Genomic DNA, 53,638 nt, shown 5'->3' on the forward strand with positions numbered 1-53,638 from the left:
AAGTAAAAAACTTCCGAAATTGAAAGATATTAATTCTTGAATTTTGATCTTACATGCGAAAATGAAGATATCAATTCTTAAATTTTGATCTTACGTGTAAAAATGTAATTCACTTTTGCTGATTTAGCTATTTATGGTGAGTCAAAATTTAGTTTGATAAGTGAAAAGAGTTAAAGAATTTAAAGTTGGATACATATACTTGACGGGAAATTCATCAATTCATGTAATTAACTTTTACATGTAAAATTTTGGGAGAACATGAAGGGCATAGGGGTAAATAAAAGGTTAAGAAACTAGAGGTTTGGGACAATAAGCAGAAGACTATGACTATGAAGGGGGTATTAGAGTAAATGGAGAGAAAATACGAGAGGTTCACCTTCTTTAAGGTTAGGTCACATGATTGCCCGAACCCGAAAATGATCAGGTGGATTATCGGACGTCTCCACACTTCATCTTTTGACACGTAGCACTACCCTGGCCCTCTGTATTTATTGTCACCGATGCCATTCTTTCTTTCTTTTCTTTTCTTGATCCCATTCTTTCTTTAAGCTGTCATCCACCGTCTGATCAATCCCCACTTGACATCACACACGTCCAAAAACCCATTTTGATTTTATTAAAGAGAGTTAAAGACTAGGTTTCTTGAATTGTGATTCTCCTTTTTCTTTCTTGTTGTCACTGTTAGTGTCTTAAACACAAGCTTTATTATCAATTTCTTGGATTTGTTGATTCTTGTTAAGCGATTAAGGCTATATTATAGCTTACAGTCTTACAGTATATAGGTGGGTGGAGAGAGAAAGAGAGTGAGAGTATAAAAATAAAGAAAGAGAGAAGGTTTTTGATTGTTATAATATAGTAGGTGCAAGCAAGCAAGCAAGAAAGAAAGACAGAAAGGAAAGAATTTTGGTTTTGAAAGAAAATGGGGAGAGGTAGGGTTGAGTTGAAGAGAATTGAAAACAAGATCAACAGGCAAGTTACCTTTGCAAAGAGAAGAAATGGGCTTTTGAAGAAAGCCTATGAGCTTTCCGTTCTTTGTGATGCTGAGGTTGCTCTCATCATCTTCTCTAATAGAGGAAAGCTGTACGAGTTTTGCAGTAGTTCAAGGTATATCACCAAAACAACCAAACTTTGTACCTCTCCAATACACTAAAAAAGCTTCTCTTTTTTTATTTTCTTCTCTCTCTTTCTTTCATATAGCTAGCTAGATTCTCTCATTTCTTTGATTCTTTTTTCTTGTTTTGAAATCTGACTTTAGATCTTGAGGGCTTAGAGAGCTGATTTTTTCTGTTTTGAGTGTTGGTTTCTTTGAGCTTTTCTTTTGAAAGAAAAGAGAAACAGAAAGAGAAAGAGAGAGAAAATTAATCAATCAATTAATAAAAGTTGTTTTTTAATATATATATTTTTTTTTATCTCTGTCGAGGTTTTCCGTTTCTGTGAATGTCTCGGCGTTTATAGCAGGTTGAGTGTTTGGTGGTTGGGTATTGGTGTTAGATCTGCAACTGGAAAATAAATTAAAGTGAGAAAAGGGGAAGAAGAAGAGGAAGGATAGAAGAAGATTACTGTTATATTGACTCCTTAATTTTATTTTATTTTTCCTTTTGGTTTTCCTTAAGTCTTTGCCTTTTTATCTTTCTCTCTTTTTCCTCTTTTGTTAAATCTCTGAATTTTCCATTTATGTCTCTTGAATTTCTCTGTGTGTTTGAAAAAGAAACAAGTTTCTTTGATCGATCTGTTGCTTTTTTTTTTTTTCCAAACCTCTCTTGAAATTTCTGGTCATAGCTTATTTGGAGTTTTCTCTTAATAAACAAACCTCACAGAATTTCTTCTCTTGATTTCTTTAGAAGCAACACTTTGTTTATGGAATTTGTTTGCTTCTTTTCTTTTCTTCAAACTTTCTTCAGGTCTTTAAACACAGTGTTATTGTTATACCTTAGCTAGCCACCTTTAGGGTCTTTTCTTTTAAAATTTTTGTTTCTAAAGCTTTATTACTTAGATTTGATCTGTTATTTCACATTTTGTTCAAGAAATTTGAAAATTTAGTTGATCTCTCTCTTATATCTGCAATGTATGAACTTATTAGGGTTTTTTTAACCTTCAAAATCCAAAGTTCATGGCTTTTTTTGCATTTGTTTTTATTTTATAATTTCAAGAATTTTGTTGGCTTCTGTCAGCTGTCTCACAAGGGAAAAGGAAACTCCAAAGAACGACCAATGGTTTGTTGTTCTCTTCCCCATCATCAAATTTATTTCAGATTTTTATATATTTTGCTTTAGTCCATCAAATAGAATGAGACATTTTGGCTGCAACTTTTTCTGCTGTTTAGATTAGTCCTTCTAAACGGGAGCTTCCATCTTTTCCATTGGCTCATAACCTCTCTCTCTTTTTCCTCCTTTTCTCTGCCTCGTCAGGTTTTCAATCAGCTAAAATGATGGAGACGTTTAGGGTTTTGATCATCCCAAAGCTAGTACTATGATTTTAGGGTTTCTATTCTTCAGATCAGTCATCTCTCTCTGTGATCCACAACAGTTTTCTTTCTTTCTTTCTTTCAGATGTCAATTTACGTTGATTAAGATATTTATTGAAGTCTGTAATTGAGTTTATGTGGTTTTGGAGTGTTCAATCTAATGTCCACAGGATTCTCAAATTCCTCAGTAAGATCCAAGTTATATTAGTACAATTTGTATCATACTGTGTACGTGCTTCTTTTAGGGTACATCTATAATCATTAGGATTATGAGTGTCCTACGTTAATTAATCCTCAAGATCCTTTCTTATGAACTTATATATGTAATTCTTGAACTAAATATTGATTTTAATAAAATCAGGGTTAGCATCTCTTTGTCTTTAGGTTAAATAATTTAATTTGACACAACAAGATTAATCAAATTTCTAATTATTTTTTTCCATTTGGGGGAGTGGGCGAATTGAAGTGAAATCCTTTTAATTTTTATAGATTTCTCATGTAATGCATTCATTAGCTAATCAAATGCTTGGAAACTTTATTATTTATTTTGTGGTGCTACAACATTGTTTGTAATTGATCCTGGAAAATATAGTGCAGTTCAAGCTTTCATTCAACTATATTCTTTCTCCTTTTCTCTCTTTTCATTTTCCTTGAAAAATTTTCTGTGAGAAATTGATGCTTGCATTCATTTTATTAATGCTAAAATTAGAATTTGAAATTACTATATTGTTTTTAACCCCATAAATTATAGCTTTCCAAGGCTGTTTTCTGCAAAGAGAACTTGAAACCTTTATACTTAAAATTTTAACCATGATTCAGAAGCAAATATATCTATTAATGGCTATAAAAGTGTCTAATCTCAAGTAACAACTCAAATTAAGCGACTGACTGGGCATATTTATTTACGACGCATGAGTTTCTAATTTATTTAATTTTGAGCCCCTTAACTATCAAAAATTCTAATAGTTCGGTAACAATTTAATTATTATTCCTTATCCTTCCACAATAAAGATTAACACTTTCATAAATACACTCAAAAATCTATATGTTTGTGATTAATTTACATCAGTTGTTTAATTGTTTTAACTGATTCTGCATATTTAGCATGCTCAAAACACTTGAGAGGTACCAGAAATGCAACTATGGAGCACCGGAGACAAATGTGTCGACAAGGGAGGCTTTGGTAATTCTTTTTTCCTTAAACCAACTTTTAACATTTCGATATCAACATTTGAGCAAATAACTTTGTTAAAGAGAGAGAGCCTTGCATACTACTAATTAATACCAATAATGAAGCATGAAAAGAGAAAATGCCTAAAACTGTCATTGCTAGTGTCTAGAAAGATGCATTTAAGAGACTGCTAAGTTCTCTTGTGTTAACATTACTTGCAAAATGTACCTTTTTATGTGTATTTTAAGTTTGTTTTGATTATGTATATTATCTATTAAATCTCATATTATTTCAAAACCAAATCATTCAGTTCAAACTCAAGGCTATTCGATTTTGATATATGATGAAATAGTCACTGGTTCTATAATTATTATCTATAATTATCATGAAGTTAATAAATACGTATGTACAGTATGGAAGCATTGATGTGTTATATAGTTTTTCGTAGGAGTATGCATGTATTTATCTAAGTTGATGAATCACACCTTGTAAACAGGAGTCAAGAGGTTGATGAAGATGTTAGATATGTAAATAGGTTACTAATTTATATTTGCATATGTGTTTTTCTTACACTTTCTCTTTCTTTCTTAATAAACCAATGAAAATAAAATTTTTTTAAAAATTATTCTTATTTTATCTTTTTTTTCCTAGTATATGATTAGAAATACTTTGGTGTTAATAAAAATTCATATTTTCATTGGTTTGGTCCGTGAATATGATCATAAATCCGTCTAGGCAATTCAATTTCTTCAGTTCTTACATTTTCTACTATACTAATCCAAAAGTTAATCTTCCCTTAATGTTGATTTCCTATTCCTAATTTCTGCCTTAAAAAAAACAAATATTGGAAGAAATGGATAGAAAACACAGCTACATTTCTCATAATATGCACTAGTATATGTCATTCTGAAAAACCATTTTAATGGTAGCAGCAGGAGCTAAGCAGCCAGCAAGAATATTTGAAGCTTAAAGCTCGCTATGAAGCCCTGCAACGATCCCAAAGGTGAGCGATGCCTTATGCACCATTAATAATCTTATCAAACTACCCAGGATAGGATAGGGTGTAGGGAAAGCCTGATGGCTTGAGTTTAGTAACCTGGTTAGTTGATTTTTTCCTGAACGTATGTTCATTTCTATTTAATTCTTAAATAAAAATTCTTCTTTGCTAAAAAAAAAAAAAAAAAAAAAAAAAAAAAATCTTATCAAACTCTTTAACTTAATTTTGAAGCATGAGCTTTGAATACTAAAACTCTGATGTTCTTTATGTTTCACTAGAAATCTTCTTGGAGAAGACCTTGGCCCTCTAAGTAGCAAGGAGCTCGAGTCACTTGAAAGGCAGCTAGATATGTCTTTGAAGCAGATCAGATCAACGCGGGTACTGGCTTTTATACTTGCATTATCTCATATATGTGTATTTCTGCGAATGGCTATACGAACTGTTATAGATTGATGAAAGTTAAATAAAAATAAAGATATTGCTATAACACCAAGAACTTATATTCCCTGGATCTTTCACAGACCCAATACATGCTGGATCAGCTGACTGATCTACAACGCAAGGTACATATATGGAAAGATCTGAACTTTCCATTTTTAGTTTATAGCTTTTCTTGCACCTATTCATTATTTTCATTTCTTTCATTCAGGAACACATGCTGAACGAAGCAAATAAGACCCTGAAACAAAGGGTAGGTTACGCTTTCCAACTTTGCAAGCTTTTAGTAATTACTTTTTATCAGTTTGACCAATCTGAGTACTGTGTGCTTTTGCAGCTGGTTGAAGGATACCATGTAAATACAATGCAGTTGAATCTAGGTGCAGAAGATGTTGGGTTTGGCCGCCAAGCAGCTCAACCTCAGGGCGATGGTTTCTTTCATCCATTGGAGTGTGAACCCACCTTACAAATTGGGTATATCTAGTTATTCTCTTCTTGTCTACAAAGTTTTTTTTTTTTTTTTTTTTTTTTTTTTTTTGACATTCATGAAAATGTTAAACTTTTTCTGGCTCTTTAATTCTAATAAAATTTTTTGATGCTGATAAAAAAAAGTTTTCTTTTGTTGATTTATCATTTATAGGCAGAATACCCAAAAAAAAAAAGGTCTTGCTAGTTACTAATGACTCCATTTGAATTACAGATACCAGCCAGATCCAATAACAGTAGTGACTGCTGGCCCAAGTGTGAATAATTACATGCCAGGATGGTTACCTTGATAAGAAGAGCATTAATTCTCAGCCATTGGTATGCATATTCCTTTTCATAAGAAGCAGCAAATTTTATGTGTTGTATGGTAATTTGACAAAAGCAGTTGTAATTTGGATCTATATATTTTTAATTCTGTACCTTAGGAACAACTGCAAGTAATTCTGTGTGTGGCCTGTTCCAAGCACTGCATGCACTACTTATTTTAGCAGTTGCAGGCTTGTTTGAAAATAATTCTCAATTTCTATATTAGACCATTTTAAGTTGTTTGTGTCTACCTTTTACCCATCTCTTCTTGTTGATCGACTAGAAAAGGCCTCTAGAATTAAATAATTAACGCTAATCAAGGTCTTAATCTCTATTTTTTTTTCCTGTAATTCTGTTGTTGGAAAGTAATTAAGTGTATACAGGTCATGCATAGGGCTGCATCAAATCCCTTAAATAGCTTGGAGTTCCAGTTTTTTCCAAGCTACCAATTGGCATATTGACAGCCCACAAAAGAAAACTAAAAGAGATCAAATAGGACAGCTACTTAAAAAGACCGATCAAAAGATAGAAAATTATGAAATCACGGTCTCAGCATATAAAAATTCTTAAAAGAGGGCCTGAAGCCTAATACAATATATAAAAGATTGACTCCATATTATTTGAGATAATTAATTACAGAATTAATCAAATTAATTGACATAACTTTGAAGTTTGAAAAGTAACATATGCAATGTGATATTCAACCAGTAGGTGGCTTGTGAATAAGAAAGCTCCTTCTAATGGAAATTGGAGTCTTGTTCAAGCATTTAAGACACTATTGAACATAGGTCCAGAAGTTCAGAGTCTCCTATATTTTAATTTCAGTGCTAACTAATTAATTAAATGGGCGTCAAGTCTTATGCCTAATTTGCACAAGATGCAAGTGGATCATAACTTAACAGGTAATATTATTAATTCATCTCTATCGTTTAGCAAATCTGGATTAGTCGGAAGACATCGCTTTGCCGTGAATCTGCCCGTTACGAATCTGAATTAGTCGGACAAATGGGTTTTGGATACCGAATGATTAAAATAAAAAAAATTATTGATTTTGCTAAAGTATATTAATTAAAAAAAATGAAATTGATAGTTTGTGCTAAATGTTTTATATATTTATATACTAAAATGATTTTGTTCATATGAACAATACATGGACAGTTTTGCCCTTCCATATAAAATTCATTTTTATATATTATATTTTTTACAATGATAAGGAGATGAAGGGAAAAAAAAAAGAGAAAGAAAAAAGAAGAAATAGTAGAAGACGAGGGGAAAAGGAAAAAAAAAAAACAAATAAAGATAAGAGCAAGAAAAAAGAAGAAGGAAAAAAATAAGTAAAAGCTGAAGAAAAAAAGATGTAAACATTAAGTTAAACCTATTTGGTAAAAATTTTACTGAGAGCTGATAGAAATATGAACTAGTCGTCCATTAATCTAATTTAAAGTATTTTTCTATTACCTTCTAACTAATTAGTAACTTATTATATTAATTAATAATATTATTTTTTAAAAAATTAATATTTAATGGAATCATTTTATTTATAATTATTTAAAAATAATATAACAATGCAACTAATATTTTTATTTATATAGCATTTTTATTGAAATAAAAAAATAATATATTCACCGAAAATGTAATACATGATAAAATAATTACATCTTTAAAAATTATTTTTACATTATTATTTTAATAATCTTTATTAAAGTTTTACAATAAATAACTAAAAATTATTGTTATCTATCGTCGGCTACCATCTATAAACCGGCCACAACCACAATCACTATCAATTGCCAGCCATATATAAATGTATTGATCCATTATGGGCCGGAGGAAGGTGGAGATGAAGCGGATCGAAGACAGAAGCAGCCGCCATGTTACTTTCTCCAAGAGGCGAAACGGATTGATTAAAAAGGCTCGTGAACTCCCCATTCTCTGCGATGTTGAAATCGGTGTCATCGTCTTCTCCACTGGAGGACGGCTTTATGAATTCTGTAGCAGCGGTAGGTACGCGTCCTTTTTTACCTCATCTTTTCTGTTTCTATTTGTTTCCTTGGAAAAAACCTGCAGAATATTAGATAATACTCTTATGTCGTAAATTAGCATCTACAACTGAGCTGTCTAACCCCAAAAATGCAAGTAGCCTTTTTCTTTCATTATCAACAAGCATTCGTCTTTCTTAAAATTAAGCTCTGTGAATTCCCCGATTTCTTTAATCAGAAATGTTATATTATATAATTCTATTATATTTTTCCAAGGGATTAATTCGATCAGTACAATCTGCATCTCTGTTATCAAATGTTTGATTTATTAGTCAACTTATATAATAGTATTTCTTTTTCTACTAGAGTACTGTGTCTTCCGTTGCACTTATATTTGCACCTGACGGCTAGAAGTTAATATTAAATTAAATGGATATTTTAGTGCGTTTGGATTATTATATTATACTTTGAGCTCCTTCTTCACTTCACTTCAGATCAGAGAAAGCTTGCGCTGTCGGGTACAGCGTTTTCTTCTTTGTTATTGACTTACTATCAGCCGCAAGAGCTCTCGATGCCTCTCTCGATTTTGCTTCGAAGAATACAGTAATTTGTTAACTCTCTCTGTGCTTCTCCGATTTTTGGCTTTCTAGAAATCGCTGGAGTCCCATGGCTTCTTGCTCTTCTAGTACCATCTATTGTTTGGTCGTTTGTCTTTTGCTCTGGATTTCGTTAATTTTGGTTTTGGCTTTTCTAGAAACTGAGTTGCAGAGCTGTTTCTCTCTTGATTCCATTCCATTGCTTGCTGAGTTGGCTTTTCATCACAGGAAAAACATTTATCAACGGATGAGCTTGCAATAGTTAGTTATTTTCCTTTCCGGTTATAACTAGATTTCCACTTTTTTTTTTTTTTTTGAAAGGAACCTGATTTCCACTTTGTTGTAATAGGATAAATAATAACATTAAATTATTCTCTCTTTTTTTTTTTTCTTTTTCGTGACAATATTTATTTTGGTATAACTAGACTTCTATTTGTTTTATTGATAAATATTATTTTTATATTTTTTATTATTTCTTCTTTTTAAGTATAAAAGGTGAAATGAACCAAAATATTAATATTTTGAATTACAAAGACTATTATATTTGAAAAAAAGATTTGAATTTGAGAATTTTCACTTAAATTCTCTACTTAGATAATTAACTAGATTAGACTTTTTTTGAGAAGTGTAAAAATTAAAAAAAAAAATGTATTAAGGGTGCATATAGTCTCTTAACATAAAATATTTACGTTAAATTGATAGATTTGAGTAATGAAATTAAAATATTTATGGATTTGCCAGATTCATTTGTTTGGTTAAAAAAATAAATCAACCTATAAAAAATTTTATCATGGTCTGCGTCCTATTATTTTCAGATGAAATAAAAATATCATCTCAAATGTGAGATTTCCCAATTCTATTTAAACCACTTAATTTTATTTTAAAAATACATTTCAATTCCATGAATATTGTTTTCCAACTAAACAATAAAAGGTGAAACGCTATGAATTTCAAAATCCACCAAATTAATGATAGTTGCAATTATATTTGACTGTATTGGAGAGGACATGGTGATAACGCCAAAATCTTCGTTTACAGCTGAGCGTACAACTGTGCAGGAAGGTTTACCCCAACCACTATATTGAACCCACCCTCAACTTCAGCCGAGATGCACCCTCCATCCAAGTCTTCCGTATGCCAAAAAGAAAAGTCTGCCCGAGTTGATGAGCCCTTTTACCGAAATAGAAATACACAACTGAATCTTTTAACAGCTGATCGCATTCTCCTACTTATTTCCATCCCACAACCAGACTTTTCAGCAAATAATTAGCAAAAAATTCATCTTAATGACTACATACGTAACCTAAAAAGAATTCCTATTCACATAAGTAACCGAAGAATTCATCTTAAGGATACTGCAAAAATTACGAATTTCTTGTCATTCTAGGGGGCGATAATGATTTTAATGAAAGGGGTGACCTTGTGACAGAATAAGATTAGTGACAAGGAGGTCATGTTATAAAATTCCATTGTGTTGATTTCTTCTTTTTGTAAAGCTGTAGTGTCTTTTTCTTTGAAAAGCAGACACCATCCAAGTTTCTGCACGCTGGACATGATTGGATGCGAACAGTTTAACAGAACTTGCTAATTAGATTTCCGTACTATTTGGATGCGTAGGACTGCCTCTTTTTTTATTAAAAAGTTAAGTTTTGATTTTAGGGTGTTTGTTTTGGAAATTATGAATATAAAATCTTTGAAATATCATCAGCAGCATTGGATTGTTTTGTGAGAATGGTGAATCGTGAAAGTTTCTTTTTGTCTTTTCCTTTCCTTGGAATGATGTGATTTCTTGTGATAATTAGTGCTTAATTTAATTGCTTCTTTTTTTTTCTGCTGGCTATTTGTTCACTGAACAGATATACAGCATTTTGTTAGAACTTTAATTGCTGTTATATTTAATTAAGAAGGTTGATGTTGTTAGTTTTTGTTTATCAGTGTGGCTAAGATTGTCCAAGAGTACAAGAAGAGGCATCTTGAAGGGGACAAAGACGCTATTGATTCAAAGTTAACAAGTTGCTTTTTGACACTGCCTGTTAGTATCTGTGAGATTTAAATTTGTTTTTCACATTGATAAGGAAAATGAAACAAAGTAGACATTCAACTATTAATTCTTTAATTTGTAGGTTTCTAGTATTTCTGGTTGTTTGTAACCTTCTATGATTCTGCATTATATATTTTTCAACTACCTGCAGACTACTTTTCACAAGGATCTATCAGGTGGAGTACACTAACTTGAATTCATATGCGGAGCTGCTGCAAATAGTTGAAACGTAAGTATTTTAGTTATTCTATATGTATGTCCCAAATGGTAAAATTCAAATCAAATGGTGAATTGACTATCATTTAGGTTGAAACAGGCCCAGCTTTCTGTGACTGATCTCATAAAATTCGAAAATCATCTATATTCTGCCTTAAAAAGTATCAGGGCTAAAAAGGTTGGTGACAGAACTTTGATGACCCAACACCTGGTTTTAATTCTATTTCAAATCGACTTCATAAGTTGATAACAAGAAACAAAGTGAACTATACCAAGTTGTCTACTGCATGCTTGCATCTTTATCTTTTAATTCCTTGGTTTGCATAAAGCAATTCCCCATACTCATCAGATACGATACACAATACTTGCAGCCTTCAACATCTCATACCATATGTTGGTCCAATCCATAAAAACATTTTCCGTCTTGACAATCTTCCTTCTGCTACTCCAAATCAACAAAACCACAATAACTGGATTGATAAGCTTAGACACTCAAAATGACTTGGTAGACAAAAGTTCTCGAACCAGCATCTAGTTTTTAAAGAGAAAACAAGGTCCTCTGATCATTAAGCAGAGAAATTGCTATGCTTTGCATATTTTTATAAAGCTATTTCCTGGATCACACAAACAGTTCTTTGTTGGAAGCTGGTAGGCCTGCAATTATGTAGTATCATGAGCAAGTAAACTTTGGTATCAACTTAGGCTGGTAATATTTCCTAAGCGTATATTATTATCTAATTAGCTAAAACACCAGATGAATGAGTTTGATTTTTTGAGTTTGACAGATTTCTATCTGACCCATCACTTATTTCACAAAGATGGACATTTTTATTTCCATTTTCCTGATGATGATATTTATCCTAATATTTTGCAAAAAATGTCTAGCACAGAACTTTTCTTTTGTATTTCTCTGTCTATCATCAAAAGTTATTTTGTTCAGATGCTATCTTCTGTATTTTTACTTCTATTCTCATTGCATAAATTTTGCAGACAGAACTAATTTTTCAGTTTCTACATGCCCTCCACAAAAGGGTATCAAATCGATTTAATCTCTACTTGAACATGTTTCTGCTTCCTGTGATTGGATTTTCCCTATTCAATCTTCTTATAATTGAGTTCAATTATTCTTCCCTTGTTACAGGATGAGAGTAAATTGTCTGAAACTTTATACATGATTAGTTTACAATAGAATGCCTAGGTTCACTTCCTAAACTTGAATTTCATCTACATAACCTATTTAGTTGAACCTGGTAAAGCTGGGTTAACCAGTTCCATACACCTGAAACTTGATTGTAAAGTTTGACAAGTTAGTACAATAGTTGCAATGCAGTTTGTTGCTGTAATTCCTGATCCGAATTACAATTTAGGCATGATGCTTTGTCCTTGTTGATTCTAAATAATCAAATAAAGATGTGAACAAATACCCTAATTCTACTTCCTGTCTTTTCATCCTAACTCCCCTAAGAGGGTAAATTCTTTGCACTTATTATAAAAAATTATGAACTGTATATAGAAATCAAGGAAAATGAACCAGAAAGTAAATGCATAATTGTATTTTATTCGTGTGTGTTGGTGTATGATATAGGATATATCAAGTACAGAGTTTGTTTTCCTATCCCAAAAGGCAACATCATAGTAAAATTTTTGAGATTGGCTAGTATAGAAATCATGCGCACAACGAATTTGTTTCCGCATGAGGTCATGAACGTTTATAACAATATTGAAGGCCATTTTGTGTTGGATGTTGCTGATAAATAAAGCTATTAACAGGAAAATAAGCTGAAAGAGGAAAATGGGCTTCTAGAGAAAGAGGTAATTCAAAGAATATGAAATTACAAGAGTAAGAAAATCGTATCCAGCAAAAATATGTGAAAAACTGAAACTTACAGAACTTTAATTTTTACTTGCAGATTGAAGCAACGAAGACCGATGTTGAGCTGATGAAAAAGCATGGCAGTCGCCCAGAACTCGATCTGTTCAATTCTCCACAATCAGCTAGCAAGGCTAGATGTGATGGGAATAAGGTGCGAAATTGTTGCAACTAAACAGGAAGCATTCTCTTTTTCTTTCTGGCAAGTGACGTGCCCATTGCTTCTATTTCTATTATTTGCTTCTTTGCTTCTGTCTACCATATTATTTGAAGTACATCCCCTGACTATCTCAGCACTCTGGTTCCAGTTTCTTTGATCAAAATGGAACCTTTCATTGTTCTATGCTCATTTTAAGTTGCATAATGCAAAATATTATGTTTCCAATAAATTTTAGAAAAAATGTGTAGAAAATATTAGCCTGTTCTCTATGTTGTACATTCTACTGTCATTTTTTATCACAAAGAGAAAAGCAACAAGCCCAACCGCTTGGAAGATTACAAATATAATAAGGGATGAGGCCGGCTAGACGAGACAGTAGACATGTTCCATTGCATGCATTATCGTAGGCTTGAGTTTTGTTTGGTAACCAAACATTCCAGAGATCTTAGCTCTTAGTGTTTAAACTCATCCATTCAAGCTTTAATTTTCCCCATTTTTCCTATAATTATATTTTTTTTATTAATTTGACTGATTAGGATTTGAGAGTTTCAACTTGTAATCTTCCATGGAATAAGTTTTTTTTTTCCTTTTTGTGAAAAAAAAAAAAAGAAAAAGAAAGAAAGGAAAAGCTGATTTCTTGCTTTTGATTAGTATTTGGGCTTGCTGGTTACATTTTAGCATGTGTAATCTTTGGGCTTGTTTGCAGTGTGTCTTATATTAGAGCCTTTCTGCTTAATTTTTGACGTTTAACAACAAATTGGAATGGAAGTGGACCGTAGGCCCAATAGATTATCCCAAATACAAGTAGAAGAGCTTTAAAAACCCGAGTCCGTATCCTAACCCTAACAACTTTAACACCAATGCGTACATAAATTTATGCATGTGAAGCCTCATTTCCAAATGGGCGCTTACATGGGAACTTGTGATTAGACTAGCATAAATGAAAATATCAAAACGGTCATTTTTAAAAAATTTAGCATGCAACACCAATTTAATATATATATATATATATATATATATATATATATATATATATATATGTGTGTGTGTGTGTTTGAAACTTATCATGTAAAATCGCTTTATATATAAACATGGGGTTTACAATTGTTATCTCTTAGATATTTCTTTTGTTTCTATTATTTGATTTTATAAAATGTCACATTCCAAACCAAAAATCATGTCAAATTCTAATTGACAATATCTTAAACATAAAACTTAATATCAACAGCAAAAACAAAAATTTCAAATTGACAATACAGAGAAAGAAAAAAAGGACTGCATTAGCAAGGGAACCCTCTTTTAATATCTAACGTCTTATCGGTTACCAGTGGAGTCGGTGGCTGGTGGCAATGCAAGTGGAAACTCTACTACAGTAGCTTTGACAGAGAACTATTCTTTCTTTTTGCTTTTTTAACCCTTTAGCCTTAAGTTCTGGATCTAAACTGATGATCATACATTTCCCATGACATTTATTTACATTTTTTCTTGTCAACCAGTTAATTATTTAATGCATTCTTAGTTGACTGAAAGAACATCTATGCATAAAACTTTTCCATATAGTGTATTTATGAGATTCAAATTATTAAAATCAATTGATATATAAGAAATAAATTAATGTAAATAAGAAATTAAGATTCGATATTTAAATTTTTACAACGAGAGATTCAATTATTAAAATTTCATTTCTCTATCAATGATTATTGGGATGAGTAGTTCGACGCTCTTTTTTTTTTTAAGTGAAATAACAAACATGATTTAGTTTTAGTCCATAAATTGAGAATACACGTGATTAATACTAAAAAAATAAATTTCGTTCTCTTTTTCCCTTATGTATTTCTTTTTCTTCCTACTCTATGGCAATTTTTATTTTGTATAAATAAAAATATTTCTTTTGAAGTTCTTTCTCTAGTTTCTATACGTGGAATTAAATGAGTTCCCACCTTTCATTTTCGTCTTGTTTTTATTTCTTAATTTTAATTCAAAAAGAAAAAGAAACCGATAATGTTATTGAAGCGTTTGAGTATTATGTAACGCACAGAACCTTGAAATTTAAATATTTAGAATATATTTTATGTCATGTTTCGCACGGAGACTTCACCAAACCGCTTGATGCCCTTCCTTGTAAGTCTCAACAAAAGCACCTTATTTTCAAAGAAGATGATGCAAAAGTGAAAACCAAATAACAATTTTGCTATTTTGGACTTTTTTTTCTCAATTATTAAAAATACATTTACATGAATGTGTTAGTCAATATCAGAGACAGATACACTTTCTTTTTTATATTCTAGATAGAGTGTTTTTGTTATTTTAAGTCTTTTTTTGAGTTTATTTGTCTTATAATTACAAATTTAATTTAATCAACTATATCTTTTTTTTTAAATTGAAAATTATTTAATAATTTTTTAAAAATCTTTATACAACTATCTAAACAATCGTTACACAGAAGCTATAAATGGCAATAGCTCTTGAACATTTGAAAGTTATTAATTACACTTTGAAGGGATGTTGAGGCTCTCTCTGCTCTGTTAATCAAATCCAATTAAATTACATTAACTGCCTTAATTTATTACTTCACAGTTAATATGATAATCGAAAAAAAATATGACGCACCCCACCATCTCATTAGACTAAAATAAATATTAACTAGTTCTTGCGGATGCTTGGATTATTTTAAGCTTTTTTTTTTTTCTAGAAGAAGATATCTCTTAAGTTACATGTATAATTAGTTTCAGTTGTGAAATATTTCACAAATTTTAAAAAATTATGATATATTACAGTTAAAAAAGTTATAATACTAATTAATTTGCAAGCAAAAAAATTAAAATCAATAAAAATATTTTCGTTGAAGGCGCTGGATATTATCAAGCAGCAAGACAGAGACACTCAAGCGGACTTTTAGACTTACGTGTGTGCATTATTAGAAGGTATGTGTCAAATCCTTTCTCATTCACTGTTCTTGTTGTCTTGCAAGACTAAAGCTTGATAGTGATCAAAGGTAGAAAAAAGTGTAATTTTGACAACGAAATGCTACTAATATCAGTTCTTGCATGGCATTTTATGCACACACATTGAACATGGAATTTTTATGCTTTTTTCTGGTTTTTTTACTCTTTTTTTTTTATATATATTTATGCCCTTTGGATCTTTTAGAAATTGACAAATAGATTCATGAGAGGTCTTTAATGTGTAGAAAAGAAGAAGAAAAGAAAATTGTCACATGTTGCAAAAAACCTTTGCATGTTATTATAAAACATTTTAAAATAAATTTATATATAAATATAATTTCAATCTTGCAGAGATTTTTCGCACAATTAAAAATACGTATTTTATCGTGAATGCATCTTATTAAAATATTTTTAATAACCTTTAATTAACATATTGAATAGAATATAATATTTTCCAAGTACAATTTCAATAAGAATGCAAAATTAAACATTAATAATAGTGATATTTAAAATTTAAATTCCACAATAAAGAAATTTAAAATTGACTAATAATATAAAATTTATTGTGTTGATAATATTTAACCAACACGTTTTAATTACTTTGTTTAAAATAGGAAGACAGTACATCGCACGAAATAGTGGAAGACAGCCTCATTATGATTACATTGAGGTACACGTGTTAGGTTTTCTGCTGGATTGAGAATAGGGATATTTTTGGAAATACGTTTTTTAAAACTAACTTACGGTGTCGTATGTATTGTCTGAAATTAGTTATTTATCAATGCCGTAAAAGTACAAAATTTTACGTTATTGCCTCTACTAATTTCCCCAAATTAACAGATTCACAACAACTCCTAATCATACCCACGCGCTATCACACAAACACAACAATTACATGAGATCATTATTATCTCCGCTGATAAGGTCCCACGTCATCCTTGCCCCACTCACCCTAATCCACAGAGCGTTCTCTGCACGCGCTACGTTACACGTGGGCTTATCTTGCAGTGAGGTCTAGAAAATAAAAAATTAGTGAATAATAAAGGACCGATTGCTTCCGGATAAAGCTATATATCTTCGTGCATGTATATATCTGTCTCTGCCATTTTCTCTCGATCCAAACGTTACAAATAAAATTTGCCAGGAAAATTTATGTATAAAACGTTTATGCATAAACTTTAATCGAAACAGCCGCCGCGTCACTTTCTCTCTCTCCGTAATCATTCTCTCTCTCTCCCTCTCCCTCTCCCTCTCTTCTCTCTCTCTAGAACTGTCAAAGAATTTCCTGAGAAACAAACAAAACTTTGCCTATCAGAACTCTTGCCATAAGATGTGCAGTGCAGAAGGTTAAATTGATAAGTCCTTCTCCAATCAACCAGCGTTGTAGATAAAAGTTTTTGTGTTTATCCATTCGCCTCGTTTTAGCAATAAAAATTTCAAAAAGGAAAAAATTTCATACAGGAGGATTAGATCAATAAGATTTTTGAAAAATTTCCCTGTTTGGTTATATTTGAATTTTGCCTTTAATTTTCTCAATTCGAGAAAGAAAAGTAGAAATGATGAGAAGTCAACAGCAAGATCAGCAATCAAGGATTTTCTACGAGCTATCCTCTCTGGTTCTCAACCTGCTACGTTCACCGCCTTCGCCGATCCCGTTATCTGACCAAGCTTTGCCGGTGCCGTCGGATTCAACGGTGAGGAGAAGGTCATCGGCGACCACTCAGATCTCACCGGCGGGGTTTGCGTCTTTGATGTTGGGGATTTCGTTGGCTTTGATGCTTTGTGGATCGGTGACGTTCTTTATTGGGTTTATGTTGATGCCTTGGGTTCTTGGTTTGGTTATGGTGTTTTATGTGGCTGGGATTGTTTCTACAATCTCCATGTTAGGCCGTTCTCTTCTTTGCTACGCCTTGGCCCCTCCGTCTCCTCGAAAGGACATTCCTTGTAAGTAAATTAATTTTTGTCTGTACTTTTTGGAGAAACATCTGTTAGATTGCCTCGTTTATATGATATATACGTGTTTTGTTTTCTATTTTCTATTTTCTATTTTGTCTGGGTATTATATTGTTTTTATTACCCTTCTCCTGGTTGCATCTCTTTAGTCTTTCTTTCTATGTAGCTTCGAGGTCTTCCGAAATGAAACTATTAGCTTGGTGAAAATTAGAAATTTTCTGCACTTTTGAGCACAGTATTATCATCTCTATGGATATTTCCATATTTCCGGTTAATTAAAGCTGTACATGGGATAGTTTGCATATCACTTAATTACCGTTTCCACCTTCTTTTAGCTCAATTAATATAGCAATTAGCAAATTAGACTTGAGCTTATCAGATGATGCAGAACAGAATTTCTATTGCAGCAATTTGTAGCTTGTGACATTCAATATAATAGAGTTCTGTTTTTAGATTTTAGAAATCCTATGGTAAATTAATCAGGGAGAATGTGCGCAATCTTTTACCTTCTGTCGGTCGTGTTTTTCATCTGCCATAAGCAGGAGCGAAGCCAGAACTTTCAGTCAGGGGCAAATGTTATTTATCAAGAAGGCATTGAATTTTTTGATTTTTTTTTCTTTGAATATTTTTATTTATTTTTTTTTAAAAGAACTAAATGGAATTGTTTTGTAAGTTCCCCTCAAATCAAAGGGGGCCAGTTGCTTGCCTTCCTCATAAGGTAGCTTTGTCCTTGGCCATAAGATCAGAGTTACTGCTCACTAGATCTTTATGGTTAGAATAATTTGATTATGGGATTGTTGAACCAAGCCTGTAACCATGTTTTCCCGTGTATTTTACTGCTGAGATGCCCATACGGAATCCTATGATCCTACCCACTGCCGTTCTTTATGGGTACACTGCGTTCTTACTTACTTGTCAACGTCAACCTTCATTGTCATGCTGTAGTTACCATCAACAACAACGCATCATTGTTATTCAAAAGTCAATCTGATAATGCTGATTTGACAGCTAAACAAGCCGTATTATTTGGGTGGGATATGTGTTGGGAGTTCTTTATTAATTCTTACACCTACTATATCATCACATGATAGGATAAAGAATCCTCAATCTTTGTTCCAAATCTTGTTATTTTAATACAATAACTTCCGGATGTGTGATGATATACTTTGTTATGTTTTGGTTGAAGCTGCTTAGGATGTTATAGTTCTGGTTCACAAGTCTTTAAGATAAGTCAAAATCTTTATTGAGTGAATTTTACTTTGCATTTACTATTGTGACAATTATGTTTGCAACCATAGATGAAAGGTAATGCTAGTTGTGGTTTATTTCATGCTTAGAAAGGTTGGATGAGTAATTTAGATTTAACCCTGTTCTAGGATTTAACTGACAAGAACTTGAATGGCCTTACTTGTATTTGAGTACCTTAATGCAAATATTAGTTGTGTTAAGATGTATATGGCATATTTCTTATTGAGCCATTTTGTCTATAGTTATGTTAATAATTAAGTTTATAGCACTTGTATTTGAAAGTTCATTCATTCTTTGTTTCCTTACTGCTGCAGCATGGAAACTTTTGTGAAGATAATTGGTGGTTCAAAGAGTTACGAGAGGATAACGCAGCACTGATTTTCGAGTGAGTAGTGGTGCTTCTGGAGAGACATGGGGAATGCTAGAGAGAGATGGGGAATGCGAAATTACGCAGCTTTTCAAAATATTGATGCAGGAATTGTGGATAAATGTTTTTCCTGATGACTGAAATTTGTCGATATGGCTTCTTTATTAAGTAAAAATAGTGAATTATTTGAAGGTTTTAAGAACTAATATTGTAATGAATCCCTACTTGTAAGGAGAAATGGGAGTATTATCTCCAGTTTCTTACTAATATTCATTTTCTATTTGGTAACCACCGTGCCCGTGTGCCTGTGTTTATCAAGTATCAGGATTTAGATATTACTATTATATTGCTATATATTTTTCTTCTTGTGCTTTTCTTTCTGGTGGCTGTTTGTGAATGTTAACAGGAAGAAGATGACTGCAACTCTGAACAGGGTTATCACCTACCCAGTGTATGCAGAAATTGAATACAGAACAGGTTTGAATTAATGGAAGGAGGGAGATTTTCAGAGATAAGGAGATGTTAAGTGGTGATGTGCTTCCTTCATTGGGTCAGGATAAGATGGAAGAATTGATTGAAATTTATTTTTAAACAAACAAATTACATTATTGAATGATTTATTTTTAATGGAATTGCCAATGAAATTGATTTTTAAAACCTACTTTAGACTTTTTGGCTACCCATTTAATCTTATTGTTTAATTAATTGAACCTTTTATGTTTATTCAGGACTATTTATACACTAAATTAATTAAAAAGATTATTTAAAAAATTGTTCGCTTTTCCTTTTTTCTTTGTTGAATAAATATTTAAAATTTACTTGGTTTGGTGCAGATAATAATCGTACCATAAATGTTTTCGATAAATTAATAGTCTTTAATAAGTAATAATTTAATCTTAGAACTTGACGTGGCATTCTTATTCAAACTCATGGATATAGTGAGTCATGCATAACGTTGGTCCGTTGTGCATTATTAATCCAGCTGGTCAAGATAAGCTCTGCCGACGGCGATGGCGGTGATGTCTACGTGGCACGATTATGGACATTCTGTCAGGGCGGCATGAGGTAGGATTTTTGCCTCTCTTAGAAAATAGAAAAATGTATAAAATCAAGTTGTTGAGTAGTGGAATAACTGTATATCGAAATAAATTTTATTTATAAAATAGTAAACTTTAAATTTAAAATTGTCACTTCTTTTTTAATATTTCAACATTAAAACCGTAATGGAAAAGCTGAAAGAGTTCATAAAAATCAATCTATTGATAACTCATAACTGTATTATAATTAAATAAATTATTAAACAAAGATTAACAAAATTACTGTATTTCATAAATAATTACTTCAAATTTATGTACATAAGAAGATTAACGTTTAACAATTGAGAGGGAAATGTTAACATTTCTATAAGATATCTTCAATTAATCAAAATTCGTCAAGAGTTATGAAGAAAGTAAATCTCAAGTTCATATTGATTACGGATTGAGAACGAAAATTTATAAATAATTCATTGTATTACAAAAAGATTAGGTGGTTCTATTTTTTAATTAGGTGGTTCTATTTCTTAATTTTTCTTATATAGTGATCCTTCAAAAATTCATTGGATTAAATAAAAATTTAATGCGTCGACCTATATCTCCTATGCTATCCCAAATATGTGGAAGTATCAACTTTATGGGGGAAAAAAATGGACTACGTAGCAAGAGCTAGCAAATTGCTACCTAGCATAATAAATTAAATCACTTATTAAAAATTCAATCAATTTTACACCACCAGAAACTAATTAAGTAACCAATCAGAATCAAGATAAAAACCAATACAGAAGAAAGATAGAGAGAGAATTAGACACTTAAAACGAAAAAAAAAAAAAAAAGATGAACAATGAAGTTTAACTTGAGAACAAGTACAATAACACAGCTATATATATATATATATATATATATTTAGCTAGACAGCTATCCAGTGTAAATATGAACACCAATAGCTATAAGGAAAATGGTAATAAGACCAAAGAAGATAACTGTATGGACCAAAATAGAAAGCCCACTTGTTTGCATATTCCCAAACTCAACAATTCTTCCCCTGCCAGGCAACTGAAATAGCAATCCTGGACTTAAGAGCACAAAAAGCACCACAGCTATCACCACTGGCCCCCAGTCTGCCATAGTTTCTTGCTATCAAGAAATTTCTTAAATGTTTACAAGTATGTATAAAGATCGAAGTTAAGTGATCTGATCTGAGCTGGGGTTGCTGAGGAAGGAAGGAATATATAAAAAGAAGAGGACAATATATCTGTAAAGAAGAAGAACAAGAACAAGAAGAAAAGTTAATTTGCCATGAAAAAGAATAATATTATTACCTTTAAATGTCATATTCGGTGTGTTCTGGAATTTGGTTTAAATACAGTGGCGAGGACACGTGTCAGCTTTATTCGTTTTGCTTCTTCTTTTAGAATTAGTATATTTCTGTTAATTACATTTTAGTAAACCATTATCATTTTGTTCATCTTCTTAATTTGGGCATTCTTTTTTCCGTTCGGTCCTTTGATTGCAAGCCAGATGGACAAGAAACATTTTCATTTCTCATGGAGTTGTTAGATGGGCATTTTCGTCTTATTTCCAAGGGTTTTCTTGCCTGACCAATTGCTCATCTTTAAACTTTCAAATTTTTATATTATTGGATAAATAGGAGTTCCTTGAATATATGAAGAAAAATGTTGCTTATAAAAGTACCAACAAATATTTTAACATATCGTCATCCATTATATAGCAATAATAGTTCAAACTTAAACTTAAATTAAAGTTTAATTCGAGTTTTAAAATCTAAATTTCAATTTAATTTGGATTCGATTTATTTACTCTGTAAATAAGACGAGTTTACTCATATTTATTTAAAGTTCGAGCTTGATTTAGATATTTATTAAATAAATTTAATAAGTAATAATTCGTTGAATAGAGTCAAAAAAAACTTTTTTTTTTTTTTTTTTTTTTTGGCAACCGAACATCTAGCAGCTCACAAACGCTAGTGCTAAAGCTCATTTTATTGAATTGAAAGAATACAAATATTTGAACTGATACATCAGAAATTGAATTCAAAATGACTTAAACAAAACAAAAGATACTAACATCTTCAATTAATGTTTATTATTAACCAAGGTATAAGTGAACCCTGAGAGCGAGGAAGAAGACGCAAACAAGAGCAAAATAAAGAAGAGAATGGACCATAATTGAAGCACCACTGGTTTGAAAATTCCCAAACTCGACGCAACGGCGGTTGCCTGGAACCTGAAACAGCAGTCCAGGAGTTAAGAGCACAAACAGAATCACTGCCACGAAAACTGGGCCCCAGTCAGACATTTTTCTGCAATTTGTCTTTTTATGGTTGTGAGATTGTTGAGCAGAAGAGAATAGATACAGTGAGTGGACAGGAATGGATTGGAGAAGGAGCTTTTATAGAGAGTGAAAAGACGAGATAATGAGAGAGTGTTGAGTGGTGGTGTGGGGCGGAAGTTGGACGATGAAGCCACAGGGGATTCTGTCCCCGCCCGCCGTCCCATTTGTGATTTGGAGTGACTACTGGCACGTGACCAGCTTTCATCAGGAATGAATAACTTGTCAATTCTGCTTCTCTGCCTTTTTATTTATTTATATATATTTTTTATTATCTCTCGTCACAAACTTTGAATATTGGAGGGACACTTTTTTTTTTTTTTGAGCTTGGGCTTCTCATAGGCCAATTGGGGAGAACTAGGCTCAGCCCATTCTATTGGATGATTAGTGGATGTATTTGATTTATGTGCTTGAGCCCATGCAATTAGATAATTAGTGGATGTATTATTATAGGGTCAATTAATTTATATTTATATTCTCTGAATTTCTTAATTTTCTATTGGTGTCTAGAGGAAAAAGAAATTGGAACTAAATATATAAACTATTAAAAAGTTATTTTCAGGCTAATAATCTGAATTAAGGCAATTTGTTTTTCACTAATTCACCATATTGTTCATTCAAACTTCAAGAAAGTCTACTTTTAAGTGATTAAGCTATCGCGTTTATTCTTAACAACGTGTTTATTGACTCTTTCAACGCCGATAATAGCTCAGTTTGTTGGCATCGGTCGATAATTGGAAAAGGCAATGGAATTGGCCGGTGACTTAAAGATAGTGATTTGAGGGTGAGTTGAGGTTTCTTGGTTCAGTGAGTAAACTGATTTTCTATCACTGAACAAGATGGCTTTTGAATATTGATTTTTGTGGCTGGATTGGAGATTGGAGATTCACGGGTAAACTGTTTAAGAGATTGGGTTGTTAGCCAAAATAATAAATGAAGGTCAAAAGAGATAATTTTTATAAAGTTCACGTGATATTCGATTTAAATATTTTAAAAATTTTTGTTCTCGCCAATTGCCACTTGTAAAAAAAGTGAAATTCATTATTATACATTCAACCGTTTGAGTGTCAGTTTACAAAACATTTAATGCAAAATTTAAAAGATTTATGCACTTAATCACTAATAATTTTTGTTCAGACACTGCGATAAAAAAAAAAAATACAAAAGCACCAAAAATATAATTACCCTTTCGTAAAAGAAAAAACCTACTTTGTTTTTCAAAATTTGGTACTGCATGCTTCTCTCGTTCTAGTCTATATCCTAATAATGAAATGAACAAACACCAGGTACAAATGCTAGTCTAATTTGATTCTTGCACGCATGTGGAAACCTCTTGTGGTCTTGAATATTCCTGTTTTACGATAAAGATTGAATGGGGGAATCTCCACCTTTAGCACGTGCCGTTTTCTACAAGTACCAAACCCAATTTTGAAAATAGAGAACTTGACGACAGATGTTAATTTAATTCAGCGGAATCAGCGGCTACGCCACAGTCGGTTTCAGTCCCAGAATCATAGGACTACATAGATGACGAAATTCCCTTCCAAAATCGCTTCCTCGCTGAGTTTAACATAAATACATAATTTAACCCCTTAATTTAAAAAAAAAAAAAATTATTTAGCACCGGTAAACTTTAAAATTGACATTCTGCTCTCTTAACTTTAATTTTTATAACAATTTTATGTCTCTTTTATATTAAAAATAATAATATTTAATATTTTTAAATTTTATATGTAAAATATTGATTTAGTAACGTGGTTAATTAAATCTTTAAAATAATAAATTTTCATTTTTCAACTTTACAATAAACAATAAATATTTAATCGATTTAATTTTACAAATTAAGATGTTTAATAAGTTAAATAAAATATTTAATAGATCTAATTTTATAAACTGAAGTGTTACAACAAATAAAAATATATAAGTAAAGTGCTATAAAATTTATCATAAAAAATAGAGTGATGAATTTGTGTATTTACTTAAGTCTAAAATCTCAAAATCCATGCTCTTATTTAATTATACGAATTGAGGGCGAGTTTTAAGTTAGTGGTGCATTTGGCTTAACAATAATATCGTTATTGGTTAAAAGATTTCATTATTAATCTAATTATTTGAAGAGATGAAATATATAGAATGTATTTTAAACAATTGAAGAAAAATATATTGGTTTACAAAGAATTATAATCGTTAGTTAATCACAAATTTATTCTAATATTAGCATAGCTATCAACACGATGCATTGTTTAGCGTCGGAAAATTGTCACCAAATTAAAATTACCAAGTTAATAACTAATCTCTTTATATTGGTCATTAATTACCAATTTAATTATTTTTTCATATTTATAATTAAAAATATATTTGAATTAGCTCGAATACTGAATTTTTCTTTAATTTTGATCCGTAATTAATTGAAAATTTTATTTTTGTAAACTAAATGAGTAGCAATTTCTGAATATTTATTTGGCAACGGTTCTACTGTAAATATTACTACCACTGTTATTGGGTTAACATTTGGTAATGGTTTTATTTTTACATTGGTAGGTTGCAACTTACATCAACCATTGGATGCTAATGAGGACCTAATCCAACGGCCAAGACTTTAAAGTTGAGAACAACTCGTCAGCGGACAAGTCAACCATTAGCGACAAATAAGTCAACACCACAGCACTCGAGCCTTTTGATTGACCTATACATTTCAAGGGACCGATACAAGGCTTCTTTAGTAATTTACAGGATACGAGCCTGTGACATGTGGATGTGGTTATCCATTTCAAATGCGAACCAATAGTATTCTGCCACTTCATTAGGTAAAAGTGATTCCCTTACACTTGCAAGCAGCAGATGACGATCCTTTCCAGGTTTCCACTTACTTGCCTCGTTTTTGTCTTCGTGTTCGCTCCACTGCCAAGTTCTTCAGACTTTCAAACTGTACGGCTCAAATTTGCAGTCAAACAAGTTTTCTTTTCTTTTTCTACCTGATTTGTTTTTCGCGCTTAGCTTCAACTGGTTCAAGTCTTCCTACCTGATCCGGCTCGAAGTCTGATCCAGAATCCTGCTTCGAGGACCGTGGTGTACGGTTTCAATCAGTAGCAGCACCGACACTTCAATTGGAACGGTGACCGGCTCTTTTTCGCACGTGTGCACCGAGTGAAGTGTCGTGAAATGAAGTGATTTCTCTGCAATTCATGCTGTGCTAAAATTTTGGGAATTCGATATGTCGCAGTCAGGTTAATAAGGAATGCTTTGCCAGTGTCAGTTTTTGTTCAGATTTTTTTTTTTTAAACAGTGGAACTTTTAGCGGTCTTTTTGGTGTCTGAAACTTTTAATCGTTTTATTTATCAGAAAGCCAAAGACGAATTTTGATTTTGCAGGCCTTTTTTACAGCCATTCATTTTTTGCTCTCAGGATATGATATTAAAGCTTTGGTTCAAGAAGCTCAAACACGATGGCTGAAACCTGTAGAAGTGCTTTATATATTGCAAAATCATGACAAGTACAAGATTACTCAGGAACCACCTCAAAGGCCAACTAGTAATTTTTAATTGAATTTCTGTATGATTTGGTTATTTTCTCTGTTATTGAAATCAGCTGTCTTATTAGTATTGCTCAATGGGTTTGCCATCAGGTGGATCTTTGTTTCTTTTTAACAAGAGGGTCCTTAGGTTCTTCCGAAGAGATGGTCACAGTTGGCGTAAAAAGAAGGATGGAAGAACTGTTGGGGAAGCACATGAACGACTCAAGGTTTGTTGCTTACGCATTTGCCATTCTTCTAATTAGCATTTCTTTAATAAGAAGCCAGACTCTTTTCATTTCTATTTGTTGGCACATTTAGTTCCATTTTATAAATTGCTTCAGTTTTGTTATATGAATTCTTAATATATCATTTTTATTGTATGTTGTGCAGGCTCGCCATAAATTTCAAATTTTTATGTGTAGTTTTGTTATTTTAAAAAAGCAGCTACTTGTTGAGAAACCAACCTGGCGGCATGCTCATTGTATTGAAATATTGAAACCCTTTTTTTTTTTGTTTTGTGCGGAAAAGCAAATTGAATAATGTCTGAAACCTTTCATCATTTTCTTCTATTTATGAGCATTTTACTCGACAACCATATTCGTACTCATAATGTTCCTGTTTCTTGTTTTTTCACCTTTCTGCATGATTGGCGCGTTGTAATTCAAAGCAAAAAATAGAAAGTCTAATTCATATTGCTGGTTAAATGGATATATGGAAATATCTGCCCACCATCACATGAATGTGCACCTTCCTGTAATGCCTGAATGAATTGCAAAAGAATCTAGCTCTTGATATGTTTATATTTTGAGCTAATATGTTCAAATAGTCCCCTATAAAATGAAATGCCTCTATCGGATAGGTCTAGTGGCTTAACATATGAATTGTATTCTATTTCATGCATTTTGTGTGTCTAGGTTGGAGTTCTACCTATTTGACTTTTTATTTGCGTGATTAGGTTGGAAATGTTGAAGCTTTAAATTGTTATTATGCACATGGAGAACAAAACCCAAATTTTCAGAGACGTAGCTACTGGATGCTGGACCCGTAAGTATATCTATATTCATGGGTGACTCTTTTTGCCATATACCTTTTAAGTTTCTCAATCTGGTAATCTTAGAGACTTCTTGACACCCTTATATAGTACTCACAATTGATATAAAAAACTTCACTTGGTACTATGAGACAATAGAATAATCAAAATTGTAGAATTTGCTGAATTATTAATTGATGATTATAGATAAAGAATGGAAAAAGATAGAAACGGTTGAATCACGAAGGTAGAACTCGAATTGTAAAACAAATGAGATAAATGTAGTAGAATATGATTTTGGCAAGATTAAGAGTTCCACTACGGATGATCCGCGCAACGATAAAGGTAGATGGCTAATTCACCATCTTGGCAAGTCACTCCAAAGATATAGCTTCACTCAAAATCCTTAAGAATCCACCAAAAGGGAGAGAGACAAATATAGAGAAACTTTACAACTTCTATTAATTTCAAAAACTCTTTAATTATAATAGATGGTAGTACCCCTATTTATGAACAAACCCAAATAACTAACTAGTAAATAAAAATCCTAAATAAAAAAAAATATCTGACCTTCCAAATAAACACACTTCCTAATTAATAAAGATCCTTATAACAATTATTTTAATTTTCCTATATTGAAAATCCATGTAAGGATCATATAAAATATGTCTAGATATTATCTTAAAGAACAAGAATTGAATTAAATAAGAAAACTAAACTTTATCACAATTATGTCTGCTCTTGTAGTCCCAAACACTGCTGAGTCACTAACTCAGTTGGTGAAATTGTGAGGTAGAAAGTGTTATGCAGGTAAAGGGGAAAAAAAGTTTATCTTAAATTATCCACTGAGTTATACTCCATTATATTAAATTTTACATTGCAGTGAACAAGTTAAGTTGTTGATAATGTAATAGGCTGTATCTGCTCACGTTTTACTCCTTTTGGCAGGGCATACGAGCACATTGTTCTTGTTCATTATAGAGAGATTAGTGAGGTAAGTTTCTAGAACCAGAAAGTGAAAATGGAAGAGTTCATGGTATCGTTTGGCCATTGTATACATCCTGTTTTCTAGAACTGTGATAACCATGGAACTATAACACATTGATTAAATTGCAAAATCCCTTGAACTCTGATCTAATTATATCACCATTTTTCTCTGCCCCTTGAAAATTTCATCCTCCCATCACAAAATTTTAGGATTTTTATCTACTGCTGCATTTGGATGAATCCCCTATGACCCAGTAATTTCTCTTTGTGGGAAAACATTCACTTCTTTGCCTCTAACTTTGTATCAAATAAATTTTTATAATTCAACCATTTGCAATAAGACTAGTGCCGCATAGATTGAGTTTCAATCAGTTTGCATGGTAACATTTATGTCTACAGGGAAAATCCACTTCTGGGTCTGCTGCACAGTTATCACCAGGGTCCTCTTCTATTTTCAGTCCGAGTCCAACATCATATGCTACTCAGAATAGAGATTCCACCTCTGCAATTAGTGACCCATACCAAAATTCATCTAGTCCAGGCTCTATAGAAGTTACTTCAGAGATTGTCACCAAGGACAATGGATTAGACACTCCCGAAGATTTTACTAGTTCTGCGAAGGATGAAGTAAGTAAATTTTTGAGAAGGCTGGAGGAGCAATTGAGTCTGAATGAGGACAGCATCCAAGAAATTGATACATTCAGCAGTCAGAAAGGAGGCACAAATGATCCAGAACTTTTGGAATATGAAAGCGAAGTCTCCAAGAAGGATCCTAATTTGCTACATGGACAAGAATATATTCTAAATAATCAATACTATGGTGAGAATGTTGGGATGCAACTGCAGATCAAGAATCTTGTTCATCTTCAGGATGCAGGTTGTTTGTTATGTAATTTATATGGATTGAACACAATAAATGCGTGTTAATCATTTCTTCCCTTTTCTTAACTGTGTGTATGTTCGGATGGTAAATATTATATGTTTTCTCTTATTTCATATCTAAATTGAATAGTGTAACAATCGAAATGAGCATAATAGGTTGAGGCTTAAAATTTAGTTCTCTGATCATGTTGTTATATAGGCGAAACAGTATTAAGCTGTATAGGGGCTTTCAAGAAACCATTTACTATAGATGGAGAGTTTGTACATTCGGAATAATGCTGCTGCAATTTATGTCGTTTTCTAAAATTAACAATTTACTTTATCGAACATTAACCATTTCAGGGTGGTTAGGGACTAACATTATAGTGTTCTCTTGTACCTTGGCAATGTGGAATTTTGCTTAATCATGTCTCCTTTATTTTATTTTATTTTATTTTTTCTTTTGTTCATATCTAAATAAATAAAATGGGAAAGTATGCAACAAAGAGCTACTAATGCTTTTGTTCTTTATAGGTGATACTGGCATATACCACCAATCATATTCACAGGAGTATGCAGATGGAAGTAATGGATCTGTGTCTTTGAATGAAGTGTTGGGGTCCTGTAAAACTTCATCTGGTGAAGAGTATCAGGTGAAATATATAGATCTGGTGCCATTTATGATATCCTCTTAGATCAATTGTATGGTATTTGTACCAGCATACACTCCTCATCTTCAAAATCTTGTCTTAGTTCACTCTGTGTGCATGTGACACTGTATAATTTATTTTTGACCATTGTCAATTAATTCAGAATTCTGGGAGCCAGTCTCAGTATTTCTTTCTTAACAGTGATGTAGTAATGCTTGCAACAGGAAAAGCCCCAGCCTTCTTGGAGGGAAGCGGCTGAACAGAATGAGTACTCTCACTGGTTACATTTCAATGGAAGTAATGTCAAAAACCGTATGAATCCTTCTGCTCTTTTGGTAATTCACATTGTGACTATAAGCATCTTTTAAACTCTTTCTAATCTTTGGCATCCCTTTAACATTCCCAGCTTCAATATTGCTACCTCAAGAAGCTGAAAATTTTCAAGAAGTTCCTGCTTATGCTTCTGTCATGGAATCTCATGAAATCAATCCTGAGTACTATGCTATGCTTTATGACCGAGGTCAGCGTGGGGTTTCAATTGAACCAGATTCAAGTTTGACTGTTGCAGAGCAGCAGAAATTTACAATCGGTGAAATATCCCCAGAATGGGGTTATAGCACTGAGGCTACAAAGGTATATCTCATGAAATAGCATATTTTTTTTGTGACAACCTTGCAAGTCATCTAATGGAAAAGTGCTTATAGTTCCAATAATGGATCTGTTGTATAGTCTAAAGTACATGAACTCATTGCTCCAGTACTTTGTAGAACAGACTTATTTCAGTTTAGCGTTTTCTATACTCAATGAAGTGAATGTTACAAGTTAGAATCACTGAGCAGTATGTAATGGGGTGATCTGTAGTTGAATAGAAAGTCTATTCGGTCATCCTCTGAGTAGAAAATATTCACATTTAAAGCAGCACTCTTACCTGCCTGTACTTAATTGCTGTCAATCTCAATTGATGACCCCTGGTCCCCTAATCTCTGTCCCTAGGGTCTTAGGCTATTTGAAACCCTTACTGAACTCTATCCTTTCCTATAGTGGGCTGGGTTGAGAAGCCCAGTCCACCTTATTATGACCAGACATGTTTGAGAATTCAACTTGCAAAGATGATAATCTTCCAAGTTCCAACTAAGTTTCTTATTGATGCCATTTGCAATCCAGACAGCATCATTGCTGAGGATAGTCTTACTAAGAATAACTATATTTTTCTTTACATTTGATTATCTGCATAAAAGTTGCATTGAACTTTCAACCAATAGTTCCACTTTCCTTTCAATATAACTTTGATACTAGTATATGATACTTGGGCTTTTTCATATAGTTTCCTGATGCATCTGCTGTTTTGGTGAGTTTCCTGTAAATTAATTTCAATTTGCAAACTTTAAGACTTGGATTCTTGATGCAGGTCATCATTGTTGGAACTTTTCTCTGTAATCCATCAGAATCTACATGGACATGCATGTTTGGTGACACTGAGGTGCCTGTTGAAATAATTCAAGAAGGCGTTCTCTGCTGTGAAGCTCCTCCCCACCTTCCAGGAAAGGTCACTTTCTGTGTTACCTCTGGCAATCGACAGTCCTGCAGTGAGATCAGAGAATTTGAATATCGTCCTAACAGTAGCACTTGCGTTAACTGCAATGTAACCCAAACAGAAGTTGCTAAGAGTCCAGAAGAGTTGTTATTACTTGTCAGATTTGTGCAGATGCTTCTGTCCCAAACCTATTTGCAGAAAGAAGACAACACAGGGACAGGAATTCATCTACTGAGAACATTGAAAACCGATGATGATTCATGGGGTAGTATCATAGAGGCTCTCTTAGTTGGCAGTGGAACTTCATCTGACATTGTTGATTGGCTTCTGCAACAACTTCTAAAAGACAAATTGCAGCAGTGGCTTTCCTCCAAATCCCAGGAAAGACAAGATCAACCTAGCTGTACCTTGTCCAAGAACGAGCAAGGGATCATACACATGGTTGCAGGGTTGGGCTTTGAGTGGGCCTTGAGTCCAATTCTCAGTCATGGAGTCAGTGTAAACTTCCGTGATATTAATGGATGGACTGCTCTTCACTGGGCTGCTCGTTTTGGAAGGTAAAAGTCAAAATCTGGTGTGTTTGCATATTTTTTATTTCTTATTTTTGGTTGGAGATTGCTAATACTCTGAATAGTCATGGAAGGGAGAAAGCAATCATGCTCCAAAGTCTTTTCATCCATCTCATCTTTGAATTAGTTATTTCTCATACAATCTGTTAGTAGATGTGAACAGGTTTTGAGCGGTATAAATTGTTTTGTCTCGCAGGGAAAAGATGGTTGCAGCTCTTTTGGCCTCTGGTGCATCAGCTGGGGCTGTCACGGATCCCACTTCACAAGATCCAATTGGCAGAACCCCAGCATCAATTGCTGCCAATAATGGGCACAAGGGACTTGCAGGTTATCTATCAGAGGTGGCACTAACTAGTCATCTTTCATCCCTTACAATAGAAGAAAGTGAGCTTTCTAAAGGATCTGCTGAGGTTGAAGCTGAGAGAACTGTAGATAGCATCTCAAAGGATAATTTTTCTGCCAGTGAAGACCAGGTTTCACTTAAAGGTATCTTGGCTGCTGTCCGGAATGCAACTCAGGCAGCTGCACGTATACAATCTGCTTTCAGAGCACATTCTTTCAGAAAGCGGCAACAGAGAGAAGCTTCTGCCTCTGATAATAGTATAGATGAGTATGGTGTCAATGCCAGTGATATTCGAAGGCTTTCAGCTATGTCGAAACTGGCCTTTCGTAACACGCGTGATTACAATTCGGCTGCTTTATCTATTCAGAAGAAATATAGAGGATGGAAAGGTCGCAAGGATTTTCTAGCATTGCGACAGAAAGTGGTGAAGATACAGGTACTGGTTTTTTTCTTTCTATTATCTCCTACTTTCTTCTTTCTATTTACTTGTAAAAATATCAATATATGTTTTAAATTGAGATTTCTTTCATACTTCAATAACCCTGCTGTAGACAGAGCATTTGCTTGTATCAACTTGCACAATCAATGAGCCATGGATTGTAGCATGTTATTTTGAGAGATACTTATGCTGTGGATTAATTTTTCACATCTCTTTTTGGGCAGGCTCATGTGAGAGGCTATCAAGTTAGGAAGCAGTACAAGGTAACTTGGGCTGTTGGAATTCTAGAAAAGGTTGTGCTACGATGGAGACGCAAAGGAGTTGGTTTGAGAGGTTTCAGGCATGATGCAGAACCCATTGATGACAGTGAAGATGAAAATATTCTCAAGGTATTCCGCAGACAAAAAGTTGATGCAGCTATCGACGAGGCTGTTTCACGAGTCCTGTCAATGGTTGATTCTGCAGATGCACGTCAACAATATCATCGGATGCTTGAACGTTACCGCCAAGCCAAAGTAAGTTGATCATCAAACTTTTCATTGACATGGAATTTTAGAAACATCTTATGGACTATAATCCAATTGGTTGACGAGTTATCTACGCGTATTGTCACTGAGCATCTAATGATGTGCACTACATGTGCGTTATTCAACCATTCTTGCAGGCTGAGCTTGGCGAGACAAGTGAAGCAGCTGCAGAAACTTCTTTGACTGATTTTTCTGATATGGAAAACGACGATGTATACCATTTCCAGTAGGAGCAGCGTCTAACATTCTAACTTTTGTTCCATCTCCTTAACCAATCTTGAGGTGCCTTTTTCAGGGTTCTGGATCCAGTTTGTGTATAAGTATAATAGCCTACATTTACAGTTACAGTTTATTAGAAATGATTTGCACATATTCCATATCAATGCTGTAAAAATGCTTGTAATTGCTGTAAATTTATTTTACAAGGTTGGTTTAGTTTCACATGCGGACTTTGGTATCATGAACGACCAAAGGTACCTTGTTAGGATCTGTTGAATTTTTTTTTCTGTTTGGCAGCTGAGAATATCAGAGAAAGAGAGGGAAAGAGGGAGAGAGAAGGGAAACAGATTTATAGACAGACAGACAGAATTGAGAGAAAAATATTGTAGTATAATTTGATATTCCTAAAATCAATTGCAGTATTTAGTCTCTATATCAACTAACAATAAAGATAGGTCCAATAAATCAAACCCAATTACAATGCTGATGTGTATTTACAATTGAAATCAGTATATGATTATACTTGTGAATGAGAGGAATAATTTTTATGAATAGATTTTTATTATTTTTAATTGAGGCTGGAGGCACATTGCAGCTCTGCATAAATAGTTACTAATATTAATAATTATAAAAATTCTATCAAAAAACTGAAAATGATAATAATTATATTCTGTATACCATAAGCAATCAACCCGTTCCGATAGATAGGACAAAAAAAAAAGGACTAATATAAAATAGTTTGCAAAATGTCAAGTAGGAAAGGATAAAAAAGCTAGAGACGGCGTGACGTTTGAACAGTTGTTCCGCGTGGCCATGTCACCGTCTCCACCAAGATAAGCTTTGGCAATGGAGAGAGAATGGAGAAGTTTTTGACTTCAATTGATTTGCTGGCTCTGTTATTGCGTGTCATATTCTCTTCATCTATAGCCGACCGATCACAATAATGTCCATGGATTCAACTCATAAGTTGGAGCTCGTCGATAAGGCAATTCAAAAACTCTTAGCAGAGAAGAAAAACAAACAAGATGATACTGATCAGCTTCTCCTCTCCAGATTACTTTCTGAGGTAAACATTATTGTTCTTTCATTGTCCAGGAGAATCTAATATCATTCGGTTATTTGATAAAATTATGGCTTCTGTACATTATTTGTGCGTTGATTGATTAGTCTGAACTTCACGAGTTCTTTAATGGTTTGTTTTTCTGCTTGAGAAATTGGTTTTCTCCGCCGTGGGCGGTTGTTTTGTCAGATGCAAAAACAGAGATTCCGAGAGCTGCGGCGACGTTTCTATTAATTTTTATAAGACTTGATTAGTTCCATATCTCTTGTTTAATTCATCAATTACATTCACTTTAATTTCCAGCTTATACTATTCCTTCAAGATTTGAATTAAAAGTTTGTGTAATCTCTACTTTATTGCCAGTTAGAAATGCTGAAAGAGGGCATTTCAGTTAACCAATCTGATGTATCGATTGATCAAGAAAAGGCAAATTCTCCTTCAGCTGATGAAGAAAGGTTCAAAGAACATAAAAATGGTAGCAGCAGTGAAATTATAGCAGAAGAGATTGTGAAGGAGCTAAAAATCGTGAAGAGACAGAATATGGTGACTCACTGTCTTCTTTCAGCTGTTATTGTTCTAACTTTAGCCTGGCAAATATCTGAGGTTTCCCTCATTTTGAAATTTAAAGATGGATTGAGTCACCCATTTAAGTCCTTTGGAAGTATGGTTTTTGGAATGTTCAGATTTCCTGGAAGAAAAGCACAAGATGGAGACAAACAACAGCAGGAAGAAGGATCTTCTTCTAGACCTTCTGTTCATATGCCTGAGCTTCCCCATCCGCATATGCCAGAGTTACCGCATGTTGATTTAGGCTTAAATGGTCATGACAGGAAATGATAATGATAGGATTTGTATTGGGCTTCAAAATGGAAAGAACAAGGGAAGAAAAATGTGCTATTTTGCTGGAATAATTTGGAAATGTCCAAAGGCATAGTAAAAGTAGCGTTTTTTTTAATGTTTCAGTTGAAATTTTTGAAAATAAAATGTAGCATATGGCTTGTGGTGCTGGTGCACAATTTTTTTTTTTTTTTTTTTTTTTTTTATTTTTATGAACACAGTTTTCATTTTTCATGTCATGTAATTAATTTGTTAATTTATACTTTTTTAGGAATACCCATTCTCTATTTAATTAATTTGTTAATTTATACTTTTTTTAGAAATACCACATACAAATAAATATTTTGCGCCATTCATGAAATATGTTAACAAGCATGTGACTCGCTCACTAGATAAGTCAATAGTAAACAGGAAAAACTTGGGCTCTGAAACTTGAAGGTATTGCTCTTTTTCTTTTTCTTTTGACAATGGAGAACCAGAAGGTTCTATCTACTTGAATCACTAAGGAGAAAAACGACGTCTGAATACCGTAATTTGAATGCTTAAAGTGTTTTCCTACGCTTTAAGTCGGCTATTCTACCTACGGGTAACCCAAGCTTTGTAAAAAAATCGAAAATCAACTAAATCTAATTATTTTCTATTTTTATTCAGTTATTAATTTTCGGTTTTCACTCTTGAATCAATTATGGCAAGACACTTATGTTTTTGAGTAAATTTGAACCGATGTGTATTGAACGATGAAACATACTTTAATTATAAAAAAAAGATTATTTTCGGTACACATTTCCATTTTGTTTGTACAATACTCTTTCAACTAATCTTAATAGATAACGAGAGAATATAAATAAATCGAGCCGAATTAAATTAAATTCTAAATTAGACTTTAGCCGGATTTTTCACATAATCGAAATTATAATGTAACTGGGCTTAACAAATAGAAAGTTCGAGAATATTCAAGACCCATAAGTTTTTTTTGGTTTAAAGTAGTAAAAGAAAGGATATTTAAGTAAATTTATTCTCAGCCATGCACCTGTGGCGGTTACAACAGATTAATAACCGAGAGAGAAGTTTCTTATCCACGCTCATATTACATATACAGCTGGTAGTGCCATTGTTTGCAGGTACAGTTCTCGTCAGTGTTCACTCTCCCTTCATTTTCTTGTTTCTCAAAGAAATCACTTGCAGCGTCAGCTTCGTCTCTCTCATTTTACTGGTTTGAGAACTAAGTCCATCTTCTTCATGCTCGTTCTCTATTCATTGCGTATGATAAACCGCATTTATAGTTTGTTTATATGTTCTTTCTTTTTTCAACAGAAATGGCGGACGATAGAGTTCCAGTTCCTGATAAGCAGTGAGTTGTTTTTTTTTTTCTGATATATTTACTGCTATGTCTCTCGCTTCTCGTTTTTGCATTTACTGGATCAAATGATGCGTTATAGCCTAGGTTTTTTAGTCTTAAATTTTTAAGTCGCCATCGGTAAAAGAAGAGACACAGAGGTCTACAGAAATCGTGTTTTTCATGGAGTCGGAGTTGAGGTTCAATATATGAGTCTACAAAACGCTTGTTTTGGCTTTAATCTTTCGTTTTTAGGGGTTCTTACTCAAGAACTCACGTGTGCATTAATCTTGTGGATTTGATTTCTCCTAACTACCTTTGGTGGTGCTTATAATATGCTTTTTAATTTGTTCCTTGGCGCTTTCAGGCTTTGCCTGTATGAAGTTGATCTCTCTCAGCTGTTCTCAGATGGAGATCTCAACCGAAAGGTATCTCTGGTGAGCGGATTTCACGTTCTATATATATCTTGGTCTGTTTGTTTTAAATATCCGCGTTTCACATTTCTTTATGCCTAGTTTTTCTTTTTCTTTTTTTTTTTTTTTCCTGCTCTGTTTGGATTCTTCTTGAAAAAGTCTTTATCATATGTACATGTATACTAGCTTACCAAATTGCATGGACTGATTTTTTGTTGTCGTGCTTTTCCATATTTTAGCGTTTTTATTTGAAAAACAGAAAACCTCTGTTTGATTTTCTTTCGCTGTGGTAACTGAGATTCTCTGTTCTCTCTCCCTCTCGTATTTCTTTTCCGGACTCATAAAAAGTCGCTCGCTAGTATCAGCAACGACCGGCTTAACGAAAGCTACTTGAAGTCCTTCTCTAATGATACTAGGCGTCGCCTTTATGTGCTAACTGGTGAGTTATTGTTGTTAGTTCGATATACATAGATTGCACTAGTGTTGGTGATTAGTTTGATAAAGTTTTTTGTGCTTGTTTGTATTTGGCTAGATCCGATTGAGTCATGGAAGGAACGCGGTGACCCCACAGTGTACTGTGCCATTCAGGTTTTTCTGTTTGAGCCACTCAGTAGTTTATGGAATTGTATGATACATTACCTGCCTCCATTTCGGGAATCTCTCTATAGAATTTTCAGGAAATCAATTTGATGTTTAAATGAAAATTACTTGCATAGTTATTTAAGAAATTCTCTATGTTGACAATTAGAAAAGCGAATATGCCTTCATGTACATATTAGTTACATTTTGTAAATAAAATTCGTTAAAGGCTAGCTTGCTAAGGAAGCCTATTTACATGGTAATCGAATCTCCAATGATCTAGGAAATCCTTCCTTGCTCTTGTGATGCATTGTGCGCTCGACTCTTGAGCAACAATATTTTGATTTTTTTTAAAAATAAAAAAAAGGTGCGAGCTAGCACTTTTTTAAAGTATATCTGCTTCACGGGAGCCATAAAAGGAATTTAGATATCATATATGATTTCAGAAATATGTACTACCTAAAACGTATGCAATACTTTGTGTTGACTTTATTCTTTCCTGAATTTTTCAATTTGGGGATCTGGAAATTTCTCTTAGGGTGGATTGATGTAGGTGAATAAGCTGAATTGTTATGACCTCCCTAAGATTAATGCTTGTCTCACCCTGAGGAGAGCAGAGCGACTTATAGAGATCATCTCAGGTTCCTTAAAATTACTTCTACTTTGTAACTTTAAGCATAAGCTCTTTACCACATTAGTACATTTAATGCTTTCTGCTTTTATGGAAAGCATTTATGGAAAGGGCAACTAAGAATGGAGAAATGAGCTTAGTCATATATACATTTGTGTTGAGAATTCTGATAGCTAATTTCTCTTTACGATTGTAGTTCAAGAGGATTGACTTCATCATTTTGTGAGATATAATATCCTCAAACTATATATAGATATTTCTTTCTTTGTATTATGTCAAAGTCAAATTTAAAATACATTCTGACATAATGATTATTTTTCTCCCAGTTAATTTTATATATAAGGGTAAACTAGCTTGTTTCTATCTTCTTACGTGCCATACATTGTGGCCATACTATTTGGCACTGACTCATCATCTTGTCTCCAGGTACGCTTTGAAGTGAATATTAAGGACTCTTTCATAGGTTCTAGATTAATTCCATATTTTCCTCAACTGAAATCTAGATCCGTTGTGGGTGCTGAAATAATATGTCTATATGAGGCAAAGGTGATCCCTGTTCTTCACTTAGGTTTAGAATTCCAATAAAAGGTTGGCAAACGTGACAGGTTTTTCGTTCTGTTATATATTCAGGATGGAAATGGATATGTGTCGAAAGCATTGGATAGTTTGATAAGGTGATAAATATATTTATTTTTTTATTTGCCTTCTTTATCTATCCAAATAGAAATTATTCAGTCATTCATTTGAAATGAAGAAAATCTTTTGTTTGGAGTCAATATACAAATTGAATAAATACGTGAAATAGTGATGGGATGAGATAGTGTCATCCGTGTATAATAGACTATGATGCCCGGAAATGCATGGATCTATTGCCGATCTTAAATGTCTTTTTCCTTTATAAAGTTATATTTAAAATGTCATTTCTCCGGTTCTGTTTTCACATTTCCCATTCTACCCTAAACAATACATTTATATTTTCGAACTTCAAAATATATTTTACTATGAATATTTTTGATATTTAATCAATAGTTTTTGAAATTCGATTTGAGTGTCAATTTGCAAAACATCAAACAGGGAAAAGGCTACACGCTTTCTTAAATTACATAATCCATGCACTAGCACTTGGTGTATTTTATGGTATATATTGAGCAGCTTATTAACTCATTGCTGACATATCTATAAACAGGATTTGTTGCAGTGTATCCCTATTTTGAAATCAACTGTCTCATTTCATTTGCAGATCTCCTGAGATATGGTTTTATTTGTTTGCAGACTTTACGATGGAAAAGAAGTCATAAACCCCAAAAAATTGGTTATCCCTTTAAACTTCTTTCTAATCTAGCCCTATAATCTGTTTTATCCGATTTAAGATGTAATTGCTTACTTAAATTTGCAACTGATTGTATAGGATCTACTTTTCAGTCCAAGGAAGTACTGGACAAATAAGTTACATTATCTGAGGATCGACATTGCCTTGGATTTTAATGCAGTTATCCACTGGGAAGGATACGGTTTCTTTGCGTTGCTTGTGTGGGAGACTGGGGTATTGAAATACTTGATTAAGAATAAAAATCTGTTTAAGATATTCTTGTTTCAATATTTTATTTTTCTTCCAAGCAAAAAGAGTAATGATAGAGGATTAAAAGAAATTGATCTCTTATTATTATTATTATTATGAATGTCTCACAGTCTGTAGATTTTTATTTTTTAATGTATCAGCGTAAAACATATTCGCTTGTGATGTTTAGACCATTGCCTGATTATGAATTGGAGATTTCTGGAAATGATGAGAGGTGCTCTCTCCCTACCCTTGTTGAGCGTAAGTCTCATTCTAACCAAAATTTCTTTATATTTTCTCCCTTGCTTGCTGCATAACGATTGAAAAATGATCTTACTAGTTACATTAATGGCTCATTTATAGAATCCAGGAACATGTTCGTAGGACTACTGTCTTCAGATTTGAGTAACTTGGATCATGACCTCACAATGTGGTCAGTACTGAGGTCCCTTTAATGTTAAATTAATTTTTCGAAGCTGATCTAGCAGTCAGAAAGTTTCTGTTCAAATACTATTGGATCTGTGTGATTTTTCTTATGCTACTTGCCATCTTTTTATATTTATTTCTAAGCTAAATATTTTGTATGTTCATATAATCGTGTTTTAATTTTTGACCGTCAATGGTAGTTTATAAGGATCATTAACCCTTGTTTCAAAAAATTATGTATAGATTAGGTAGTTGTTTGTACTTTTAGTAGGTATGGACTAAATTCCATCAACCTTCGTATTACCCAGACGCTATTTAAGCAGATATATCGATGAAATATAAAGAGAGAAGTTCCATTCTAAGTTCCCTTAACTTATCATCTTTCTTAAGCTTTCTCTATCATTTCCTTACACAAATACAGGTTACTTGAGAGATTTTCTAGAATCATCCATGCCAAGAAACAGCCTCGTGACAAAATGTGGATACCCAGAGCCGAATTCGTTGATTTTTTAATAAGGTCTCGAGGGCAAGTGAATCCTGAGGTAAGTGCTAAGATGGTAAATACATCATAGACTGAACTATTAATTGTGAATTCTTGCATTTGTATGACATTCATGGGCATCGATAACCAACTTACCTTAAAAAAAAAAAAAAAAAAAAAAGACAACCTTAATCAGGAAAGGGTTTAATTAATGCTTTTCATGGGCACACTTTGAGTTCAAATAAGAGAAACATCTAAAGTATGGTCATCTTCCCATAACTGATATCTAATTAATTAAAGTCTACTATTTTTTGTAGCAAGAGAAGGTTGGACATTTGAACTTCGCTTTGGGCTATTTTACTGGTAAACTGCCAGTTGAATTTTCGGGTGATGAACAGGCTCCTGTGCTCTATCTGTTGCAAAATCGGGGTAACCTACCTCAGGTATATATATATTTAAATATTTTCCATCATCCATTTTGCACTCTAAAATCTAAAAACCTAATAATTAAAATGGTGCAAACATTAATTTGCTATGTTATGCTTTATTGATTGTTGAGCAGGATAATAATGCACTGTCCAGCCTCGCAAGTGCTCGTGAGAAAGTTGGTCGCTTTTACAAAACTTTACCTGCAAAGGTAGAGCCCCTCCTCTTTCCTTTTCGATGGAACAGAAAGCTGGACGGTTGAGTTGACAGTCTAATTAGCAGCAAACTTTCTGATCTAATGGCATCCATATCCATCAAGTCTGTTGCTCTTGGGAATTTGTTACTTGGCAATTCTTATACTAGTTTTTGATGCAGTAACTATGAGTAAACTTTTGGGTTTGGTTTTGTTCCTAAGCTTTTGGAGCAAGTTTTAATTTCACTTTCTGTGGCGGGTTGCCTGCTTGGGTACAATGGTAGCAGTTTCTTTCTACAAAAGAAGATTTCCTAGTATGTTATGCTGCCCTAGCCCCACTCATCTAATAAATAAATAAATGGGCAGAACCAACCATTAACAAATTTAATAGCATTGACTTTAAAAGAACAAGAATAGTTGGAAAACATCAGAAATTGGCAACCTTATCCATCACTTGAAGAAAAACAGAGAATGGCAAAAAAACTTCTGCCTATTTCTATTCAAATGAGAAAGATTCTATGATGGTCCAGTATTTGTTATATGCCATTATCATTAAGAGACTAAGAGTAGGGACAATCAGCAGACCATGACCATCGTGCACAGACTGGTAAATGAAGGGAGCGAAATAAGCAAAACCACCAAACCACCACCTTCTACAGTTTTAATAGTTCTTGCAAGAATTTTTGGTGTCAATGCTTCAAAATCCTACATAAAACATCACCAACAGATTAACAAATATACAACAATGAAAAATTTTATATCAAGAAAAGATAAAGAAATTGACCTGAAAAGTACACATGCCATATGTATTCCCAAGTATTCCTTCCGAATCCCTTTATAAGCGATAAAAAATTACTCTACTTTCAACAAACAAAGAAAAGGATCAGCCTTTTCAGCATCAAGGAGCCCCCTTTCCATTAGCTTCTTATAGCCTGCTTTGCACGTTTTTTCTTGTGGCTGAATCATAGAAGCATCATAATCAAACGAAACTTCTTTTACAACCACATTAACTGATACTTCCAAATGCCAAATGCCAAATGCAAAAATTTAAAATATGTACACCTAATGATGCAAAAAAAATAAAATTAAAAGAACCTGCTGAGTACCAATTTTTCCTTTTAGCATCACAAAACATCGGGTCTGGCTTTGATGACAGCCTTGCTCAACATGTAGTGGAGATTGACTATCTGCAACAAATAAAAACAAAAATAGATTTAAATAAAGTGGAAAAGAATATTTTAAAGCAAAGAAAACAAAAAGAAGTCAATAAACCTGGTCATGGGACTTGTCGCCAATAATAACAAACATAGACCGATGCCTAGTCTTTACTCCATTTATAATCAAGGTCCTAACGCGATCGTCAACTTTCTTCCTCATTTTGCACCTAATAACAACACCACAAACATACAAATAAATAATTTGCGCCATTTATTTATTACATATGTTAACAAGTAAATAATAGATTTGTGCGTTTCGGTTTTGCTTGCATACCCCGTTTCAACCCGCCTTGATAAGTAGGTCAGGGATGTGAACAGTTGTAATTGGGCCGGGCCGAGTTAAGTTAAAGTCTAAATTAGACTTCAGCCCAATTGTTCACGCAATCAAAATCATAACATAATTGGGCTAAACAAATAGAATGTTCAAGAATATTTAGTATTATTTCAGTAAACACAAGTTTTTGTTGCGTTTAAAGCAGTAAAAGAAAGGATATTTAAGTAAATTTCTTCTCAGCCATGCACCTGTGGCGGTTACAACAGATTAAGAACCGAGAGAGAAGTTTCTTATCCACGCTCATATTACGTATACAGCTGGTAGTGCCATTGTTTGCAGGTACATTTCTCGTCAGTGTTCACTCTCCCTTCATCTTCTTGTTTCTCAAAGAAATCACTTGCAGCGTCAGCTTCGTCTCTCTCATTTCACTGGTTTGAGCACCAAGTCCATCTTCTTCATACTCGTTCTCTATTCATTGCTTATGATAAACTGCATTTATAGTTTGTTTATGTGTTCTTTCTTTTTTCAACAGAAATGGCGGACGATAGCGTTCCAGTTCCTGATAAGCAGTGAGTTGGTTTTCTTTCTGATATATTGACTGCTGTGTCTTTCGCGTCTCGTTTTTGCATTTTACTGGATGAAATGATGCGTTTTAGCGTAGAGTTTGTAGTCTTAAAGTTATAAGTCAGCATTGGTAAAAGCAGAGACAGAGGTCTATATAAATCGCGTTTTTTATGGAGTCGGAGTTGAGGTTGAATATGAGTCTACGAAACGCTTGTTTTCGCTTTAATCTTTCGTTTTTAAGTGTCCTTATTCAAGAACTCACGTTTGCGTTAATCTTGTGGATTTGATTTCTCCCAACTACCTTCGGTGGTGGTTATATGCCTTTTAATTTGTTCCTTGGCGCTATCAGGCTTTGCCTGTATGAAGTTGATCTCTCTCTCCTGTTTTTAGAGGAAGATCTCAACCAAAAGCTCTCTCTGGTAAGCGGATTTCACATTCTATATATATCTTGGTCTGTTTGTTTTAAATATCCGCGTTTCACATTTCTTTATGCCCAGTTTTTTCTTTTTCTTTTTTTTTTCCTGCTCTGTTTGGATTCTTCTTGAAGAAGTCCTTATCATATATATATATATACGAGCTTACCAAAATTGCTTGGACAGATTTTTTGTTGTCGTGCTTTTTCATATTTTAGCGTTTTTATTTGAAAAACAGAAAACCTCTGTTTGATTTTCTTTCGCTGTGGTAACTGAGATTCTCTGTCCTCTCTCCCTCTCGTATTTCTTTTCCGGACTCATAAAAGTCGCTCGCTAGTATCAGCAACGACGTGCTTAATGAAAGCTACTTGAAGTCCATCTCTACTGATCCTAGGCGTCGCCTTTATGTGCTAATTGGTGAGTTATTGTTGTTAATTAGTTCGTTATACATAGATTGCAAAGTGTTGGTGATTAGTTTGATAAAGTTTTTTGTGCTTATTTTTATTTGGCTAGATCCAATTGAGTCATGGAAGGAAGGCGGTGACCCCACAGTGTACTGTGCCATTCAGGTTTTTTTATTTGAGCCACTTAGTAGTTTATGAAATTGTATGATACATTACCTGCCTCTATTCGGGAATCTCTCTATAGAATTTTGAGGAAATCAGTTTGATGTTTATGGAAAGGGCAACCAAGAATGCAGAAATGAGCTTAGTCATATATACATTTGTGTTAAGAATTCAGATAGCTAATTTCTCTTTACGATTGTAGTTCAAGAGGATTGACTTCATCATCTTGTAAGATATAATATCCTCAAACTGTATATACATATTTCTTCTTTGCATTATGTCAAAGTCAAATTTAAAACACATTATGACGTAATGATTTTTTTCTCCTAGTTAATTGTATATTTAAGGGTAAACTAGCTTGTTTCTGTCTTTTTATGTGCCATACATTGTGGCCATATTGTTTGGCACTGACTCATCTCGTCTCCAGATACGCTTTGAGGTGAATATTAAGGACTCTACAATTTTCATAGGTTCTACATTAATTCCATATTTTCCTCAACTGAAGAGTAAGACCGTTGTGGGTGCTCAAATAATATGTCTGTATCAGGCAAAGGTGATCCCTGTGCTTCACTCAGGTTTAGAATTCCAATAAAAAGTTGGCATATATACGTGACAGGTTTCCGCGTTCTATATATATTCAGGGGGGAAATGTATATGCTTCGAAAGCATTGGATAGTATGACAAGGTGATAAATATGTTTATTTTTTATTTGGCGTCTCTATCGATCCAAATAGAAATTATTCAGTCATTCATTTCTCATTTGAAATGAAGAAAATCTTTTGTTTGGAGTCAATATACAAGTTGAATAAATACATGAAATAGTGATGTGATGAGACAGTGTCATCCGTATATAATACACTATGATTCCCGGAAATGCATGGATCTATTTCCGATCTTAAATGTCTTTTTCCTTTATAAAGTTATATTTAAAATGTCATTTCTCTGGTTCTGTTTTCACATTTCCTATTCTATGCTAAACAATACATTTATATTTTCGAACTTCAAATATATTTTACTATGAATATTTTTGATATTTCATCAACAGTTTTTGAAATTCGATTTGAGTGTCAATTTGCAAAACATCAAACAGGGAAAGGCTACACGCTCTCTCAATTTGCATAAAGGTGTATTTTATGGTATGTATGTATTGAGCAGCTTATTAACTCATTGCTGACATATCTATAAAGAGAATTTATTGCAATGTATCCCTATTTTGAAATCGACTGTCTCATTTCATTTGTAGATCTCCTGACATATGGTTTTATTTGTTTGCAGACCTTATGATGAAAAAGAAGTCATAAATCCCAAAGAATTGGTTATTCCTTTAAACTTCTTTCTAATCTAGCCCTATAATCTGTTTTCTCCGATTTAAGATGTAATTCCTTACTCAAATTTGCACCTGATTGTATAGGATCTACTTTTCAGTCCAAGGAAGAACTGGACAAAGAAGTTACATTATCTAAGGATCGACATCGCCTTGGATTTTAATGCAGTTATCCGCTGGGAACGATACGGTTTCTTTCCGTTGCTTGTGTTGGAGACTCGGGTATTGAAATACTTGATTCTCAATAAAACTCTGTTTAAGATATTATTGTTTCAATATTTTATTTTTCTTCCAAGCAAAAAAAAAATATAAGGATAGAGGATTAGAGAGAAATTGATATCTTATTGTTATTATTATTATTATGAATGTCTCACAATCTATAGATTTTTATATTTTCGTGTATCAGAGTAAAACATATTCAGTTTTGATGTTTAAACCATTGGCTGATTATGAATTGGAGATTTCCAGAAATGATGAGATGTGCTCTCTCCCTACCCTTGCTGAGCGTAAGTCTCATTCTAACCAAAATTTCTTTTTGTTATCTCCCTTGCTTGCTGCATAACGATTGAAAACTGATCTTACTAGTTACATTAATGACTCATATATAGAATCCAGGAACATGTTCCTAGGACTACTGTCTTCAAATTTGAGTAACTTGGATCATGACCTCTCAATGAGGTCAGTACTGAGCTCCCATTAATGTTAAATTAATTTTTTGAAGTTTATCTAGCATTCAGAAAGTTTTTGTTCTAATATTATTGAATCTGTGTGTTTTTTCTTATGCTATGTGGCATCTTTTTATATTTATTTCTAAGTTAAATATGTATTTTGTATGTTCAAATAATCATGTTTCTAATTTTTGACCGTCAAATGGTAGGTTATCAGGAATGTTTAATCCTTGTTTCAAAAAATTGTGTATAGATTAGGTCGTTGTTTGTAATTTTAGTACGTATAAAATCCATCAACCTTTATATTACCCAGCTGCTGTTTGAGCAGACATATCGATGAAATATAAAGAGAGAAGTTCTATTCTAAATTCTCTTAATTTACCATCTTTCTTAAGCGTTCTCTATCATTTCCTTCTACAAATACAGGTTACTTGAGAGATTTTCTAGAATCATCCATGCCAAGAAACTGCCTCTTGACAAAATATGGAAACCCAGAGCCGAATTCGTTGATGCTTTAATAGGGTCGCGAGGGCAACTGAATCCTGAAGTAAGTACTAAGATGGTAAATACATCATAGACTGAATTATTAATTATGCAATTCTTGCATTTGTATGACATTCAAGCGCATCGAAAAAAACCAACTTACCTAAAAAAAAAAGGACAACCTTAATCCGGAAAGGTTTTAATTAATGTTGTTCATGGGCACAATATGAGTTCAAATAAGAGAAACATCTGACGTATGGTCATCTTCCCATAACTGATATCTAATTAATTAAAGTCTACCATTTTTTGTAGCAGGACAAGGCTGGACATTTGAACTTCGCTTCGGGCTATTTTACTGGGAAACTGCCAATTGAGTTGTCCGGTGATGAACAAGCTGCTTTGCTCTATCTGTTGCAAAATCGGGGTAACCTACCTCAGGTGTATATATTTTCCATCATCCATTTTGCACTCTAAAATCTAAAACCCTAATAATTAAAATGGTGCAAACGTTAATTTGTTCTGTTCTGCTTTATTGATTGTTAAGCAGGATAATAATGCACTGTCCAGCCTCGCAAGTGCTCATGAGAAAGTTGGTCGCTTTTACAAAACTTTATCTCCAGAGGTAGAGCCCCTCCTCTTTCCTTTTCGATGTAACAGAAAGCTGGGGAAATGAGTGAACAGTCTAATTAGCAGCAAAGTTGAAGTCGGTTTTGTTTTTGACTTGGATATTATACTTTTTGGTGCAGTATAACTGAGTAATTTTTTGGGTTCTGTTTCTAATTTTTGGGAACAACTAAATCAATGATAGCTGGTACTGATTAGTGCAACTAAATCAATGAAGCAACAGCCATTATTAACAGATATTAAAAATTAAATTGGATATCTCAAGCTGAGCGGTTAATTCCCGTTTGATTGCAAGTTCAATCAAACGCCAAACCCTTACACAAATATAATGTTTTAATGTTTAGAATTTGGATCCCAAAATCCAGAGCCTGAGGAAGTTAGGCTTAAATTTAATAACGTAAATTCACTTTAATCATATCTAGCACTAAACTCCACTCTTTCAGTTTCCATATATAAAAAAATAAATTTATTTATTTAATAACCGATTTTTGGCATTTTGCGACCGATGTATCGGTCGCAAAATGCCATTTTTTTATTGGCAATTTGTTCATTTATAATTCCTTAGGAATATCCTTTTAAAAAATAATAATAATATTTACGTATATATATTATTTTTAGAAGATTATGTTAAATGAATAAGGACACGGTAAGAAATTTAAAAATGAAGCATTAAAAAAAATAGGATAATAATAAAAAGATATTAATTGGGAATGAAACCAAACTTGCTTGCAACTCAAAGATTACCTTTTTTTTTTTTTTTTCAATTAGCCACCAAACTTTGCACAATATGACGGTAAGAAATTTAAAAATGAAGCAATAAAAAAAATAGGATAATAATAAAAAGATATTAATTGGGAATGAAACCAAACTTGCTTGCAACTCAAAGATTACCTTTTTTTTTTTTTTTTCAATTAGCCACCAAACTTTGCACAATATGAGTAAAATAATTTTTAATTGATAAAAACTATTTAAAAAGTTTATACATCAGGAAAAACTATTAAAAAATTAAAAATAATTAAAGCAATAAAAAAAGCTACAAACTGTTGTTGGCAACAACAATAAATTATTAATATAAATTCACAGATGTGATAAGAAACTTAAAAAATGAAGTAATGAAAAAAATAGGATAAAAAAATAAAGAGATGTCAATTCCTGATAAAACTCAATTTACCTTTGAACTTACTTGCAATATTTAATTTACTCAAAAATTACTTTTTTTTTTTGTCAATTAGCCACCAAGCGTAGCACAATATGAATAAAAATGTCTTAATTTTAGCAAAAATAATAAAATAATAATTTTTAATTGATAAAAGCAATTTCAAAAGTTTATACATTAGGGAACTATTCAAAAAGTAATTAAAGCAATAAAAAAGCTACAAACTGTTGTTGGCAACAATGATAATTTTATTAATACAAATACACGTTAAATAAGGATATAATAAGAAACTTAAAAAATGAAACAATGAAAAAAATAGGATAAAAATTGAAAGATGTCAATTTGGAATAAAGCTCAATTTATTTCCTAAGCTTCTTTATTACATTTAATTTACTCAAAAATTACTTTTTTTTTTGTCAATTAGCCAAATAAACGTTGCAAAAATATGAATAAAATGTCCAAATTTTTAGAAAAAAATAAGATAATAATTTTTAATTGATGAAAGCTATTTAATAAGTTTATACATTAGGGAAAACTATTCAAATATTAAAAAATAACTAAAGTAATAAAAAGCTATAAAACTGCATGGTGAATTGGTTCTTTGTATTTGGAAATTTGGTGAATGGAAAAATAAAGAAAAATGGAGAAACGGTATACAAAATGAAATTTTAAAATTTGATTTTTTTTTATTTTTTTTGAATATTTTTTAATTTAATTGTTTTTTTATCAATTAAAATTATGAAAATTTATTATTTTATTGCTTTTGGCATAAGATTGGGGTATGTTGCTCATCTTTTACAAAGTTGGGGTGATACTTAACAAATCGATTTTTGCACAAATTGAATATTGCAAACAAATTGATGTGCAAATTGACTTTTATGCCGTGTAAGAAAGGGTGTTTGAGTAAATTTCTTTGAGCCATTAATGAAGAGTCACCACGGTTTCGGAACCACCGACGATTTCGGTTTTAAAAAATCTAGAATCGGAATCGAATTGAAAGCTAATGGTTCTGGTTACAGTTTGAAATCAAACGGTTACGGCTTCGATCCTGTTCTTTAACGGTTTGAAATCCACAGTTCCGGCTGATTTTTCGATTGATTTTCTGGCGAATCTCATAATAATAAAATTAAGCGGTAGGAAACATTTTTTTTTTGTTGAAAATTTAAAATTTAAATATTTATGAAATAATTTTTAGAAAAAAATTTAAGAAAAAATTAATAAAAAGACTAAACTTAATTTATTTGTTTAAAAAAGCAGACTTGAATTTTTTTTTTTTTGGGAAAAAGGGCTTAAACTTAATTTATTTTTTTAGAAAAAGGCTTGAATTTAATTTATTTTTTTAAATGTAAAGGGTACTTATAGTAAATCCAAAAAATTCACTTGCTACAAATACCCTTAAAATTAGTTGTTATATAGTTGTTAGAAGGGTTAATTTGGAGATTTCACAAAAATATTTGAAATAATAAAAAAAAATAATTATTGGAAGTGGGTGGAACCGCCAGTTTTAACCGGTTGAGAAAACTGTTGCCAGTTCTGGACGGTTCTTTGAACCGCCGTTCACGGTTCCTCAAAAATTAGAATCGAAACCGAATCGCAGACCCCTGATTTCAATTCTGGTTCAGACCAATTTTGATTCCACTGTTCCGATTCTCGTTCCTTCCAATCCGAACCGACGGTTCGGTTACAAAAACCTAAATATGGGCACCCCTACATGTACGTGTAGTAGTGATTCTGTTACTTTGCTCTCCACGCGCCTCATGAACGGGTATCAATCTTACGCTGCCTCCTTGTATAAAAGGCCTGCTTCTATTGAAATAAGAAAGGGTGTTTGAGTAAATTTCTATGAGCCATGCACCTATAGTAGTGATTCTGTTACTTTGCTCTCCACGCGCCTCATGAACGGGTATCAATCATACACTGCCTCCTTGTATAAAAGGCCTGCCACCTTCGTGTGCACTGTGCAGTGCCAGAACCTCTAGTCACTCACTCTCGGGAGAGCCTTGCTCCTTGTTTCTCAAGGTAATTAATCCAAGCTTCTACTCCTTTAATTTCTCTGGTTTTGAACAATAGAACCAGTTTTTTCATGCTCATCTTCGATTCATTTAATTGTTGGTGTGTTCATTCTTCAACAGAAGAAAATGGCGGAACCTGGCGCTCCTGTTCCTGTTCCTGTTCCTCATCAGTACTTTATTTTCATTTTGATCTATGGACTGCTCTATTTTTTTGCGTTTGTTTGTTTTCAGTTTATTTTTGTGTCAGATGATCCATTTCATTTCGTACACTTTACTTTTAAAGTTGAAGCAATATACAAGATTATGTTATATTTTTTCGAATCGCTATTGATAGAAGCATACAAATATAGAGAGAGAGGCGTTGATAGAAATTATCTTTGATGTTCAGATTCTATATAGCTTTTTATGAAACTTTCGTTTTGGCATTAATCTAAATCTTTAGCCAATTTGTAACTAAGGTACTGCTTTTGAATCGATTTTTGTTTCGTTATTTCTCCGTGGATTTTTTGTTTCTCTGTTTCCTGGATTTTTTATGCCTGCGCTGTTCCTTGTGGTTTCAGACCTTGTCTGTATGAAGTTGATCTCTCTAAGCTGTTCATAGACGAAAATCTCAACAGAAATCTCTGTCTGGTAAGCGACTCTCGCGTTATATATTATCCATGAATATATAGTCCTGATCTATTGGTTTTATAAATCTGGTTCTGGCTGTCATGGATTTGTGCTTGAGCTCTAATTTTATTTATTTCTTTATTTTTTTTATCTTTGGTAATTGATTCTGTTTGGATTTCTTTCAGAAAAACCTTTTAGCTTTAAATGAGGATCATATATTGTATGCATGCTTATGAATTGTTTATCTTGCATTTCGCTATTTTTAATTTTGCTTCTGTTATTGAAACTGAAATTCTTTGTTGTCTCTCCCACTCGTCCTTCATTCTGGATTCGCAAAAAGTCGCTGGCTAAGATTAGCAAGAACAGGATCAAAGAAGACCAGTTGAAGTCAGTTTCAACCGATCCGAGACAGTGCCTTTACGTGTTAACTGGTGAGTTATTATTATCATTACTATTGTCTTTGCTCTGGAGGATGATTTAATTCGGCCTAGGGAGGCCCGAGCTTAGATTGCATTATTGTTGTGATTAGTTTGATAATTTTTTGAGGCTATATATTTTTTTTGGCTAGATCCGATTCAGTCTCCGGTCGGACTCGACAACCCTATACTGTATTGTGCCATTCAGGTTTGTCTTAGATCTAATGAGCCATTCTGTACTTTACTTTTGGGAAATTATATATGTTTAAGCTAAGGTTGTTTTATATATGCCTATTAATATATTCAAGTTTTGCAATAAATTTGCAATGTTGGCAATTAAGGAGGCCAATTATCTCTCCATGTACATGTTAATTATAATTATGTACATAAAATTAATTACTAACATCTAGCTAGCACTTCGCCACGGAATAAGCAAGTAATATAACCATATCAGGAACTTTAGAGTAAGAGATGCAATAAATTCAAGTGATAGTCAAATTGAACGAATTTTAGGATTTTGTTGATCCAATTAATATATTGGGATAAATAAAGCCCTCGAAAGAAGATCTGAATTTTGTCAATATTAAGAACTCCTTTAGGAAACTAGACATTTCTCTGATGATGAATAATGTGTTGGGATATCCTCCCAAGTCCCACATCGGATAAAGAGGAGAAGTGGAACCAAAATATAATGGTTCAAACCCAACCCATTAGTATGAGGCCTTTTGGGAGGTGCCCAAAAACAAATCCGTGAGGGCTTGGCCCAAAGCGGACAATATCATACTAATTCGGGGTTGGATGGTACGCGCGGTCCTATCAAAGTGGTATCAGAGCCCTGGTTCGGAGCGGGTGTGAACTGAGGGCTTGGCCCAAAGCGGACAATATCATACTAATTCGGGGTTGGATGGTACGCGCGGTCCTATCAAAGTGGTATCAGAGCCCTGGTTCGGAGCGGGTGTGAACTGCGCAGATGTGAGAAAATCTCGGTGTGACGTTGTAACAACAGGACCAAGACCAGAAGAAGATCTGCAAGTGGGGTGCCTTGTGTCGAAAGTCTTCCCGACAAGAGGAGGTCGGGCGGCGGTACAAGATGGTGGGCAGATTATCCCTGGAGGGGAGGTCACGATTTGTGTGGTCCTTGGTTGGAGGGGAGGTTTGTTGGGATATCCTCCCAAGTCCCACATCGGATAAAGAGGAGAAGTGGAACCAAAATATAATGGTTCAAATCCAACCCATTAGTATGAGGCCTTTTGGGAGGTGCCCAAAAACAAATCCGTGAGGGCTTGGCCCAAAGCGGACAAGATCATACTAATTCGGAGTTGGATGGTACGCGCGTCCTATCATAATGGAGCTAAAAGGCTTACTTAGATATCTTCACATGTTACCATTTCTTAAAATCTATCTTCATGATTGTAGACTAAGGGATCCTTCTTTATCAACTTCTTCCTTATTTTTATGAAAAAGAGTTCATATCCAATCTAACCACACCTAACTGGCTAGTTAATTATGTATTAATATTAGTGAAATTTCTCTATATCTAGATCCTATCTTAAAATATGCTACTGTGGCTATTTTATTTGGTACTGACTATCATATTTTGTCTAGGTGTACCTTGAGGGTCCAATTCCTGATTTTATTCAAGAAAACCGGAATGCTGGGGAGTCCATGGCCCAAACATTTGCACATTTTCCTCAATTGAAGTCTAAGTGCCTTACGGGTGCTCGAATTATGCGTGTGTTTGCGGAAGAGGTAATCCCTGTGCTTGGCTCAAAGGTTTGAAATCCAACAAAAGTTTGGCATGTAACATGACCTTTTTCATTCTAATAATATATATTCAGGATGGACACATCTCGACAACATTGGATCTTTTGACAAGGTAATAAATATATTTATTTTTTATTTCGCTTCCCTATCGATCCAAATAGAAATTATCATTCATTCATTTCCCGTTAGAAATGAAGTTGATCTCAATATACATATCAATGAATACATAAAAGTAGTAATGTAATAGTGGCACCCATATATAATATTAATTGTATGTTTTAAATATATCTCATATTATTCATATTTCACAAA

General features: G+C 33.1%; 9 protein-coding genes and 2 pseudogenes across 23 annotated transcripts in view; 8 read left to right on the forward strand and 3 right to left on the reverse strand.

Moving 5' to 3' along the window:
* Positions 1–561: 561 nt before the first annotated feature.
* On the forward strand, positions 562–6,092 carry LOC105644835 (agamous-like MADS-box protein MADS4). 7 transcript variants are annotated; one of them, XM_012230319.4, is made up of 9 exons: positions 562–1,104; positions 2,172–2,213; positions 3,569–3,647; positions 4,565–4,638; positions 4,911–5,010; positions 5,154–5,195; positions 5,282–5,323; positions 5,408–5,544; positions 5,771–6,092. In XM_012230319.4, exons 1-9 carry the CDS (start codon positions 920–922, stop codon positions 5,844–5,846), a joined length of 777 nt encoding a protein of 258 aa, XP_012085709.1. In that variant the 5' UTR covers positions 562–919; the 3' UTR covers positions 5,847–6,092. The 7 variants fall into 7 exon arrangements, with proteins under 7 accessions (XP_012085709.1, XP_012085710.1, XP_089575067.1 ...); XM_012230320.4 differs by having other exon boundaries at positions 4,568–4,638; XM_089718941.1 differs by having other exon boundaries at positions 4,568–4,638; positions 5,282–5,544.
* Positions 6,093–7,612: 1,520 nt separating this feature from the next.
* On the forward strand, positions 7,613–12,953 carry LOC119370893 (MADS-box protein FLOWERING LOCUS C-like; annotated as a pseudogene). Its single transcript, XR_005178447.2, has 7 exons — positions 7,613–7,866; positions 10,373–10,441; positions 10,645–10,719; positions 10,785–10,872; positions 11,685–11,726; positions 12,465–12,506; positions 12,605–12,953. The product of XR_005178447.2 is annotated as an MADS-box protein FLOWERING LOCUS C-like (transcript).
* A 3,808-nt stretch (positions 12,954–16,761) lies between these two features.
* LOC149497274 (uncharacterized) lies at positions 16,762–19,343 on the forward strand. Its single transcript, XM_089719823.1, has 2 exons — positions 16,762–17,613; positions 19,185–19,343. Exons 1-2 carry the CDS (start codon positions 17,226–17,228, stop codon positions 19,199–19,201), a joined length of 405 nt encoding a protein of 134 aa, XP_089575949.1. The 5' UTR covers positions 16,762–17,225; the 3' UTR covers positions 19,202–19,343.
* Positions 19,344–21,095: 1,752 nt separating this feature from the next.
* LOC149497275 (uncharacterized) lies at positions 21,096–21,612 on the reverse strand. Its single transcript, XM_089718685.1, has one exon. It carries the CDS (start codon positions 21,397–21,399, stop codon positions 21,190–21,192), a length of 210 nt encoding a protein of 69 aa, XP_089574811.1. The 5' UTR covers positions 21,400–21,612; the 3' UTR covers positions 21,096–21,189.
* Positions 21,613–22,256: 644 nt separating this feature from the next.
* Positions 22,257–22,833, reverse strand: LOC149497276 (uncharacterized). The gene has a single exon (XM_089718686.1). It carries the CDS (start codon positions 22,588–22,590, stop codon positions 22,381–22,383), a length of 210 nt encoding a protein of 69 aa, XP_089574812.1. The 5' UTR covers positions 22,591–22,833; the 3' UTR covers positions 22,257–22,380.
* Positions 22,834–25,471: 2,638 nt separating this feature from the next.
* Positions 25,472–33,518, forward strand: LOC149497277 (Calmodulin-binding transcription activator protein with CG-1 and Ankyrin domain). Of its 2 annotated transcripts, none has more exons than XM_089719030.1 (13): positions 25,472–25,850; positions 26,029–26,154; positions 26,249–26,364; positions 27,093–27,181; positions 28,116–28,161; positions 28,554–29,031; positions 29,550–29,668; positions 29,890–29,962; positions 30,072–30,298; positions 31,074–31,756; positions 31,965–32,547; positions 32,775–33,065; positions 33,215–33,518. In XM_089719030.1, the coding sequence occupies exons 1-13, from the start codon at positions 25,838–25,840 to the stop codon at positions 33,305–33,307; spliced, it is 2,937 nt and encodes a 978-aa protein (XP_089575156.1). In that variant the 5' UTR covers positions 25,472–25,837; the 3' UTR covers positions 33,308–33,518. The 2 variants fall into 2 exon arrangements, with proteins under 2 accessions (XP_089575156.1, XP_089575155.1); XM_089719029.1 differs by having other exon boundaries at positions 25,473–25,850; positions 29,890–29,977.
* A 550-nt stretch (positions 33,519–34,068) lies between these two features.
* Positions 34,069–35,489, forward strand: LOC149497278 (uncharacterized). Its single transcript, XM_089719031.1, has 2 exons — positions 34,069–34,362; positions 34,720–35,489. Exons 1-2 carry the CDS (start codon positions 34,240–34,242, stop codon positions 35,191–35,193), a joined length of 597 nt encoding a protein of 198 aa, XP_089575157.1. The 5' UTR covers positions 34,069–34,239; the 3' UTR covers positions 35,194–35,489.
* Positions 35,490–36,256: 767 nt separating this feature from the next.
* Positions 36,257–41,619, forward strand: LOC149497279 (uncharacterized). Its single transcript, XM_089718793.1, has 14 exons — positions 36,257–36,406; positions 36,508–36,544; positions 36,897–36,957; positions 37,291–37,381; positions 37,475–37,530; positions 38,579–38,698; positions 38,783–38,826; positions 39,425–39,464; positions 39,561–39,695; positions 39,872–39,971; positions 40,074–40,143; positions 40,558–40,678; positions 40,935–41,060; positions 41,180–41,619. Exons 2-14 carry the CDS (start codon positions 36,510–36,512, stop codon positions 41,303–41,305), a joined length of 1,125 nt encoding a protein of 374 aa, XP_089574919.1. The 5' UTR covers positions 36,257–36,406; positions 36,508–36,509; the 3' UTR covers positions 41,306–41,619.
* Positions 41,620–41,812: 193 nt separating this feature from the next.
* LOC149497280 (RNA cytidine acetyltransferase 2-like) lies at positions 41,813–42,613 on the reverse strand (annotated as a pseudogene).
* A 366-nt stretch (positions 42,614–42,979) lies between these two features.
* LOC149497281 (uncharacterized) lies at positions 42,980–47,547 on the forward strand. 7 transcript variants are annotated; one of them, XM_089718788.1, is made up of 13 exons: positions 43,023–43,158; positions 43,260–43,296; positions 43,641–43,710; positions 44,031–44,121; positions 44,218–44,823; positions 44,912–44,955; positions 45,546–45,585; positions 45,682–45,816; positions 46,001–46,100; positions 46,203–46,272; positions 46,689–46,809; positions 47,058–47,183; positions 47,290–47,547. In XM_089718788.1, exons 6-13 carry the CDS (start codon positions 44,948–44,950, stop codon positions 47,416–47,418), a joined length of 729 nt encoding a protein of 242 aa, XP_089574914.1. In that variant the 5' UTR covers positions 43,023–43,158; positions 43,260–43,296; positions 43,641–43,710; positions 44,031–44,121; positions 44,218–44,823; positions 44,912–44,947; the 3' UTR covers positions 47,419–47,547. The 7 variants fall into 7 exon arrangements, with proteins under 7 accessions (XP_089574915.1, XP_089574916.1, XP_089574914.1 ...); XM_089718789.1 differs by having other exon boundaries at positions 42,980–43,066; positions 44,218–44,955; XM_089718787.1 differs by having other exon boundaries at positions 44,218–44,955.
* Positions 47,548–50,493: 2,946 nt separating this feature from the next.
* Positions 50,494–53,638, forward strand: part of LOC110010609 (RNA cytidine acetyltransferase 2) — a 5,273-nt gene continuing 2,128 nt past the window's right edge. The window contains exons 1-7 of the mRNA XM_089719604.1: positions 50,494–50,544; positions 50,658–50,707; positions 51,098–51,167; positions 51,487–51,577; positions 51,715–51,770; positions 53,168–53,311; positions 53,401–53,438. Of these exons, the coding sequence (XP_089575730.1) occupies positions 50,664–50,707; positions 51,098–51,167; positions 51,487–51,577; positions 51,715–51,770; positions 53,168–53,311; positions 53,401–53,438 (443 nt within the window). The 5' untranslated portion in view covers positions 50,494–50,544; positions 50,658–50,663. The remainder of the gene's footprint in view (positions 50,545–50,657; positions 50,708–51,097; positions 51,168–51,486; positions 51,578–51,714; positions 51,771–53,167; positions 53,312–53,400; positions 53,439–53,638) is intronic.

The sequence above is a fragment of the Jatropha curcas genome, chromosome 3, assembly GCF_041381405.1.
Source record: "Jatropha curcas cultivar XTBG-Jc1 chromosome 3, XTBG_Jcur_1.0, whole genome shotgun sequence".
NCBI lineage: Eukaryota > Viridiplantae > Streptophyta > Magnoliopsida > Malpighiales > Euphorbiaceae > Jatropha > Jatropha curcas.

What these genes read in the sequence shown, in the direction of transcription:
- LOC105644835 (XM_089718941.1), top strand. Translation starts at nt 920, where the DNA reads ATGGGGAGAGGTAGGGTTGAGTTGAAGAGAATTGAAAACAAGATCAAC. An exon ending in TGTCGACAAGGGAGGCTTTG is followed by an intron (nt 3,648 to 4,567) that starts GTAATTCTTTTT and finishes TAATGGTAGCAG; the next exon opens with CAGGAGCTAAGCAGCCAGCA. An exon ending in AGCAGATCAGATCAACGCGG is followed by an intron (nt 5,011 to 5,153) that starts GTACTGGCTTTT and finishes GATCTTTCACAG; the next exon opens with ACCCAATACATGCTGGATCA.
- LOC149497274 (XM_089719823.1), top strand. Translation starts at nt 17,226, where the DNA reads ATGATGAGAAGTCAACAGCAAGATCAGCAATCAAGGATTTTCTACGAG.
- LOC149497275 (XM_089718685.1), bottom strand. Translation starts at nt 21,399, where the DNA reads ATGGCAGACTGGGGGCCAGTGGTGATAGCTGTGGTGCTTTTTGTGCTC.
- LOC149497276 (XM_089718686.1), bottom strand. Translation starts at nt 22,590, where the DNA reads ATGTCTGACTGGGGCCCAGTTTTCGTGGCAGTGATTCTGTTTGTGCTC.
- LOC149497277 (XM_089719029.1), top strand. An exon ending in ATTATAGAGAGATTAGTGAG is followed by an intron (nt 28,162 to 28,553) that starts GTAAGTTTCTAG and finishes TTATGTCTACAG; the next exon opens with GGAAAATCCACTTCTGGGTC. An exon ending in AGAAAGTGGTGAAGATACAG is followed by an intron (nt 32,548 to 32,774) that starts GTACTGGTTTTT and finishes CTTTTTGGGCAG; the next exon opens with GCTCATGTGAGAGGCTATCA.
- LOC149497278 (XM_089719031.1), top strand. Translation starts at nt 34,240, where the DNA reads ATGTCCATGGATTCAACTCATAAGTTGGAGCTCGTCGATAAGGCAATT. An exon ending in TCTCCAGATTACTTTCTGAG is followed by an intron (nt 34,363 to 34,719) that starts GTAAACATTATT and finishes CTTTATTGCCAG; the next exon opens with TTAGAAATGCTGAAAGAGGG.
- LOC149497279 (XM_089718793.1), top strand. Translation starts at nt 36,510, where the DNA reads ATGGCGGACGATAGAGTTCCAGTTCCTGATAAGCA. An exon ending in GCATTGGATAGTTTGATAAG is followed by an intron (nt 38,827 to 39,424) that starts GTGATAAATATA and finishes ATTTGTTTGCAG; the next exon opens with ACTTTACGATGGAAAAGAAG. An exon ending in ATCGGGGTAACCTACCTCAG is followed by an intron (nt 41,061 to 41,179) that starts GTATATATATAT and finishes ATTGTTGAGCAG; the next exon opens with GATAATAATGCACTGTCCAG.
- LOC149497281 (XM_089718784.1), top strand. Translation starts at nt 45,526, where the DNA reads ATGGTTTTATTTGTTTGCAGACCTTATGATGAAAAAGAAGTCATAAAT. An exon ending in TCATAAATCCCAAAGAATTG is followed by an intron (nt 45,586 to 45,681) that starts GTTATTCCTTTA and finishes CTGATTGTATAG; the next exon opens with GATCTACTTTTCAGTCCAAG. An exon ending in ATCGGGGTAACCTACCTCAG is followed by an intron (nt 47,184 to 47,289) that starts GTGTATATATTT and finishes TTGATTGTTAAG; the next exon opens with CAGGATAATAATGCACTGTC.